At 37.1% G+C, this 72,089-nt stretch overlaps 1 protein-coding gene across 2 annotated transcripts; it reads left to right on the plus strand.

Annotated features, from left to right (window-relative positions):
• Window positions 1-12,359: 12,359 nt before the first annotated feature.
• On the plus strand, window positions 12,360-36,662 carry LOC105049873 (probable protein phosphatase 2C 11). Of its 2 annotated transcripts, XM_010929650.4 has the most exons (13): window positions 12,360-12,520; window positions 17,099-17,143; window positions 18,615-18,678; window positions 18,781-18,899; window positions 21,836-21,899; window positions 23,911-24,019; window positions 24,168-24,321; window positions 32,802-32,927; window positions 33,046-33,169; window positions 33,254-33,330; window positions 33,649-33,701; window positions 35,691-35,745; window positions 36,090-36,662. In XM_010929650.4, exons 4-13 carry the CDS (start codon window positions 18,783-18,785, stop codon window positions 36,270-36,272), a joined length of 1,062 nt encoding a protein of 353 aa, XP_010927952.1. In that variant the 5' UTR covers window positions 12,360-12,520; window positions 17,099-17,143; window positions 18,615-18,678; window positions 18,781-18,782; the 3' UTR covers window positions 36,273-36,662. The 2 variants fall into 2 exon arrangements, with proteins under 2 accessions (XP_010927952.1, XP_010927953.1); XM_010929651.4 differs by lacking the exon at window positions 17,099-17,143 and having other exon boundaries at window positions 12,364-12,520.
• Window positions 36,663-72,089: the final 35,427 nt, after the last annotated feature.

Consider the following 72,089-nt stretch of genomic DNA (forward strand, 5'->3'; position numbering starts at 1 on the left):
ATTTTTTTATGATGGTCGCCTTAGGTATTTTTTTTTTTTTGGGTATTTAATAGATGAAAACGTCATTTTCTATGACATTTTTTTTTGAGATATTTTTTTGAGATTTTTTTTATTAGGAAAAATAAAAAAACATCATTTGGAGTGGTATTTTTGGAAACGTCATTCCAAATGGCATTTTCACATGGATTTTTTTTTTGTATGCACGTGGCAAGTGACGTAGCACTCTAAAATATTATTTCAAATGATATTTTATAGATTTGTATTAGTTTGATAAATAAATTAAAAAATATATTAATTTTATAAATAATTTTTTTTAATATTATTTAGGTAATGAACTCCTCGAATGCTTTTAATCCTACACAAATAGATACGTTACGTGTGTTCAGTATGAAAATATCTTATATTATGTATGATTATAGTTGATATACAACCATTCAAAGGAAAAAAAAAAGAGTTGGGTCAAGCATATGGTTAGAATGAATGTGCTATGGTCAAAGTGTCTGGAAATTTTAGTATTTATGCTTGTTATTTTTCTATTTTTAAAATATGAAGAGTCGAGCTCTAATTTTTTCTAAATACTTTAAAAATTTGACATAATTGATCATATTTGAACTAAAAATATAATTAAGGATGGTGGTTATATTGGCAATGGGCCAACAATAATACCAATAATAGTGGCAATGGTGATGATAATTGCATTACAAAAAATTATTATTTTTAAATAATTTATTATTAAATTTTATTTAATAATTATATATTAGATGTTTGAATGTAAATTATATTTATTGAAATCTAAAATTTGTGAGTCCAATTAAATCTTATAGTGTTGGAATAGCCAGCACATTTATGCATGCGATTTTTCTCGAGTTGCCTCAGTCATACTGTACATGTGTTTCAAAATAGGCACAAAATTATCTTTCTCTTTTTTTTAATTTTTTTCTATTTGATTCAGGCACACACCTCCATATCTTTATTAAATTTTTTATAAAACTTAATTTTTTATCAATTCGAATATTTTTATAAGTCTCCTTTGACTAATGCCATAGTGGAGTAGAAAGCTAGATGGTGGAAAGATTCTTCGTCTTTTATGACATAAGTTTTGAAATACTATCTTTTTTTCTCTCCGATTCAACCATGACGCATATATAATAACTAAAGACAAACACTCTTTTCATTTTGGTTCCTTGAATGTCTCATACAAATTTTAATTAAAAAAATAGTCTTATACAAATTTTTTACTCCAAAAAAATATCTATGCATTTTCTTCCCTTCTGCATCTCAATATAAAATGGAACATCTCCAAATCCTACATAAGAGCTGGACTTTGAGGCTTTCTTGTTTAAAACTCAATCAATTCAAATACTAGGATTGAAAAAGTAACTTCAATTGGCTTCGACATTCAAATTTTACTAATATTTAACGTATGCCGAGCACATGGAAAGTTTATTTAAAAGAAATATCATTATTTTTTTTTTGAAACTCTAAAAAGTCTAGATTTCACTATTTTTAAAACTCTCCTATAGCTATAAGAGTTTGATAGCTGCTGTTGCCAAAATCTCATCGGGCTAGAACCATCAGGAGAGTGTTGTTTAACCCACAACGGTGAAATGTAATCTGTCTTGGAGTTGCAGATCTGCATACTAAAAAATGAAAAAGCTCGTCAGATTAATTCTAGCCGGATCCTTCAATGCTTAAGTTGGATTGAACTTTGAAAAAATAGAAATAATAAGATTATAATAAAGAATTATAGTATAAAATATTATCCTATTCTGATTAATCTAGTTTAGGATGGCCTTACCTCTTTTTATTTTGGTCTTCTCAACTTTTTAATGAGCTTGACCTTTTCGGATTTCTAATGAGGTCGACTTACTCGGCCTTCTAATGAGATCATACTTTCTTGACCTTCTGATGAGGTCAACTTACTCGATCTTTTGATGAGGTTAACTTATTCGATTTCTTGATGAGGTCGGACTTTCTTGACCTTCTGATGAGATCGGCTTATTCGATCTTCTGATGAAGTCAGATTTTTTTGATCTTCTGATGAAATTGACTTGATTTTCTGATGAGGTTGGTTTACTCGATCTTCTGATGAGGTCGGCTTATTCGGCATTCTGATAAGGTCGGCTTACTCGACCTTCTGATAAGATCAGACTTTTTCGACTTTCTGATGAGGTTGACTTACTTGATCTTCTGATGAAGTTAGCTTATTTGACTTTTTGATGAGCTCGAATTTTTTCGACCTTCTGATGAGATCGGACTTTCTTGACCTTCTAATGAAGTTGACTTACTTAGTCTTCTGATTAGGCTGATTTACTCGATTTTTTGATGAGACTGATTTATTCGACTTTCTGATGAGGTCGGACTTACTCGACCTTCTGATGAGGTCGGACTTACTCGACCTTCTGATCAGGTTAGCTTGCTCAGTCTTCTAGTAAGATCAATTTATTCGATCTTCTGATGAGGTCGGACTTACTCAATCTTCTGATAAATTAGATTTATTCAGTCTTCTCATCTTTCTTAACCTTGTCAGTCTTTTCAGCTTTCTCGATCTTCTCAACCTTCTCAGCTTTCTTGGCCTTCTCAGCCTTTTTAGATTTCTGATGACTGTGGACCTATACTAAGAAAAGAAAAGAATATGGTGGATGAGGGCTTATAAGTCTCTTATCATGAGAGCTTTAAATTGTAGGAGTCTTTCTCTCTCATAGTCTATCTTTTTGGGGATCTCTTATTCCTATTTATATAGGTGTGGAGCAAAGATCGATTATGGTTGGAGGTAAATATCAAAGGATGAGATATAACTCCCTCGTTAAGAGCCATCACCTTCTCTCTTTATTTAAATATAAATTTATCATAATCATCCTTCTATTTTTGAATTCTCTTAACAGTAAATATGTAACTATCCAGAATTCATAATTTTTAAAAATTGCTTGTCATATATCCATTCGTGATAGGAAGGCTGATTTATATACCATATCATATGCCCCCATTTTTGAGTCTGAGCCATTTTCTTTGGCTCAGGTGAAGAAAATAGTTAGATTGCAATTCACCTTATTCATGATTAAAAAATTGAGTGTTATCAGAAATAATTTTGATGGTGCCCGTACCTTTCATTAGATTGGTGCTTATCTAATCAAATCGAATCATCCCAAAGCCAAAACTAGAATCTTTCATTAGGTCGATGCTCAGCTAACCAAGTCGAATCATCTCGAGCCACGGCTTGCACTTATCATTATATCAATGTTCAGCCAACCAAGTCGAATCATATCGAGCTGGAGCTCATACTTATCGTTAGGTTGATGTTCAGCCAATCAAGTCGAATCATTTTGAGCCAAAGCTCATATTTGTTATTAGATCGGTGTTCAGTAGATCAAGTCAAATCATGTTGAGCCAGAGCTCATACTTGTCATTAGATCGGTGTTCAGTTGACTAAGATAAATTATTTCGAATCAGATCTCGTACTTATCGTTAGGTCGGTTCTCGTCCGATCAAGTAGAATCATCTCGAGCCGAAGCTCGTACTTGTCGTTAGGTTGGTGTTTAGCCAACTAAGTCGAATCATTTTGAGTTGGAGCTAGTTGATTATCCATGCAGTCAGGATTTGGAGATCCCAACTAAATTCGAGGTGATCTCAATTGATCTTCCTTAGTTGCTTGGATGGATCTAGGTCCTTAGTTAATTTTTCGCTCTCCTTGCTTTCGATGTTCGGCTCATTGGATCTTCACCTCAATTCATTTCTAATATGAGGGACAATTTGTAGAGATTTTTCTCGATTGAATGAGGTCGGTGTCAATTAGATTATTTCGAGTTTGTAGTAGCTCGATGTGGTCTGGGATAGATCTTTTGTTGCTTCACATTGAATGTCGTTTCCGTAATAGGAAGGTACAAAGAAAGTAAAATGGAGGACTGAAGAGTCAGCCCCTACGTAGCATGCCAATCTGTTACTGTCAAAATCCGACCAGGCTAGAACCATCAAGAGGATATTGTTTGAACCACGATGGTGAAATAGAATCTATCTTGGAGTCACGTATTTGTACATCAAAAAATGAAAAAATTCGCTAGAGTGGCTCCAGCTGGATCCTTCGATGCTTAAGTCAGATTTAACTTTGGAAGAACGAAAATAATGAGATTATAATAAAAAATTATAATATAAAATGTTATCCTATTCTAGTTGGCCTAATTTGGGATGGTCTTATCTCTTTTCGTTTTGACCTTCTCGACCTTTTGATGAGCTTGATCTTTTTGGATTTTTGATGAGGTCAACTTACTTTGCTTTTTGATGAGATCAAATTTTTTTAGCCTTCTGATGAGGTCAACTTACTTGACCTTCTAATGAGGTCAACTTATTCAACTTTTCGATGAGGCTGACTTATTCAACCTTTCGATGAGGTTGACTTATTTAATCTTCCGATGAGGTCGACTTATTCGGCCTTCCAATGAGATCGAATATTTTTGGCCTTCTGATGAGGTTGACTTATTTAATCTTTTGATGAGATCGACTTACTCAGCTTTCTGATGAGATTGACTTATTGGACTTTATGATGAGATCAATTTACTCGATTTTTTGACGAGGTTGAACTTTCTCGATCTTCTGATGAGATCGACTTATTTGATCTTCTGATGAGGTTGGCTTATTCGATCTTCGGATGAGATCGGTTTATTCGATTTTTTGATAAGATCGAGTTACTCGATTTTCTGATAAGGTCGACTTATTCAACCTTCTGATGACATCAGATTTCTAATGAGGTTAACTTACTCAAAAATTTTTCGATCTTCTAATGAGGTTAACTTACCAACCTTCTGACGAGGTTGACTTACTTGGCTTATTCGACCTTCTGATGAGATCGGACTCATTCGATCTTCTGATGAGGTCGGACTTATTCGATCTTCTAATGAGATCGGATTTTTTCGATCTTTTGATGAGGTCGGCTTATTGATCTTTTGACGAGATCGATTTACTTGTCCTTTTGATGAGGTTGGACTTATTCAACCTTTTGATGAATTAGACTTGTTCAACCTTCTCATTTTTCTCGATCATGTTAGCCTTCTTGATCTGGTCAACCTTCTCAGCTTCTTCAGTCTTCTCAGCCTTCTCAACTTTTCGACTTTCTCAGCCTTCTAAGATTTTCGATAACCTACGGACCTATACTAAGAAAAGAAAAGAATATGATGGATGAAGGCTTATGAGCCTCTTATCATGAGAGTTTTGAGTTATGAAAGTCTTTCCTTTTTAGAGTCTATCTTTTTTGGGGTCCCTTGACTCTGTTTATATAGATGTGAAGCAAGGACTGGTTATGGTTGGAAGTAAAAATCAAGGGATAAGATATAACTCTCTCATTATGAACCATCACCTTTTCTCTTTATTTAGATATAAATCTGTCATAATCATCCTTTTATTTTTTGATTCTCTTAATAGTAAATATGTAACTGCCCAAAATTTAAATCTTTATAAAATTACTTGCCACATGTTCATCCATGATAGAGAGGTTAATTTATATGCCATATCATTGTCTTTATCTTTAAACTCATCCAGCTCAATCTTTATCTCTTCCCTCAATCCTTATCCTTTCTTGCATGCGATCATACAAGACCATTGAACAAACAGATGATCAAAAATTCCCCTTAAATTTACTAGAAGATTATAAGGAAATGCATTTCTTTTTTGTTTTTTCTTAACCTCTTTTGCTTAAGAAGTCCCACTCTATCAGTGGAGTTACATCACAAACGTCCAATAAAATGAGCATAATTGTTCTATAACAGTACAAAACCATATGTATAAAGATTCATATGCATCACATGTATAAAACTCTAGTCTAAAAATAATTGATGAAGGAAAAGGATGAGATGACATATGTATACCTTGGGTGGGTCCATGGCATCTACATGATGAAACATTTTGATTTGATATGTTTTTCTTTGTTATGTTGGCTGGGCATTGACAATTTCGTACTATCTTCACTTTAACAGTTGGCGGCAAGGTTTTGGCTCTTTCTTTTGGTAGAGAATCTCTAGCATGGGAATGCATTATTGTGGATTATTTATAACTCACATAAATTAGGCTATGAAGCTCCTTTTTGTACCTTGCCATGACTTGGTCCAACAAACAACCGGATTTAAGAATAATAACAATCAAAGAGATCAAAAACCTAATCAATTTTGGCTCATTGGCACTTTATGTGTCAACCACTTGTCACATTTTAATTAATCATATAATCTCTTAGGGAGAATTGAGATTGAAATTTGGTGGTTATATTTATCCATTATGGATTTGGAAAATGTGCAATTAATTATTGTGGGTAGAAGTAAGTGCAAGATCTAAATTTTAAATTACATAACAATAAATTACAAATTTATTTCTCAACATAACTTAGTTTGTCTTTTTTTGAAAAATTAATATGAGTATTGGTTGCTTAATTAAAACTAAAGATATTCTAAGTAGACTTGGGTATCGGACCGTGTCTAGCCCGGTTTAGCCTAAATCCATCGGGCCAAATATTGTAGCGGACCGTGCCTGGCCCAGCCCAGTCTAGGCCCATCGGGCCAAGTATTATAGCAGACCGTGCCAGGCAAGCCCATCTAGTAAATGGCCCGTACCGACACTGCACGAAAGGCCTAAACCCTCCGCTCGACAGGGCTTTAGGCCCGAGGACTAATGGGCCGTGCCAGGCACAGCCCGTTGGCTTATCCGGTCCGATCTCTTTTTTTTTTCAGCCCAAACGGGTTGTGCCTGGCACGATCCGTAATGGCCCCAAATGGGTCATGCCTGACATGGTTCGTAACAGATTCAAACGGACCAGACACGATCCGTAACGGTTAATTTAAGAATTTTTTTTTAATTTTTAAGGGATCTTAACAGTTTTTTTTTATCATTTTGACCCCTCCAACAACTAAAAAATGGTTAGATTGAGGGATATTTTGAAAAAATGAAAGTTTTGGGACTTCTATAAATAGGATCCTCCTCTTTCATTCTCACCATACCAATTCATTAAACCAATTCTCTCCCTCTCTAATCTCTCTATTTCTATTTATTTTCTCTTTTAGCAATTTTTCTCTCTTCTATTCAATATTTAGCAAATAGCAATTATAGTTTAGCAATTCAAGAGTTATATAAGAAAAGGAAGCATCCTCCTTTTGGAGGTCGGAATTCAAGAGGCAGCTCTTCGATTACTCTGCTTTATACTCTTCAAGTCTACTTCGATCTACCTCTTTGACTCTACAAATCTGGCTCTCCGACTATCTGACTCTCTAGCGGCTCGACCCTCCTCTTTTGGCTCTCCAACTCTCTGCTCTACTTCTTCTTCCTCTTTGGTTCTACACAATTTTCTTTTGCTGGTGATGGGTTATTTTTAATTTTTTTTTTATATTTACTCAGTTTAGATGGCAACTTATGATGATGAGAGTATTGTCGTCGTGCATATCGGCATTTCTCCTATTACTGAGGGAGAAAAAATTCTTCCTACTCTTTCTGAAGTTTCTTTTGTTAAAGCTGGATCCTCTTCTCATAAGAGGACTAGTGCTGTATAAAATAATTTTGATAGAGTTTTAGTTCATGGAGTCTATAAGATAAAATATAAAAAATATCCAAATTATATAGTTGTGCCAGTACTGAATGAACTGATCATTTGAAGAGACATCAAGAGTCTTATAGGATAAGTGATTCTAGTCTTCAAATCACCCTTAATACACAAAGGGGTTTCCTTGTAGGAATTTTTGCTTATAATCATGAAAATTAAAGAAAAGTACTTGTAAAATAGATAGTTAGGGATGAATTATCTTTTAGCTTATATAATTTTTTTAATTTTGAAGAATATGTTCAATTAGTCTTACAATCTGCTTATAAAAGAATCAGTAGACGTATATTTAGAAGAGTAGATATGATCAATTATTTAGTAATGAGGGATAATTTGATTGAAACTCTTTCCATCTTAAATGTAAAAATATCATTAACTTCTGGTATATGGATTGCATCTGTAGGTAGTATGCCTTTTATTTCTATTATTGCTCATTATATAGATAATGATTGACAATTAAATAAGCATATTCTTACTTTTCATTCTTTTGATTATCTCAATTCCAACCAATAAATTTTTAATGCTATTTATCAAACTACAGCTACATATGGTATTAGTAACAAAATTATATCTGTTATATTTGATAATACATCTAACAATAATGTAGCTGTCCAATTATTGAAAGATTCTTTTTATCCCATTCTTAATGAAAAATTATTTCATATGAGATATACATGTCATATTTTAAATCTTTCTATTTAAGCTAAAATGGGTATGGTTTAAGATATAATTATAAAAATTAAGAATACAATATCTTTTATTTATGCTTCAAGAGCACGATTACAAGAATTTAAATAATTATATCTAGTCCATGGTAAACGTTTCAAAAAATTTAAACTTGATATAGTTATCCGTTGAAATTCTACATATACAATGATTCATTATGCATATTCATACAAAAATTTGTTAAATATACATATAAATGATCGTGGATTAGGCTTTATTTTGACTAAAAATGATTGAAAAAAAGAAAAAAAATTTAGAATATTTTTTAGTCAGCTTTTATAATACTAAAAATACTCTTTTTGGTATTTATTTTTCAATCTCTTGTGCATTTTTACGACAAGTATATATAATTTATAATCAATTTGCATAATATAGATATGATAATATTTTAATATTTATTATTTATAAAATAAAAAATAAATAGAATCAGTATTGGGATATGGTATGCCCCATGTATAACTTAGCTGCTATATTTGATCTATGGATCAAATTAAATGACGTACATATTTTACTCGATGAAATTGGTAAATATATGAATCATGATTTTGAAGTATCTAAAGCTGAGGTAACTCAGTTACTTTATGATATTTTTATATTATATGATGAAAAGATTCATAGATCTAGACAGTCCACATCATCTTTACAATCTACTTCTGATACCTCTCGTTTATCATCTATTTTCTCATTTCTTACACATAGGGGATATTCACATGCATCTTCTTTATCTTTAAGCAACGAATTAAAATTTTATTTACGAAATAAAATTTCTTCTACATTAAATGAAAATTAAATAGAAAATCTTGATGTATTGGCCTGGTGGAAGAGTATGAAAAATCAATACCCTATTATGTTTCCCCATTATGTTTGTAATTGAAGGTGATATTTTAGCTATGCCAATATCTACAGTAGTATCAAAATTAGCTTTTAGTGTAGATCGGTGCATTCTGGATGAAAAGAGGAGTAGGATGACGGATGAGATATTTAAGATACTGCTCTGCTTTAAAGATTGGCTGGATGCGGAGATGAGATTTAAGGATAAAGGAGGACATGATATTGGATCTGATGATGAGGACGATATAAACACAACAGATAATTAGTAAGATTTATTTTTAATTCTTAATTTTTTAAAATTATATATTTTTACTTTTTATTTGTTGAGATGAGTCACCTCTATTTTTTCTCTATTCTTCATTGTATTCTGAAGATCAGGCCTAGCCCCCCTTCCTCTTTTGTATAATTTTAATTTATATTTGTTGGGGTAAATCAATCGACCCCCGACTCAGTTCAACCGACTACCGACTCTGACTCAACAACACCGACCGACCGGACATACAACTCCGACTCTACATCGACTGAATATGCAGTTTCGATTCTTCATCGACCAATTGAGCGAACCACACCAACCTATTGCCGGCTGACCGACTAATGATTCGATTTTTATCGATCGACAGCAGATGACTTAGACCATCAGCATAACAGAACTACTAGCTGATGGTCCCTCATAGATTCTACCGACATATGATCGATTCTACCGATATATGGTTGGCCAATCTACTTAGTATACCATAACTGTCATGAACGGTTACCAGCCGCATATCACGGCGTGATCAATGAGAATTAACAATCCACTACGTGATTATGGCTCAATGAATTAGTGCCATAAAACACGGGACTATGTCCGACGGTTACGAAAATCTCATCTATAAAAAGGAGATAAGAAAAATAGGGCTGGTAAGCTTACGCTGGGCCAAACCTCTGCTACTGTTTATATTCAATTTCTGTTCACCAACTTCTCTCTCTGACTTAGACATCGGAGGATCCCGTCGGACACAAATCTGGTCTGTGTGGATGCTGTTTTGCAGGTGTTCATTTCTGACGACAGGCGATGGAGAGTTGGCCTCAATAATATTAATAAAATGGTAGGGGCCATGCCAAACCCTCCATCATTACAAGATGATTTTTACTTTTACAAAAAAAAATTTGATATCTCATATCTTTTTTTATTTATCCCCTAACATGTTTTATTTTATAAAAATTATTTTTTAAAATAAAAATTTTAAAAATGTAATATGCCAAATGAGCCGTGCTGGACCTGGGCACGTGCCGTAGTGCCACCTAGGCCCTGAAGGGCCATGCAGGGCCTGGACCGTGGGCCACCAAACCCCAGTCCAACCCGACCCCTGACATGGCACGGCCCGCTATAATGCTTGGTGGGCCATGCTAGGCACAGCCTAATTCATGCCGGACTGGGCCAGTCTGGCTTGGTGCCCAACTCTGATCCTAAACCTAAACGAGAAAGAATGAAAGGCTTTAACAACAGTTTATTTTTGCTCATATATAGCTATATATAAGGCATAGTATATCAATCACCGCATGGGATGTTTAGCAAAGATTCTTTATCTATATGGTAGATTTTGACCAACAGAAAAATTAATTGTGTACCTATTTACAGCCAGCTTGAGATGTTTAGTTGTCTGCATTTCTAGATACCTAAATTTCTGAATGTAGGTGCAACTACAAATGTTGTATTTGTATTTATAAGTATTGTTAGGTTGCTTCTATTTGAAATTGCAACTATAGTTCATGTATTTGATTGTCAAATATGAAAAGGGTATGATTAATCTGTAATTAACATGGTTAGATTAGTTCCAATAATATTATTATAGTATATTATTATTTATATATTTATAATATTTTTATAATATAATTATACTGTTAATATATTATATTGATTTAATATAATATAAAATAATAAATCATAACATAAAATAATTACACAATGCGATATCATATAATAAATATATTATAATACAATACACAACATAACAAAGATGATACGACGTAAGAAATAATCTAATATATAATAATATAATATATTATACAGTATAATTGAGTTTATAATATAACATTAATTCATATAGTTATAACACTGTTTTTTGATATTAAATTAATAACAATTGTATTGCAATTATTATTATCATACTGATACAATAGTAACCGTTATATTTGTATAACTTCTTATTTAGGTTATATTATTATATCGCATTATACTTATATATAATATTATTATATTACTATATGATATTGTGATGATTATTATTTTACTATACAAAAACTATCATGCTAAAAATTATGATATTTTTTTATTATTATAATTATAATAATATTATTATTATCATGTAATTATCGGAGAGAAAAGAAGGCTATGGTAGCCCTTTATCTGGAGCCTGTATTAGAGCTATTTTTTACTGCAGTTCCAAATGTAGAAAAATATCTTCTGGTACAACTCAATAAAATGCATTTGCTCTAGTTTAGTTCCAGACAAATAAATATCCACGTGGCTGCATAGCTCTACTTCTATTATGACCGAAATTTCAAATATAGACAACCAAACTGTCTTTTAAAATGCAGATTAGGATTACACAATCGGTAATCAATAAAAATTTTTACATATTTTAATCTATAATTTGTGCTTAGGTTGTTACTAAAAATTTAAATCTGACTGAACAATTCAATTAATAGGAGCAAGAATCTTCCACCATACTCGCCTACATAATATAATACTATTCTATCAGAGTGACATACTGGCATCTAAGGGTCAATGACCCGGATCATGCTAGCTGAGGAAGAACAATGTAGATATCTTCTTCTTCATGTCGCTTTCAATCAACAAATGGTTCTTGTCGTATCCATGGCAAGATATTAGAAGATGGCCATTTTTTTTACTGTACAGCTGCCATAATAAGAGAGTATATCATAAACTTCCTTAAATCATTGTAGTTGGTGAGCTACGAAATAATTTTTATCACATCATATGCCATGATATCATTAAAAGAAAGAATATCGTTAAAATGAAACGTTGGCATTACGCCAATTTTTTAACATTCGGAGCTCAACATCTGACCCGCAGCAGATCTGGCCCGGCCAAAAGCGGACAATACGATAGACTTCCACGCCAAAGGAGAAGCCAGCCGTGGAGAAAAGGAGTGAAGATAAAGGAAATAAAAAGTAAATTATTAATCAATAAAATAAGAAAAATAAATACGTATAATAATCGAGCCTGAAGTAAACTAAAAAATAGAGATTAAATCTTGCGGGATCGCAGAGGCCGCCGGGCCGGCTCCCTCTCTCTTTTCCCCTCTCTCTCTCTCTCTCTCTCGAATCCGCTTCACACATCTCGATCGGGAGAAGAACCCGCGTCGTCTCGTGTCCAAACGGCCCTCTCGCGTGAGTTCATCCGAATCCCTTGGTTTTCCTCTATATTTTTGATGTTTGTTTTGCTTTGATCCGTGATGTCTTTGTTGGAATTTGTACATTTTGGCATGGTTTCTTTATTTTGAGCAGATTGATGGTTTGGATCTGTTATTACTTGTTTTCTTGATACTTGCTTTCCCCTTTTCCTTTTGTTTTCTTGATCTCGTAGTGGTGGATGTTTGTTTCGCGATTTGAAGAGAGATAGACAGACTGGTCTTCCTGAAAGGGTTTTTTTTTCTCGGATGAAACTTGATCCCGCTCCTCTGGTTTCTGTCTGGGGAAAAAGATTTGAGTAGGTATCGGCTGCAAGTGCTCTCCCGAGTTGCAAATTTATCCAGATTTTGGTTGTTGGAATGGTGGGTTTAAGTGGTCAATAATTAGTAGGTTTCAGCTCTTCAAGTATGAAGGTGCAATAGAATTGAAATGCACAGTTTTTATTTGAGAGAAAGAAGAAACTTTTAGCGACCCAGTTGGATATAATGTTAGGTATAGTGCCTTAGATATCGCTCCGTTGTCGGTGTGGCAAGTACCCACAGATTGACCACCTTTAACGGCCCCTGGATACATGTTTTTATTTTTAACATGGTTGCTAACTTGAGATGCCTCCTGTCTGATGGTTAGTGTGGGAATCATTGGAGATGCTCTAATACTGATATCCAGTTAGTATTTGTCGGTGGTGGCATTTATTATGGACAAGGCAGTGATCAACTCCAACTAGCAGTTCATCTGTGGCTTAGATTGATAGCTTCTGGATCAAGGACTAAACCTGTGCCACACCAAGTGGGGATAGCATCTCTTCCTCTATGGGGTTTTGAGAAATCCATAGACAAGATATGCCCTATTTGCGAGATGGGACATCTGTTGGTATAGTTCAATCCATTAGGAGTTCCCTCATGAACGAACAATTATCAATTACTAAGATTTTGTTTTGATATAAAGGATCCAAGCTTGTTCATTTTCTGTTTCAATTTCCACCATTTCTTCTCCCTCTGCATTAAGAAAGACTCAATACGGTATCTATGTAGCAATTTCTGTTATGGGGTTTCATATAGACATATATGTTGTTTATAATTAAAATTGAGAAGGATTGATTTCCTTTTTAGATCTTCCTCAATGCCCCAACTATTCATGATCAAATCTTTGATGTTTTTACCATACATGATTGTGTTGCAAAAACATCCGGATAGGTATCCTACATCTTTTCCGGTTTTTGGTTCTGTATGAGAGAAAGAAATAAAATGACTACAATTTTGGATATCTATCTTTGTGTAATTATTTACCCATGATTTGCCTTTTCTTGCATTCTTGTAATTAATATACAGTAACATGTTATTATTACCGCAGATATTTTTTTTGGTTTGGTGTAAGAGGGCTTTGATGATACATGGTCTTTAATCTTGTGAAGATCTTCCTAAATAATCTGATATGAAAAATGATGGCGATGTAGTACTCTTAGCCTGACAGCTTACAAGTGCTGCCTTCAGGGCTGGGGCCACTAAACTTGGCAGCCACTGCATCAACATCAAGACATCATCCATAAATTCAATTTGGTAGTTGCATGCTAAACAACTGCATAACTGAAATAGTTCTCTTGTATGATTCTGATTGGATAGTTCATTTCTCACATTGTCGTATTAGATGTCACTTTTGTTTTTTTAAAACATGCTTTTGCCATATTGCACGGTTACTTGGATCTGCAGCTATGGACAGATTCATGCTGATGACATATGTTAGTCCAGCTTTTGTGTCTCATGATGACAGCTTATAGAAGTCTGGTGAACAATCAGGCATAAATATTGTGAAATAATTTTTCATATGAACATGTTCATACCTAGGGACTGTTGAGAAAATGCAATATTTTTATGGCATCTGATAGGTGTGTAGAACGGCATGCTACAAAGAATAAATCGATCGTGCCAACCCAAGATCCAAAACAAATACCAAAAAAAGAATAGGAAAGAAATGTTGGAAAGAAAAATAAATTTAGGAGAGAGAAAAATCTTTATTAAAAAAAATCGAGCTACACAAGGAAGCTCTCTGATGCCTCACCAAAGAAGACATCTCTAACTCTTCCTCTTCCAACACTTCTTATACAGTCTTCCGCATACACTTTTTCCACCATCTTTCATATACAAAGGAGACACCAAAGGTCCCTTTAAATAGAGTATTATGTGGGTGGGAGTTTGACTCCTATTTGAACTCAAAGACCGAAAATCCACTAGAACACAAACTCAACTAACCTTTGCAAGAAAATAATTAAATATAGCACTAGCAATAGAATCCTAAAATTATTAATGACCAACTAAAAATAGAATCCTGATTTGATTAGGACTTGGCAATGAATCTGAAACTCTCCTTCATTGCAAAGTCCTGCAGACAATTTTGAAGTTATTGATGTCATGAAGCACCGTTGTAGCCATTGTCATCATTGCCGTAGTAACAACATGTAATAATTTATCAAACCAATAATTGAACAATGGAACTCCTTTATCGACCAATAATCTCTTCACTGGCTTGTCTTCTTCGATGCATATATCGAAGATGATGATATCCTGTAGTACTTTTTCTTAGCATAGACTCCACGGTCACGATGTTGAAATTTCTTCGAGCATCCAATTTATGCCAATGAATATTAAGTTGTTGGTTGCAATAACTATGAGCATCGGCCATTACTTGTATACAAGTAAAATCAATAACAAGAATTTGGTTATATCCATATACCTCAGGATGAGTAGCTTTAGTTATCTGCATACTGTTGGCTTCTGTGTACGGAATTAAATTTTTATGCATAGAGTCTTCTAACCACTTGAACTTTGGAGTAGCATCAGAATTAATTGATGTATCAAGAGCCTTGTTGACCGTCAAAGTACAACAAGAATCATCTCCATCAAGCATATCTTCATGTTACTTGATCTCTAAAACTACTTCAAAATTAGTGAGCTATTCATCCTCATGGCTGACAAATCTTCACATGAAATATCTATATCTTGGATAGGTTCAATATAACACTCTTCTGTATAATTTGATTCCTCAATAGGAATCTCCATAACCAGATCAACATAATATCATCTGACTCTTTCTGAGCAATTTCAGAATCGATGGATTCTTCAATCATGATCTTTTTGGAACTTGATATTGGTAGCTATCTGATCAAAGCTTCTCTTGCTCCAAATTTTTTTTTAGACTTGATTGATCCTCAAGCAGATCAACCTTGCCATGCTCGAGTCTTCAAAAATTGATCTAACCTTTAATTGATCAAGATCCCCCTGTTTCCAATCTTTATCTTTAAACCAATTTTATTCATCTTTGAGATTTTTGGGGAAGTTTGGAACCAAAATCTACTCTTCAGATAATTTTCATTTAGGATGCATCATCTTGCTAGAACTTGAGTAGACAATTGTAAGAATATTCCATGCTTTTTTTGGCTTCGTTACATCCTAAAAAATAGAGATAATTTTTTTTTATCAACTGAAATTTGAAAATTACATATTATCTTTCTGGATTTCATATTTTACTTTGTTCTCACAATCTCTTCTGTTGGCATCTTCTCTAACTCATCTAAAATATCCCATAAATCTTGGCCTTCGAAATAAGACTTGACAAAAGCCTTCCAATGTGGATAACATATATTATTCAACTTATGAAGAGAAGTGGTAGCAATAAAGGCAGCTATATTGATATTGGTGAGGTCAGGCATCGTATACATGAACTCATTGATAGAGAAGGTACTAGCATCGGCCATGATGATTCATCTCTTGAATCACCAAACAAGAGTTCACACATTTGTTCCACCGCAAAATGAATTACTGAAAGCACTTCAACTATGTCGAGCCACGGGCACATGAATCATTAATATTCAAATCTATGGCTTTGATGCCATGTAGAGCCATAAACATACGGGCCACCAATCTCAAAATCTTTGCTCCGAGACTATGTAGAACAGCACGCTATTTTGAGTAGATCCAAGATTCAAAACAAACACAAAAAAAATAACAGGAAAGAAACGTTAGAAGTAAAATAAATTTAGGATAGAAAAATCTTTATTAAAAAAATTGAGCCACACAAGAAAGTTCTCTCACATCTCACCAAAGAGGATATCTTTAACTCTCTCTCTTCCTGGACCTATTATACACTCTTCTACACATACTTTTTCCACCATCTTTTACATACAAAGGAGACACCAAAGGTTTCTTTAAATAGAGCACTATGTGGGTGGGAGTTTGACTTGTACCTGAACTCAAAAACTGAAAATCTATTAAAACACAAACTCAACTCACCTCTAGAAGGAAATAATTAAATAGAGTAAATTAGGAATAGAATCCTAAAGTTATTAAAACTAATGATCAACTAAAACAGAATCCTAATTTGATTGGGACTTGGCAATGAATCTCAATGAGGTGTTGATTGTGCAAGGCCAAAGTTCGTTAAAATAATGATGTGTATATTTCTTGTATGCTGTTCAATTTTTGATTTGTACATAAATGAAATTTTACTCAATGATGGCTTATTCATTGTCAAATATCTATTGATGATTGTATTTATGTGGTGTAGGCTGAATATATGTGGTTTATGCATCTGAAGAAATTGAAGATAATGGTATGCACTTGCTTAAATTTCTGGTAGTTGCTTTTCTGATCTAAGTCCCAGGTGTGCAAGTTCTTTGTGTTAAACGTCGTTTCACTCCTCCTGCTTAATTGTTGTTACTGTCAGAAAGAAAGAAATGCAAATCAAGGTTCAAAACCTTAAGATAATTTTATGAAGATAATTAGATCCATTCGTGCACTTTATTTAACTTTTGTTGTTGTTGATAGCTGTGTTGTCATTTCTGCATCAGGATTTGGTTGTGACATGAAGCATATATTGTGTAGTTGTTTTACATGGTATCTATGGCAAGACAAATCTACCGTCATTACACAGAGTCAATGAAAATTTTTTATTTCTGGAAGTTATAAGTGTTGGACATGGAAGAACATTATCTAAGATGATCAATTATCATAAAAATCTGGTATTATCATATAGATATTTTGTTTATTGGATAAAGAATATATGTGGAGTATTATTGCTGGCCATCTTCTCATTATGTTAATGTGTAATCATGAAGTCAACACAAGGCACATTGGTCAAGTTTTGAAAGAATATAAGCGAAGTGTTATTGCTTGCCATCTTGTTATTGTGTTAATGTGTAATCATGAAGTCAACACAAAGCATATTGGTCAAATCTTGATATATACATTGTATAATATGATGTTGAAGGCTATAAATACGCCTTTTCTTCTTTGTCCTAGTTTCAGATCTCTTTCTTTGGTCCTGTTCGCTTTCCTTTTTGCATTCGTAAAAATTGGTGACTTGCGTACTGATGTTGGTTTTCTCCAAAAATTGAAATGAATGAATCCTCTTTCTTTCCTTCTTTGCTTATATGCTACTTACATACTGGATATGCTTATCCTTTTATATGCTTAACTCAAATAAGGCCTTATTTTTCCCATTCTGTATAATTTATGCTGTTGTTGCATTTCTTAAAAGGCTGTAGGTTAAAATGAATTGCCTCAAGCAGTTTAAGTGATTGTCTTAAAGTTTTCAAGTGCTGTTTGTGAAATGGGGACTGTAGCCTTTGACTGTAAGGTTGGCCCAATACATGATTAATTTTCTGGTCCCATATTATTTTTGTTTCATGATGCTTTCTTATCCCTTCTAGCCTTTGATATGTTTTCACAGGAGAAACATCTCCTTTATGCTAGTAAAAAAAGGCACCATTTTGTTGTTGATGGAGGATGTTGCACCTTTCTGTGATAGTACCAAATTGCATATATTCCAAATAGCACAGTTTTATGGTGGGCTCTGCCATCACTTTTCTAAAAATTGAAGAAGGGTAATTATCTCTCATAGTCATGCTAACATGAAGGATGAAGAGCAAGATTTGATATGAAAAGTCCTAAAACTTTTTCATTGACCTCTATATTGCCACCAACCTTTTGTTGATTTCCTATACTTCTCATAGTTCACATTGATATTTTTTAGTGATTGTGATGTTAATTGCCTCATTAACTTAAGCCTGTCTCTGTAACAGCATTTGCTGACTTAAGAAAATAGAGTTGAGAGAGGCTGTATTGGCTGTTGAGCAAAATTACAAGGTGTGTTGCCTTCATGCTGTATTTTTTCCCCTCTAATTTTTCTTATCATTTTTTTTATTTGTTGTATTTTTTGTCAAACATCTTCACTTGAGCCTATCTCAGATATGGGAATATATCTTAGCACTCCAAAAACTGAGAAGTTTTCTGAAGATGGTGAGAATGACAGGCTAAGATTTGGTCTTTCATCCATGCAAGGATGGCGTGCAACTATGGAGGATGCAGTGAGTTTTTGTCTTTGAACCTCTTCTGCTCATATTATTGTTTATTGATTCTGGCACTTGATCACACGTCACCGAAACTCAGTGATATTGATGAACTTTGTAGCAATGACTGACATTGCATACCAGAAACAAATTTCTGTTTTTCTTGGGTATGGGTTGCAAAGTTCACAAGTCTCAATAACATTGAAGAGAAACCAATGGCTTAGAGGATGGAGGCTTAGTAGTTGGAAGAAATTAAAATTCTTTTCATAATTCTTGGCCTGAAATGCGGAGAATCAAATCCAGTTCAGAATATTAGATAGCTATTCTTTCCTTGGTACATTTAAACGGAGGGGATGAGCGATAAAGTGCTTGGCAAGGTCATGTAACTTAAGATGTGATATTTATGGAAATGATCTCATTATCATGGGGAGCTTCATGTATGTTTGGTAAGACTAATGAGTAGAGTTGATTGCAAATAAGGATCTTGAATTTGATGTCATCATAGCCCCTTGCATTTATTTATTATAATGAGCTGGAAGAGGAAGGATATTTTTTGGGTAACAAAGTAGTTGATAATGTTATACTGATGACACATACCTCCATGTCCTTCATGTGAAATTATTAAAAAAACTCTCATGGTTACAAGTATCAAATACCATGCAAATGCTGGTTGGTATTGAACTTTGTTATATTGTGGCAGGCAACAACTTTCTTTGACACAGAACTCTATATGGAGCCTAGTTTGAGCGTTTACAAATATAAGGAGAATGGGTTACTAACTTTCTGTTTTAAATGACCATGATTACATTAATATTTTGGACATATAAAGCAGGTACAATATGCATTAAAAAAATTTCAACAATGTTCAAAAATTTGGAACACTCACAAGCATGTTTGTGCTGTCGAATACATCTCAAGCGTACATGATAAACTATTTAAAAAAATCCATGTAACACGTGTAGTGGCAAAGCTTATAATGGAAACCATGGTTGAAGCAAGTTGAAAGCTAGTAATTATTGGACTCAGGAATATGTCTGAATCCTCACAGAAAATATTAAACATTTCTTTCACAAGAGCATGTTTACCATGATGTTTTAAGGGAATTAAACTAATGCACATTGAGGGAAACACCAATAGATATCAAACATAAATGACAATGTAAATTATAGGGAAATAAACAAGAAAACTTTGCATAGAAGAAACTCAACAGGAATGAATCAGGAATACAAGATGATAGGAGTGCAAGACATGACATTCTAAATAAAACATAGATGAATTCATCAATGTTTATTAAATTTATTCTGGACAGTTTCTTGGCTACCATATATACATTCTTTTGTTGGGACCAAAAGATGTCCAATAGGAGTTTCTAGTGAATCTTAACAGTCTCAGTTTTCAATTTTCCAAATACTCATCTCATTTTTTTTTATTTAATATCGGGTATGCCGGTAAATTGTGTAATTGTGCAAGCCAAAAAGTAATTATAGATCTTAACCTTTACACGTGTATCATCCAATTATGGCATCATCTGACTTACCAAACAAGGTTTGAGAAACTTTTTTTGTTTAGTTTCAAGATGATCCACATTCTTTTTTTCCCCCTTTTCTATGTTCTCTTTCTATTACTGTCATTATTGGTTGTTGGTAGTCCTTGCTCTCTTGAAAATTCAACTATACAACATTTCCATCTTGGCACCACATATTACAATTTGAAGGATTATATGGTAAGATAAAATAAAAATTTGAATTTGAAAAGAAATAATTATAAAACAATGAGATGAGACTCCTCTGTGTCCCTCTATTTGCACTACAGATGCTAGACGGTCAGTCCTTGACAAATTTGAAAAATGTCAGATTACAAAATACATTATTATGGTGGGCCACAATCTTCTTCATTCGCAATAGCAGCTTACATATTCTTGAACTCAATCTGGATAGTTGAGCTACATGCCCATCTGCGGGTGTTAAGATACCTGATAATTCATAGCTCTATTGGTAGCATCCAACAGAATTTTATGTAAATTTGTGAAGGCAATTTGAATTTGTAATACATAGTTTGTTTATTATTCTCGCGAACAAATGCCTTCTGCTTCTTTGCAGGATCTTATTGTATCCCCCTAATTCTCATTATACTCATTGTTTATGTTTTTGTGTAAACATTGGGATTCTTTCTTGGGTCCTCATTGTTTTTTTCAAATTTTTATTTTAGCAACTAGAGTATGTGGTGCTCTATCTTCCATATGCATGAAAGTGTTGCTGCACCCAAGATAGTCAAAATCAGTAATATAAGGGAAAAAACCTCATACAGGTTATGTAATCACCGCAAGAGAAGCAAATCAAGTGTCAAAGAGATCAGATTGCATGAGAGAATAAATGATCACCGAACACAGAAAGAATGTTAGAACTTGGAAGATCACCTGGCTTTAAATGAATGTGAAAGGCATTAAATATATTGGAAGGATGGAATGTGAGGCCATTGGTGTCATATATGTGTAGGAATAATAGGAATTTCAAATAGGCGAACTTCTAAAATTACAATAGGTGATAAATGGCCATAATTTCATGCAGACGATTAAATGTATTAAATATCATACTCATCGTCATTGATGTACTGGATGTTGAGCTTCTCTCTTGTTTATGCAGTAACTACTAATCAAACCCCGTAGCACATGTATGTTTAGATGCTTCATGATCAAGGTCCCGTATTAATGAAATAGAATATGCATGTTTGGTAATCAGTTTCACATTTTACACCAGTAAATTTGATGACATAAGCTCTATTGCCTTGCCCGGCACCATGCTTGCAATTAATTGCATACTCATATCTATGCGCCACCATCTAAATATGACTTCTGATAAGATTGTACTACAAGCTGTCTGCATTCCATACGCCCTATTTGTTTTTGCAATTTCATCTTTCTCAAATCATATATCCTAATGCATGGTATTCTTTAGCATGCTGCATTACCAGATCTTGACGATTGCACATCATTTTTTGGGGTTTACGATGGCCATGGTGGTAAGTTGAGCTTCAGTTTCATTTCTTGTATTTATAGACATCACACATGGTACCTAAAATATTTGTTTGAGTGCGTCATTTTTTCCTACTTTGAAATTGATTCCCTTTGGCAATCATCATGAAATTGTTGCTTCATTATGCGAATTATGCACTTCACTGGATTCAGTGTTAACATTATTTTAATTCTCTCTTTATTGTTTTTCTTTTGGTGCTTAGTACATTGTTTTATATGTCAAACCTAATTCTATCTCTAGACAAATGTCTGCTAATTATCTATGTGATGTGAAACTAGTCGTATTTTTATTGATTAGGTACTTGGTCTTTGAATTCTGGTCGTGTCTCACATGATTGGAGTGCTGATTGAAAATAATAATGGTTAAAATAGCTAATTTCCATAAATTTATTGGCAGGAGAAATGGTCTGTTGCACAGAATTATGCTTATATTACGAATCAGGAAATGTGCACATGCATAAACACAATTGTACTTGGTGTCCCCTTTTTGATGGTTTGGGCTGTATATTCTCAGCTCGTCTGAGTAACACTGTCTCAATGTGGATCAGAAGTGCGGAACAATAAACTACAAGAGAGTGGAACCCTGAATTGATTTGTTCGTGATTTTTTTGCAAACTTATAATATAAGAGTGGGAACTAGCCTGGATGTCATTATCTGGAGCTGGTCAGTTGGTATGATTTATAATGAAGCACCACATTTACATGAGAGGTTGATTTAATTGCCAAGTGATGCATTGCATGCGTCAGGAGTTTCCATGCTACGCTAAGCAGATGATGTACATCTTTGTAAATTGTCAGTGACTTTTTCCCTGTTACAATTCCACCACAAGATTCAGATTCTCAGATGCAAAAAGTGAAATTCAATAGGAGTCATGGGTTATAATTGAAGGACTTAGTTGATGACATAAAATTATTAAACAACTAAATAAAGTTAAATTTCAATGGATAAGTGGATTAAATAATTTTCTTTGCCATTTTCTATGCTCGTATATATATCATTATATATTCTGCTTAGTATCTTTAGCTAATAGCCTAATACATCACCTCAACTATTTATATTGCCACAACTTAATTATATGATAATTAGTTAAAATATCCATTTCCAATGGTTTGATAAGCTGGCAATAGATATTTTAGTGATGCTTTTCATATGAAACTTAATAGCTCGATATATTTAAACTTTATTTTGAAAAGAATTCCTGAGCAGAGATGAAAATTACTTAATATCCAAGGAATGAAGTCATGTACTTTGGACTACTTATGCTAGACTTGTTTGAAAGGCAATGTACCCTTTTAGAATGAGCACTTAGTTGTGGCTTGTGTAATCATCTCTATAGGAAATATTTCAAGGGTAAAAAAGTTAGCTGTCTATATATTTTTTCCTGATACTTATTACTTTGCATGCTGTGGGCTGCTAAGAGTATGAAGCTCTGTAACCACAACCATGAAGACTTGTCCCAATTATCGGGGGTCAGATAATCAGCTTTATGAATTCATTCCACCAACCATAACCATCAAAAGTATGAATCTGTAAAATAATGAAAATTTCTTTAGTCAACATGCCACATGTTTGAAATGAAATGGGCAAAATGGTATAGATATATCACAGGCTATATCAGATCCCTCAATATCTCAAAATGTTATTATAAATACAGTAGATCTTCCAATTTGTGACTCTGTATGAAAGCATACTTCTCTATCTCATCCAAGTACCTGGAATTGCATTTTCGAACTCACATGAGATAATGTGATCCTATCTTTTGCCCAAAACTTTGAGATTTCTAAACAAGAGTGTCTCATTATAATCTTGATCGAGTGTATTTGAATCAGGAAAAGTTAATATTTGCTTTAGAGTGTTCTCATCATACTCTGTGGCATAAATAAAGTTATGAAATGTCAGCAATATGCTTCTTTAGAACCTATCTTACAACTTTCTTTTGATTAAATCACAGTATGAAATTGTAGCATCAGATTTGGAGCGATACTTTGTTGTTTCAGGAAAAGTTGTCGCTAAGTTCTGTGCAAAATTCCTTCACACTCAAGTTCTTAAGAATGAAGCCTATGCAGCAGGGGATATAGGTACTTCTGCTCAGAAAGCTTTCTTAAGGTATTTTATTTCTTTATCCTTTCAAATTTAGATTTTTTCTTCTTATGCCTGATATAAATGGTCTCTCCCTTTTTACATTTGCATGCAGTGCTTGGTCATTAGTTTGAAACTAAATACACATCAAATATCATAAGTTTTCTTGTTTCAGAATGGATGAAATGATGAGAGGGCAGAGAGGGTGGAGAGAACTTGCTGTACTGGGAGACAAAATAAACAAGCTCACTGGAATGATAGAAGGCTTCATTTGGTCTTCAAAGGGTGGTGATTTAAATGATCAACAAGATGACTGGGCTTTTGAGGAGGTAATATCTCCTGTATGGACTTTAGCAGTTCATGGATCTTTAAGCATATTCCAAAAGTTTTTTTTAAAGAAATTTTGATATATATTAAATGAAATAAGTATTGTGAATATAATCCATACAAACTTGCATGCTCAGAAGAATGAATGGATAGACTGATTTACTCATTGAGGATCTAGGCAGGTTGGATGAAGTAAGGATGCACCTTTGAAGGTTCTGCAATCACTGAACACTGTGTGGTGGAAAGGGAAGGTTCACAGTTATCATTTTTGTCCCAAAAGGAAATGTATTATGTTCAACTTAGTTCTATACAATGCTAGGTGGGCACAATGAATATGGTGATTTTTAATGTGGTGCAGGGTAAATCTTTGAGGAGGCTGGGGGCACAGTAGTAGGATTAATGGAGGATAGTGAGTCGAAGTTGTTTGAAATAGGTGGAAGATATATAGCTGAGCCCACAGCCTGCCAAATTAAGAGGGGCCTCCTATTGAAAGCAGAAAGGTCAGATAGAAGAATAAGAGCTGCGGGAACTCAGAGGGAAGTATCAATTATGGATCTGCTGCTTCCTTGCTTTGAGGACTTTGCCTTTGGCAGGGAAAATTAATATAACAGGATTACAAATGCAGCCTCAGATTTATAGGTCAAGGCTTGGAACACATGTTCATGTCCTGTGACACCAAGTCCTCTCTTTACCATGCGGTAGCTTGCCAATTTATGTAGTTTCTTTTGCAGTTTTTCTCATCGGTTTCATGTGCTTGTGGCAAAAATTGCTGAATAATGAATATCAAGTTTGGCCAGGTCTCTATTCTCAATTAAAATATTTGTGGTGGATTAATTTTTTGAGGATGCTTAATGCTTCCTTTTTGAATTTTGAGCTTGTGATTACTGTTTTTGCCATAAACGAGAGAAAATTACAATTTTTGAGAAAAAATTCAAGCAATAGATTAAACCAGGTTACATCTTATTTGTCCTACTTAGTTTCACTAACAATTGCATATATTTGCACAAGATATATCAATGAAAGCTTTTTTCATCTTCAAGAGACTGCTAGCATGGTATATCAAGAAGTGGCATCCATGGGTCACACTCATGTATATGCAAGTTATTGGTTTGGTCATTTGCACAAAAAAATGCAGTTAATGAATGCAGATGAGATATGTAACCTGCTTATGTAGTTTCCTCTCCTTGGTAGCTTGTCTAATGTCTATTAAAGTGGTGAAAAATGAACTTGCTAGAAGTGCCTCTAGGGTGCAGTTAAAAAAACATTATAGAAGCTTGTTGTGTATGTACTCATAAATAATATCATATTCATTGCTGGTGGTAGGATTTCGGTTCCTATTTTTACATTGCTGACATGAGCAGGAATCCTTGAACATAGTAGGATGGTAAATAGTGACCGTTGCATTTGCTTGTTGGTGCTTTGAGATTCGTGTACGGAGCCTGTTGTGTGATCGCTGGTGATCGACTGGGTTGCAGCGGTCGATGGCATCGGAGGGGACGACGAGCGGGCCCAGGCAATGCTCGGGAGCCTTGTTTGGGGGGGGGATCGGCCGGCTTCGAGGTGGAAATGGGTGGTGCAAGGGCGCATTATTTGGGTCTCGTTGAAACTGACACCGAAGGAGGTGGAGCTCGTTTGGTGGTTTTTGGAGGTGGAGCTCCCAAAGGAGGAGGTTAGGGTGGAAATGGAAGGATGGGTAGCCATGGCAGTAGTGGCAAGAAGTCTCGAGCGGAGAGTGGCGGTGGAGGTGGTGGTCCGAGAATTCTGGTTGCATGCAGGCCTCAAGGGGGAGGTGACGGGCTACTTTCTGGAGCAGGGGTACGTGATGTTCCGGTTCACAGAGGTCGGGGAGAGGGATGCGGTGCTTGGTTGGCCTTGGGTGGTCGTCGGCCTGGCGCTGGCGGTGGAGCCATGGCAGCCGCGGTTCTACTCAGCGGAGGGAGCAATTTGCTCCGTCCTGGTTTGGGTCCGACTACCGCGACTCTTAGTGGAGCTTTGGGGGGAGGCGACGATTTGAAGCATTCTAAGCTTGGACGACGAGCTGACAGTTTTGGACAAATGCATGGTAGAGCGGAGATGGTGGGGTTTGCTCGGGCTTGTGTCCGGCTTGATCTCTCCTGGCTGTTGAGGTCGGGGGTGCTGATCAATGGACCAGAGGGCTCTCGATGGTAGAAGTTCATCTACGAAAACCTTGGCGACGTCTGCCTACGGTGTGAGCGGTTCCATTCCACGGTGGAGCGCCCGATGGGTGGAGAGGAGAGGAGCTCGATAGCCAGACTTCGCTCGGAGAACGTGGTCGGAGAGGAGGTTGGAGCGGACGGAGGGCCGCGCATGGGACCTTGGCTTCTCGCCATCTGGCACTGGTTGCCTAAGCCGGAGACAACGAGAGGTGCGAGGAAGATTGGGGCCGTGCCAACTTGGGTCTATGGACTCGAAAAGGAATCGACTCAGAGGGTTTCAGACTAAGTTGACCCATTGGTCGGATCCGACGGGTGGATCAAACTAGCCAAGATCCTCTGACGGTGATCTCCCCTCGGATCAACGACCAGATCAGAGGTAGGGGATGTGCGGAGATCCGTATGGAGGATGGCACGACTTCTAGCATGGGCTCGAGCCTGGGCGTGGCCCGACCTGTCAATAGGTTTGGCCTGCTGGTGTTAGGCCTTGATGCGGGCGGTTGGCTTGCTGGCCTATGGGCCGGTGGGGCAGATGCGAGGGGTGCAGGCTCAAGCCAGCCCAAGTGCCCCCAGGCCAGCAACTTTGATGCAGGTTGGGTGCCTGTGAAGCCTAACGAGTGAGAGAACGGGCTGAGTGGATCCAAAAAGGGTACTAAGTTGAATAGGGCCAAGGGAAAGTGCTCAACCTGTCCGGAGGCCCAAATTGATTTGTCTGCTATCTCTGGTGGCCCGGCGGTCTTTTGTCTCTATCGAGGCCCCAAAAGAGGGAGAAACAGTCATAATTTAGGCAGATGCTGTGGTGGTTGACCCTGAGGGCCCAGCGGCGGCAGATCATGGGGAGCATGTGCTAGCACCCATGGTGGAGGGCAGCGTGGTGCATCTGGAGCCTATGTCGGAAGGCCTAGTCATGGATCATGGAGAGGTAGTGATCCGACTGAGGTAGGCCATCTAGGGGGAGGGGAGTCCATCCATGGACTCTATGGCAGTTGGGGCGGAGGTTGATAGCTAGATGGAGGGGGGCACCTGTGCGGATCTCCTCTCCCACTAGATGTCCTAATGAGGTTGCTGATTTGAAATGTCAGGGGGGCGGGGAAGCCCTTATTCCGAACGACGTGCGGAAGACTTATCCAGCAGCACTATCCGGATATCTGTCCTGCTTGAGACCCACCTATCAAGGATGATCCTTGTTCGGACCAGGAGACGGATCCCATTGGTGTGGAGCACCTACGTCGTGGAGTCTAGGGTCTGTTCGGAGGGATTATGGTTCTGTGGCATCGTCATTTGATCAGGGTGGATGCCTTTTATGGATGCGAGCAGCAGCTGGCACTTGTCATTTCGCAGCAGATCGATGGCCCTTGGTTATTGTCGGGAGTGTACGCGAGCATTGAGTACAGAGAGCAGAGGGTTTTCTGGTCTGAGGTGTTCAGGTTGGTGTCGTAGGGCCTACCATCTCTTATCGTCGGGGACTTCAACTGTATTGTGGGGTCCCACGAGAAGATGGATAGGAGGTAGTTTGTGGATAGCATCGACTCCAGAGAGTTCAGGAATTTCATCGATGACTTGGGCCTCATTGACCTTGGTTATACCAAACCTAGGTTCACTTGGTGCAACAACTGTCTTGGGGCGGTCAGGGTTTGGGAGAGGATTGATCAAGCGCTTGCTACTGTCGATTGGTTTTATTAGTTCCTTGGGCATCAGGTGTAGCATCTCCCGAAGATCGTTTCAGATCACTGCTCGCTTCTCATCACCATCGATGGCCCACACTTGTCTAAGGCTTCATTTGGATTTGAGAAGTTCTGAACTTTCTATTCGAGATCGTGGGACCTAATTAGGGAGGTTTGAAGGATGTCGATTCGTGGCGACGCGAGGCATCAGATGATCCGAAGGCTTGAGTTGGCTAGGTGCGGGTCATTCGGTGGAACCGATTTGAGATTGGCGATATCTTTAGATGGATCGAGAGGATGGAGGTGGATATTGCGGAGCTCCAAAGGAGAGAGGATCGGGAGGGGGCCTCCAGGAGCCTGACCTTAGAGAGCTTCATCATAAGCTCTCCGAGCACTACTCTTTATCGAGATAGTAGGAGATGTTATGGAGGCAGAAGTCTAGGGTGCAGTGGATCAGGGAGAGCGATTGAAACATCAAATTCTTCCATCAGTCGACGATGATACGGAGGTCTACTAATCGCATAAGGCAGCTTAGGGAGAGCGATGGTAGCATGGTGGAGGATAGGGATGAGATTAGAGATAAGATTTTTCAGTTCTTCAAATCGTATTGGACCTCTCTCTTGGGTGAGGATGCCCACCTCTAGGGGTCCTAGTCTGTGTGCAGTATTTTCGATATGGAGAATGTGGCCTTGACTTGTTCTGTCTGTGGAGGTACGGGGGGCCCTCTGCTCTCTTGGGAAGGATAAAGCCTTGGGGTTAGATGGTTTTCCTCTCTTTTTCCGTCGATACTGGACTATTGTTGGTGGAGAGGTGGTGCTGTTGGTTTTTGAGTCTAGAGGATTCTTAAGTGGAAGAAGGCGTTGATCATCCTCATCCTGAGGAGATCTGATGCGTCGGCTTCGGAGCATTTCAGACCAATTAGCCTTTGCACCATTTTCTATAAAGTGTGTGAGGATCCTGGTTGGCCGATTGTTTTTTGCCTGATTAGTCCGAAGTAGGATGCTTTTGTCAGTGGTCGCTGCCTTGTTGATAATGTTCTGCTCACACAGGAGTTTGTGTATGATCTTTAGTGTGCTCCCATATGTCGGTGCCTGATGGCGATCAAGCTGGACATGGAGCGGGTCTACGATCAAATGAGTTGGCGGTTTCTACGTTAGATGCTCCATGAGTTCGGCTTCTAGGACAGATGGGTGGACTGGATTATGGATTGTGTGGAGGCTTCAAGCTTTGCCATCTTAATCAATGACGTCCCGACGGACTTCTTTCATTCGACGGGCGGTATTTGCCAAGAGTGCTGTCTCCCCCTATCTGTTTATTTTATGCATTGATTCAGTCTCGTGCTTTTCGGATGGTGGTGTAGAGGGCAGAGCTGGAATCTTATTGGCCTGCCCCTAGGATTCAGTCGGTCTCGCACATTCTCTTCACAAATGATTGTTTGCTCATTGATCAGATCTCGGCTCGGAATGCGAGGTGCTTCATGATTATTCTTGAGACCTACTGTCAGATGTTTGGTCAGCTAGTGAATTTGCAGAAGTCTACTGTTACCTTTAACCCCAAGACGAAAGTCTAGGTGAAGGCGATTAGGGACAGGCTAGGGATTCCTGAGTAGATTGGGATCCTGATCTATCTGGGGGTTCCCATCACGCGATGGAGATTTTGAAGGGCTGACTGTAGGTCTATGGAGCAGCGGGTCCGTGATCGCTTCGAGGGCTGGCAAGCCAACGTCCTCTCCATGATGGGGAAAACTATCCTCGTGAGATCAATCCTGAGCTCCATTCTGATTTACCTTCTGGCGAACACTATTATGCCATGTGCTTGTCTCAAAGGTTTGGAGCAGCAGTTTTGAAATTTTTTATGGGGTTCGAGGCAGGACGGTCAGAGGCTTCATTTGCTCTCTTAGGAGGTGGTCTGTCAGCCTGTGCGTGACGGGAGGCTAAGGATCCAGTCTCTGTTGGTTAGGAGGGAGACTATGATTGTCAGACATACTGCGAGATTTTTTGTCTAGCTTGCTTGTTTGTGGAACAGGATGATGAGAGCTCGGAATGGGGTTTGGAGCCAGGGGTCTGAGATTCGGAGTGGTCGTGGCTGCTTCATTTGGAGGGAGAGCGCTTCTGAGGCGATGGCTCAGGTTAGATGACGGATTGGTTACGGAATTTTGGTTGATGTGAGTCGGGATGTATGGCTTTCCAGTCTGTCCCTATCACGATGGCCGACCTATGTTAGCACGGAGGTGGATGACCACATACGGATCTGTGACTTGATTACGGCTGATGACAGGGGTTGGAGGACTTATGATGTCATCCATCTTTTTGGAGGCTTGCTTGCGGATAGAATTCTTGTCATTCTGCTTCTTGTCTATCGGAGCTATGACTTGAGGGTGTGGAGCCAGTCTTGCTGCGCTAAGGTTCCTTCTAGGGACCTCGCTACGATGAGCAGGCCAGTATCGGAGAAGAGGATCGAGGCTGCTTGGATTTGGCATGTGGCTGTCCACCCCAAGATCAGATTTTTTTTAAGAAGGTTGCCTGGGATTGACCACCTACTCGGACACTTCTCTGAGACAGAGGCATGGAGCTTTTTGCCATCTGTTCGATTTGCGGACTAGAGGATGAATCGACGGAGCATGTCTTGCTCCATTGCCCGAGGGCATGTCTGATTTGGGAGATGGTGGGGGGCCAGACCTGGGGGGGCTGAAAGTGGCTTATGGCTTTTGTCCTTTCTAGGTGTGGTACATCAGAGTATGATCGAGGGGTCGCCCTAGGGTACTAGGATGGTTTACACTGCCTATCAGATATGGCTGTCTAGGAACAGCTTGATTTTTGAAGTTGAGGTTGTGTCTGTGCAGCGGGTGGTGAAAAGAGCTCGTTGCTTAGCTGCGGAGTACTGCCACTTTGATACTGCTGTCACGTCCTTTGATGCCACGAGTTCTTGGGACTCCCTTACTGTGCCTGCAGTGGCTCGGCGGATTTTTTATTTTTTGGGAATCCTCACCCTCGGGGTTTGTCAAGGTCAATTTTGACGGCAGTATCAGGGATGGCAGGGGTGGTGTGGGCTATGTTATTCGGGGCCCGGATGTTAGGCTTTTGGCTGCTGGGAGTTTTCATATCTTCGATCCTTCTGTTTCTGGGGTGGAGCTTCACGCTGCTTGGGCGGACATCATTTGCGCGAGACATGAGTTGTGAGCTGAGAGGATCTTTATCTAGGGTGATTTGGCCATCGGCTGGATTCGGGATGAGGCGAAGCACCTGAAAACCCATCCACTGCTCTACAATATCTGGAGGTTCCTTCGTCATGCCACCACGTTGTCTGTCCGGTATGTATTCTGGGAGGCGAACATCACTGCAGATTGGGTTTCCTCTTTTGTTGTCGAGCACACTGGAGACTGGACTTGGCATGAAGGCGATGACTGTCCTCGGGCCTTACGAGACATTTTGTACTTTGATTCTCTGGGTTGCATTCATATTAGAATGGTGTGATAGCTTGCTTGTACCAAAAAAAATAGAGTAGGATGGGGGCATTGGGTCATTATAATGAGTCTATCATGCGGCAAATATTGCTGATAGGTATTTTTAGTTATGGAAACTTTTTTATGTCAATATTTTTACTATGTCAATCAGTATGAAGTCATCTGTGACTACGTTTATCTTTTTTTGATGAAATCTGACAATATATAATGATTGACCTCTAAATATTGCTAAATGGATCATGATGGCACGACCTCAACATAAAAGTTAACATGCATAGATAGGGGTGACAATTTATAACTGGACCTATAAATGACCTGCTTTAAGCAAGTTAGGTTTGACATAAATGGGTTTGGGTCATAAACGGATCCACCACTTTGGATCTATTTATTAAAAATGTCGGGTTCAATTTTAGATTTTTGACCTATTTAACCCCTTTTAACTTATTTAATAATTCGGTTGGGTCATGACTTGATCTATTTAACCTATTTAAGACTTGTCTAACCTAGTTAAAACTCAGTTAACCCATTTCTATCCTGTTTAGTCTAACCCGCTTCACCTGTTTGAGTTTGTTTAATCCAAAAAAATCCAGTTAACTTGTTTAACCTATTTAACCTGACTCGACTTGTTTATAAACAAGTTATGTAGGTCGGGTTGTGTTACTTGTTTAATAAACAATTCGGGTTTAGATCTGAATTTTTGACATATTTAATAAACTGTTTGGGTTTTGGTTGACAAATTTTTGATCTGACCTGTTTCCAACCTGACCCATATCCAACCCGACTCGACTCAATTGCCACCCCTAGCCATAGAATGAACAGATAGGAGTTTCAAGTTCTTTTCTTTCTTTCATAATCTCAAATCTGATCGTCCCACCAAGCACTCAAATATAAATATTAACCAGACTTCCTATAGATTTAGGTATTCTGTTTAAAAGAGAACAAAAGTATTGTCAACAATTCATATATGGAGAATTTTAGATAGTCACAAGGTATCCCGTATCCTATAATCATACTGTACGAAAACCGGCCTCCAACATTTGCTGTTGCCATCTTTAAGTCTTGAGAATTAATAATTTTTATATAACTGCACTTTTTTTCTGTTACATTTTGTTTGCATTTTAACTGTTAGAATCATTCCTGATACTTCTGTGAGATGCGATGGCATGAAATCCTGTAAGCAGGGACCCCACTCTGATTTCTCTGGACCAACATCTGGAAGCACAGCTTGCGTGGCAATCATAAGAGATAACCAACTTGTTGTAGCAAATGCTGGTGATTCACGTTGTGTTATCTCTAGGAAGGGTCAGGTATGTAGTGAGGTTAATATTCCTGAAGATGTTTCAAGCTCATTGTGCTTAAAGCTCTACTAGCCACCCAACCTAGATGTGAATTAGGGTGTACTTTCTTTTGTTTTTCTTGTTGCAGGCTTACAATTTGTCAAGGGATCATAAGCCAGAACTTGAGGCTGAGAGAGAAAGGATACTAAAAGCAGGGGGATTTATCCATGCAGGACGAGTCAATGGAAGTTTGAACCTCGCAAGAGCAATTGGTACTTTATAATGTTGCGCAAAGAATATGTAAGGATCTTTTTGTTTCAATTATTTGCATGTCTTTTAAGCTGCTTTGCTTGCAGGAGATATGGAATTTAAGCAGAACAAGTATTTGCCTGCTGAAAGGCAAATTGTGACTGCCCACCCTGACATAAACATTGTAAGTGATAATTGGATGCTTTATCATCATTTATGATTGCAAATAGTTAGAGGGCAGGCCTTGGTGCAGCGGTGAGGTTGCTCCATCGAGACCTGGGTGTCGTGGGTTTAAAATATAAAAACAGCCTCTATGCATGCAAGCATAAGGCTGTGTACATCTGAGCCTTCCAATATTCTGCAATAGCGGAAGCTTTATGCATTGGGATGCCCCTTCTTTTTGTGATCCTCAATAATTATGTTAATTTAAGACCTATTTCTTCTGTCATGCCATTTTCTGTTTGTTTATTCTTGAACTCATATGATTTTGGCTGTGCAATAGGTGGAGCTTTGTGATGATGACGACTTTATTGTTCTGGCATGCGATGGCATTTGGTATGTCTGTGGTTTCTATTTCATTCCTCCTTTAAGTGTGACTGTACTGTTGATATTTGCAATGTTTTATAGTGAATGTTCAAGACATTTAACTCGCCTACAAATACCGTACTGCCTCTTTGTTGAGAAAAGCCTAAAAGATTAACAAAACTGTAGAAATCATCCCACGCAATTCTCTTTTCTGGACTTGATAATGCAGTCACTTTTTTCTAACCACTTACCTATAAACTGGAGTTAAGAGGGGCACACGTTTCCACAACCATCTCAAAGATTCATCCTATGACATGATTGTGTTTGAAAAAAATTTTATTTCCCAACACTCTGAACTATGTAGCTAATCTTCTTTTTCTTGATGAATTTTTCTCAAGTTGTCAAGGCATGCATCAATCAAGTGAGACCTTGTAATCATATGTTCATTTCATCCACCAAGTTCTGATTTGATTAAACATGCCTTGTATCTTTCCATTGTTACATGTAACAGATACAAGTTAACAATAATGTTAGCATTATGAAATGTCTCAAAGCCATCAGTTGTGATGTGAGCCTCAATAATGTTAGCATTATGAAATGTCCCAGATAAATGTGGCTTCCCTACAGGGCATAATCCACCATGCAATTTCTGCAGCACTGTATGCAGAACGGCATATGTTATGACATAGCTAATAACTTGGAAACCACCGATATGTGGCCAAGAATGTACATGCATGTCGATGCAATAATTCAACCAGAATAAAGAGAGGAGATTGTTTATATTGAAATCAAAATCACCTGATACAGTTGTAACATCTTTGCAATATGTACTAAATATTTGTTAAACTATTTCCTACTATAGAAGGATGATAATGAATAACATGAAAACTAAATAATTATAAACCCAAAAATCTTTGAACTACGATGTATTTCACACTCATGATGAAATGAGATGGCTAAAATATCAACCAATCAATGACTGTAACCATTGACTTCTTGTTTTGGTCTTCCAGAAAGCATCCTTAACTGTTTCATTGGTTGATAGATTTGGAAATTGCAGAATATTTAGAGGATTGGGAGCAGATAATTTTATGTTGGATGGCAAAAGCAGCTGCAGCGACTGTGTCATTATTTGGTGTCCAAGAAGATTCTTGATTAAAGACATGCTGAGATGCATAAATAAAAAGTTGAGATTAGCATGAAGTGTATGCTAAAATATTAAATAAACTAGAGGAAGGTTCTCTACTGTAACCTAGGTGTCATGTGTTCGAAACATGAAAATAACCTCTCCATATATAGAAGTAATGTTACATACACGGACTCTTCTTAGATCCTGTGGTGGCAGGAGCCTTGTGCACTAGGATGAGCTTTCTAGGAAGGCGTATCATGTGGCAACCAAGGAAATCTTTTCACTACCTAAACATCTTAAAGTACAGTTATGGCCCCTTTTTCAAGTATGGTTGATTGATTTTTACAGATAATAAATAATAATTCTTATTTGCTATTTTTTCTTCTTCAAAGAGAAGATGACCTTGTTGATATTGGTTGGCTTGTGGCAAGCTGAAACACAGGAATCCTGCATCTTCCACAGTTCAGAGTTTTGTAGGCCCCTTGTTTGAAGTACATGATTCATTTTAAAGTAGCACATTCTGAATTGGACAAAGAACTCTTATATTTGTTTTAATCATCTCTAGCCTTCAAGCCTTGATAATGGAAGTTGGAGATATAAACTATAATATAAATAATTCTATGTGCTCTGTGTTGATTCTGATCTTTTCACATTGAAAATTGTAGTATATAATGCAAATTGTGAAATCACTTTTATTTTTTAAAAATATAATATTCAATGCCCTTTCCATTGATGTAAAACCATTTGCAGTGGACTTTAACATTTGAGGAAAAAAAATTGACAATGGACTACTAAGATTTTGCTCAATATTTCCCCCCTTTTCGAATTTGTAGTCCATTTTCTGTTTAAATTTGTTTTGGTGACATAGTCCTTGTTGTTATTGTTACTAGGGATTGCATGTCAAGCCAGCAACTTGTGGATTTCATCCATGAACACATTAACACGGTAAGTAGAAAATTTTATTTCTGAAACTGAGGCTACAGATTTAGGAGGCAGGAAATGACGATATTTCTGCTACCATGAATCTATGATCTCTATGCACCACCACATAAGCCATGAGATTTAAGCCTTGCAGCATGTTTACTGATTTTCCTTGATAGCAGTCGTATCTGTTTGGTCTGAGGTCTTTGTTGCAATTCTTGCACTAATTTTTGGCAGTTGATTCATCATAGAGGATGCCAGCCAAATATGCTCCATATTCTTGGTTCAGCTTTTGCAGTAACATGCACCAAGAACATATGTTGTGTCTTACAATCAGATCTTTTCACTTACGAGAAATTTAACTGCAGGAGAGCCATCTCTCTGCGGTGTGTGAGAAGGTACTTGACAGGTGCTTGGCGCCATCAACGGCTGGTGGAGAGGGATGCGATAATATGACCATGATTTTGGTGCAGTTTAAAAAGCCAATCAACTCCAATGGTGCCAGCTCCGAGCAATCAACACAGACCGAGCCAGAGACTGAGGTCAACTAAATCATCTGCCGGTCCAAATTGAAAATTTCTTGCAGTGCTGAATTTATCAGTCACAGAATCAGCTTCTAGTTTCATATCAAGAGGACTTTGTATGTGATTGGGCCTCAGTAGAAATAGAATGCCAGTCATGATATAGTAAAATGGTTTAGAAGGGGCGCTCCTCGTGCCGAATAGAAGTGCTTGAGCAAGGGGTGATTCTAATAAAAATGTACATATATCTAATCATTGACTTGCATCTTGGATGCCGTGTGTAAGGATTGTTTTTGTTGTCTTTCAGAAGAGATTGGCCGAAACCGTCATCCAATCCAGGATTACTGAAATTTATTACGGTATGAATTTAAATGCACTGTCACTCAGCATGTGTCCTATGCTGCTGATAGCTTATACTAATTATATTTGACTTGGCTGGAATGTGGGAGTCTTTGAGGTAAGTTGGCAGTCGGAGAGATTGGTCTTTGAGAGAGCCATGGCTCAAGCCGTGGAGATTATAGAGGGTTTGCCATTTGATCTGACCTTCAGGATTCGGAACATTTGGAATTTCCTTCTTCTTTATAAAGCATGAAGGTCAGGTTTTTGTTTTGGGAGCCCTCACCTTTGATCTTTTTGAAGGTCAATGTTGATGATGGCGTTGTGGATGGGAGAGGAGAAATAGGTTTTTGATCCTGGGCTCCGGCTCTTAGTTTATTACAGTTGGAGGTGTCCATTTAGTGGAGATTGTTGTGCCTGCTGTCGAGCTAAGGGCAGTCTGGGAAGATATTGTTTATGCGAGGATGATGTTGGAGGCTGATTGGATGGTGGAAGAGAGGGATTCGTTGATGGTGGTGACTTGGTTTTAGGAGATTAGGGATCGTGCTGTTGCTTCTCATCTTTAGGTGTGCGATATTCATTGTTTGCTTTGAAGGTGCCTCGCTCACGAGATTTGGCACACCTACTGCAACTGCAAGGTAAATAGTATGTAAATAGTATGGCAGATTGGATGGTTTCTTTTTTGCTCACCACTCTTGTGGAGTTTGGACAAGAGTTTGGATTGATGCTTTTTTTTTTTTTTGCCTTTGTTGTTTTGGAATGTTTGCTTCTGATTTTTTGGATTGTATTCGCATTAGGATTGTTTAAAACAATCATCTTAGAGAAGAAGAAGAACAAGGAAGAATGCATTCTTGGAGGGAAAAAAAAAAAAGGTCTGTTCCATGGAAGATCCGTCAAATAACCAAAACCCGGGCCTTGGACAGACCTAAGGCACCTAAGTCCTGGCCCATAGCCACATCTCCAGGAATGGTAAAGAAGTTGTGTAATCTTGAATAATTGGGAGAAAAGTAGTTCTCATCCGCTTTGATAAGATTGTTAGAAAAGTAGGATAGCTCTAGGATCTTTCAAAACTATATATATGTATAAAGAAACAAGCAGCACTAGGTTAGACGGTGATTTATGTTGTTAACTATGTTGGATCTACTTTATAGGATTTTGTTAGATATTGCTGCTGATTTTTTAATATTTTATTTTCTGATTTCTGTGGTTATATTTATTCTCAATGAGTTTCACAATTTTGATTTATTAAAAAAATAATTGGGAGAAAAGGCCACGACTGCGCTGCATCCCATCTTCACCATCCATCGCTCCCTTTCTGTTATCATATAATATTACATTACAATAATAAAATATTATCATATAATATAATATCATATTATAATAGTATACCGCCATTATCTTGTAACCGAGGATGAAAAATTTTATACTTAGACAATGAACTATTTTAATTGGTGATTGGTATGGTACACAACATCTTCAGATCCTCAGGGTTTGTTTTGATGCTGCATTCTTTGGTCAAATTTTATTTTGACAACATGATAGTATTTGGATAGAAGCAAATAGGTACAGGGAGGCTGTCAATATATGTTGGATGACAATGTATCAGGTGTAAATGTTGATTTTGTTATAGGTTTGCCTTAACGAGCAAAAACACCTGGAGAGCAGCCGGCAAATGTTTGAATTTCTCACATACTTGTTTACAATTTCCAAATGGTTACTCTGCAAGTTTGGTTTACAAACTTCTCCCTAGACGATCTTTCTTTACACAAAATGGACGCCGATCTCTCAATGATTTTTTGATGCCACTGTTGCTATTGAAATCGATTGGGGTCGGATGATGGATACTTGATCCTCGTATAAGAACGTTGGTACTAGAATAATCTGCAAAACAAGTTCCAAATCAGAGGATGTGGCTCCGACAAAGATCCTCCGACGCTCAAGTTAGAAAAACAGAGAACAATAGAGCAGCAACGGATTATCTGAGAAGGGTTTGATCGGACTTACCTGAGTCCTTGGGGCTCTGATTATTTATATAGAAGGATATCGGACAGCTGGATTGTTAGTTGTGAGATTGTACGATCTCGAGATTGTCGGACCATTGGACATGTCAAACTGAACGAGATAATTCAGCCCTTAATCTCTCCCACGAGATTAGAAGAGATGGTTCCATCAAATCTTATCTATTCAAAATAGACAGTTGTTGCGTACGTTGAAGAGATAAGTCGGCTGAGCAACTCATACACAAGTCAGACACCGGGGATGCCTCAGCTCAGCATGGAGATGAACTTTTCAGCTCATACGGCGGTCAGCAATCGTATTGATAATCCAAGAACTTGACATGTGTTGTGATATAGCACTGATCTGAGGCACTCGCGATAACCACCATAACACTACCCTCCTACTCCTGAGTTTGAGGATCAGACGAAAGGAGTACTCTAAAAGTGCCTCGGATTCAATGCCATGCACTTTTTTCTTCACGCCTGCCTTCTGCATTTAAAGCGGATGATGTTAGTCTAATGCGACTGACTCGAACGGGCGTAACTGATGGGACCACTCAGACGATGGTCTCTTCGATGTTTTAATTATTTTACGATGGCTTTTCATTTTCTTCCTCCTTTAAATTTGTGCTTTGAAGGCACAGGTAGCCACAGATCTGCAGAGGTAGCCATAGATTTTTTTGTGCTGATTATTCATCACGATTCTCTGAGGTAAGATGGATTTACAGTGCGTGAAGAGACTCGAGCAAATTCTAGCTCGTAGGAGGTAGATTGTGGTTTCGGTTGTTGAAACGAGACCAACGGTTGGGGAAGAAAAATATGCCGCTCCTACCATTAAACCTACGGCCCTACCATTGGAAGCCATGATGCAGAATTCTCTAGAAAAAATTTCGATTGACGGAGCACCGATGGAGACGGTGCCAGAAATGAGTGTCGAGGGATGCTCTGAAAAAGATACGTTGAGGTAGCGTGGATGGAAGATGTGGTCGACAATCTAGAGAAAGATCTGATGACAATGATGGAGACTGGGGGATCTCTGAAAATAGCGATTCTTGTTGGGCACTTTCTTACATCCACTGCTCATGCAGGACCTCAGATCTGACGCCTCGTGCTCCATCCACAGGAGAGATCATCTAATCCACGGTGGAATACTTGAGGAACCTCCTACCACCAGTCGAGAGGTTGTTCTTCAATGAACAAAGGAGAGAGAAGCGATTTGCCGATGCTTTAAGACGCCTTGCATATGTGGGCCAATGTCTGACGAGCCTCATTAGTTCCAACCTTGATATTCCGACGATGGAGAAGAAGAAGATTGACTTGCTGAAGTACTGATTAAAACATCTGGAGAGGGATAATATTGAGCTGGCCAAGGAGCTCAGCTTATAGAGGAGGCTCTTCGGGAGGTCCAAGAGTCGATTTTTCATTGGGACAAAAAACTACGGTAGGACGAAAGATAGATCGAGGTCCTCGAATAATAGAAATCTAGGACCGACAGGAAGATTGAAGACCTCGAAGGGAGGATTAAAACCCTTGAGAGGCAGAGATTTGAGGCTGAGAGAGACTGTCATCGAATCTGTGATGACCTAGAGCATTTGAGGAGGACACTTGAAGCGAGAAGAGATTCTCCTTGTCTTGAAACTCACTCTTGAAGGAGCCCTAGTGGTGGTCTGTTCAAGAGGATCAGAATCTCCGAAGGGATGAGCTGAGGAGAGAGAGCTCTTCGAGGAGATGGACGCTCTGCTTTTAGAAGAGTTCAGGCCTCTCCAGAGCTACTCTCGAGAGTTTGGGAGTCCAGATCGGAGGTGGAGATCCTGAAGAAGAGGTTGAAAGAGAGAAAGATAAATCATAAGCTTTTCTGGGATAAATTTATAGATCAGGAGTTTTTACTTAAACATGTTGAAAGCAGAAGAAAGCAACTGGAGAAGGAAGGGGTTAAGATCATAGTCCAAGCTTGCAAGACGGCATTCTTCACATGCTTCAAAAAGTATAAGTCCATTACCCAGGTGCACCTTTCTCCTGACCTCATCAAGCATCTTCAAGTTGATTGTCTGGATGAAGATTTACAGACGGTGTCGTCGGATAACTGATCAAGGTTTATAATGACATCTCACTTTTCGGATGGGGTGGACAAGATCGACGCAGCCATCCAGATTGAAAGTATCGTCAGCGTCGAGAAATACCATTCCGTAGACAACCGCCCCGGCAATCCCCCTGAGGAGTGATTTATGCTCTCTTCTTCTTTTATTCTCTGTGATCCGAGGCCCTTAATTTTGTAATAGAATCTCCTCAGGAATAGATGTATTTCTCTTTTTTTGATAAATAAGAATCATACTTTTAAATCTTTAACATATGCTCGATCTCTGGCTATAACTATAAAACTTGATTAGAAAAATAGCCCAGGTGAATACCTAGCCTATATCGTGCTTTAAACAAGGCATGAGCCGAGCTGAAGTTAGGACAAAAATCTGAGCTGGCTCTAGCGGTAGTTAGAATTGCAAACATAGTAGAGATTATAATTCTCATTCTGATCTGAGGCGAAAATTTCATACCTATCGTACAGATTTCGAAAAGACTGAAATTCGAATTGTATCTGCATGGGAGGAATTGGCACACATCTGCTTACATTCCTTTGAAAGTGGCGTAAAGTATGATTTATCTGCCATCGGCATTAACTATCATATCGGTGGCAGCAATCACGTCCATTCGCAATTTTCATGTGTCGCAAATATGCTAGTCTTCTGTCGATGCATGTCTCTTGCAATTAATGGATCGATGGGAGGCATTTTCTGGAGGTCTCGTTGAGGTCTGAGGTTATTTAAAATCTCCAGACAGAATGAGATGCAGACCTCGCAAAGTTCTGATTTTCTTCTTTCACTACGAGTTCTTCTCTTCTTCATCCTTTCGCGGCTTTTTTGTACGAAAGAGAGAGAGATGGCCACCATGAAATTTGACTTTGCACCGCTGGGCTTCAGATCGGAGTTGACAGAGCGGGACATAATCGTACTGCATGAGCAATATCAAATACCTCCCACATTCTAACTTGAAGTTCCAGGATCGGATGATCGAGTCTGCCGTCCACCTTTAGGACGTATGGGCTTCTACGAGGAGTGCTTCCGAGTTAGATTGAGGCTTCTTCTCCATCCTTTTTTTGTGGTGCTCCTTCAATATTTTGAAATATCGCCATGTATGGTGGTGTCGAATGCATGACGGCATATCTGCAGCTTCATCGCATTATGCATGCTGACTGGGATTGTGCCAAATATCATATTCTTTCATTTTCTCTTCAGCCTCAAGTGGCACCCAAACTCGTGTGGGTGGTAGTACGCGACTCCATGGAAGAAGAAGGATGTCTTTCGCCTGATGTTTTCGAGTATGCCTTCCATCGTGCATGGTTGGAAGCCAAGATTTTTCTTCATCTTATAGACGTCAGGCGAAGACTGGAGTTTTACCACCTGGGACGAACCCCGAGAGGCTACACTAAAGGAACCTTCAACGGATAAGAGCCTGGAGCAGGAGATGGCAGCTCTGTGGAGTTTCAAAGTTTCAGAGTTGAAAGAGCTGCTGTCGGCTCAGGCGCTATTTAATATCGGTATCAGCCAAGTCGCTCCTCAAGATATGTGAGTCAGCTGTTTTAGCCTTAAATCTTCTGACTCTGTTCATCTTATAATTTGATTACTATGATCGCAGAGCTGGATGTTGGGAAGAGCTTGAGCCCACTAAAGGAGAAGAGAAAAATCTTACAGAAAAGAGGTGCCAAGCCCGCCACCGGACGGAGCCTCTGGGCCAGAGTCGAAGATCTCGCACAACCGACTTTGGAGGTCAGAGAATCTGAACCTTCTCATCCAGAAGGCCATGAGATTATACGGGTGAGAAATGGCTCGCCGACCACCTCAGCTATTACAGGCGATTAGGTGGGCCGTGCAGACTAAGATTTGAAGGAGGTGATTCTGAGCCTACCTACTTCTCCCAGCTCACTGACCTGACCAGCTTCACCTGTTGTTGGATCCTCCTTGGATGAGGCACCAGTCGAGGTTGTCGGTGCATCTGAAATTGCACCAGCTGGACTGAAGCTTGAGGCCTTGACACTGAGAGATCCCATGCAAGCGAGCGAGCTACTCTTCGAACTACTCCTCCCTATCAATGCGAATGAGCTGCTGAATGTTCCTCAGAGAGAGATGAGGAGAGGAGCCGTGGATTGCTTCATTCGGATATATTAGAGTTTTCTCATTTAGCACTTACTGTATACTCATTTATTACTTATAAATTTTTTTTTCCTTATCAGCTCAACCATTACTTGAATGAGTACATTGAAAGCTCGCATGAGCTGGCCAAAGAGGCAAAGAAGTCTGAGCTCGAAGCTGAGATGCTCAAAAGAGCAAAAGAGAGGGTCGAGAAGGAAGTTGGAGAAGTCTCCATGAAAGTTGATGCCGTCGAGAGGAGAGCCGAAGATGCTGACGCGACATTGAGGAAGGCTGTTGAAGAGAATTTTTGACTGCTGGGCAAGGCAGCAGAGTTCGAAGCTCAGGCGAAGAGGAATGCGGTCACTTGTGAGGAGAACTCTCACCTGCAAAAGAAAATAAAAGAGCTGAAGGCCCGACTGGAGGCAGAGGAGAAATGAACAGTCGAGGTCACTTCTAGGGCTTGTGGAGGATTTTCGGATCTCTGAGGAATATGAGAAAGAAAGAGCTGAGTATTCCGCTAACGCTTATGACGTCGGAAGGTAGTCTATCTGAGTTCGAGTTACTGCCAAATATCTGGATCTAGACTTGAATTTTTTAGATAAAATTTGAGATCCTACCATGGCAGATGTCTCATCGACCGGCACCTTAGCTCCAGGCGCCATCCTGTAATTTCTATATTTCTCTTTTTCATGTTTTAGGATCATTGTAAGAAAATTTTGAAAGGAATAAAATAACTAGAATTCTTTATCATACTTCTGTTACGTGAACTTACTCATACCGATCTGAGGCAATTTAAGTGAATGATAACCTCATTCTGCTCCCTTAAATACGGATGATTATGAGGAATAGCGATTGATGACTCACCCAATAAGGCCATGCCTAGGAGACAGCATGGGATCTATGAAGATGCATCACGTGGGCATATTTTATTTTGTGAAGCGTCATAAGAATTTATTCCCCCTCCGGAGAAGGCGCATCATTAACTATTTAGCCATTAACTCCTGGGAAGCACCGATTGGTGATTGATGTGGCTGTTAGTGCTTACAAATAGAGAGCCAGGGAGTAAAGGGATCTCCACTCCTCCTATGGCAAGAAGTCCCTTTCTCCGCCTATTGCCATTTCGTTGCCTTCAGATCTGTCACCCTTAGAATTAATTAAGAATTAGATGAGAGAGTGGAATGCCATTGCAAGGGATGCCTGTTGGAGGTACTTAGCCCGTGAAAGGGAGAGAGCTAGGTGGGCCGATGCATCCACTTCTCATAGGGCTCTCCCTCCTTTGCCTCCTATGACCAGACTCCCCCTTCAGCTTGAGCACATCCTGCTTGCAATTCAGGAGTGCTGCATTGTAGAGTTTCGAGATTCTACGGCTGATGTGTCTTAAATTTACCACAAGCACACGGTGTGCAATGTAATACGTCCGATGAGTATGGATCGATCCCATGAGGAATTAAATTTTAAAATATGTTCAAATACTTGCTCAGACGAACTTTAAAGAAAAAAGAGGAGAGATTATTTGTTGGATTACTAACTATCAAACAGTAAATTAATTAATTATAAATATAAATAATCTAAAAGATCTAGGGCTTTTGAATCCACTAGACCAATAAATTAGAGAGCCTTTCTATGGTTTTTCTTATAATATCTCTTGATTAAGGTGTAAAACATGAACAAACATGGATCATGAAGAGATTTAACTCAATTATGATCCATCAAGTATTTCATTTTCACCCTAATTAAAAGACTTTTTTTTTTCTCTTTTTTCTTTTATGTTACCCAAGTATGGGCTATGAAGGAGCTCAAACCCAACTATAACCCATCAAAATTTTCACAAGAAAAGAGAAGAAAGGGTTTAGAGATTTGTGAGCTTTCTACCAAATATCCCCTCATGCATCGAATCAAGTATAGACTATAAAGGGATTCTGACCCAACGATAGTCCATCAAGTTTCTTGGTAAGAGAGATGAAGGAAGGACTCCAAAAATTTAAAACTCGAAAAGAAAAATTCAAAAGAGAATGCTTCTATTCATGGTCTAGTTTTATCGCAAATCTTAAAGGGATTGCTTAGCCAAACATAGTTGATTTGAAGTCCGAAAAAAAATAAAATAAAATCTAATTTTACTTGTTGAAATTTAACTTACAAAAATTAAAAATTATAGAATTAAAATGTACAAAAAATTAAACTACTCTATTACAGAAATTAAAATTATAAAAATTAAATAGAATAAGAAAAAAAATTAATTTATTGCTGAATAAAAATTTTGATACAAAAATTTTTAACTCCTCCTAAGTCATTAACAAGGCTTGGAGTTGGAATAGAAAATAAATTCTCTTATAGAACCTGTGAATTGATACTGTGGATTTTCAGCTTTGATTGTAATTTCATTTTGACTCCATTTTTTATCCCGTTTGTTCCTTTTAAACCTGCGGATTGGGCTCTTCATGTTGGTGCACCTCTTTTCTGTGAAATATATAAAGAAGCATCAATTTTAAAATAATAAAAATAATTTGATCCATAAATTAATACTTTTATAAGCAAATTTATGTACTTATCACACCCTCCAACTTATTTATTGCTAGTCCTTTAGCAATATAATATAATTTTTTTTGATAATATTTTATTAAGATTATCTTTTACAAAAATAGACCTAGGATCGAAGAGTTTAGCAAGTATCATTAATTAAATATTAAATTTTAGAAGTAAATTTCATAGTTAGTACAATCAGAAACTTCTTTAGAATACATCAAAGATTTATAGCACTTGTGTTTGTGATGACCAACTTAGCATTTGAGTGCTGGCTTGTAAAAGACAAATGTATCTTCTTTTATCATCTTACTTCGGTTAATTTTCTATACACCCCCAAATAAAATTCATGAACTAAGGTAGCTTTCACACTGCCTTCTTTCTCTCTCTCTTTTATTTTTTTTTTTTGGTGCTGAGCATCCTGATCTCTCCTTCACTATTTGACGCGAACCTCCACACTTGACTTAGGTGCAGAAATCCTGTTACTAAGCTTACGACAATCCATATATACTCTGTATTTTATATTTTATTTTAGACAGGTAGCTCTTTCCTTAAATTTAAATTTTTGGTTGGAGTGTATATCAATCATCAATTTTAAGTAATAATTGAATCCTTAGTTGCCCTTACAATCAGTACCTATTTTGTCTTGTCTGTGTGCATGTGCAGTTAGAAGTGCTAATAGCCTTTAGATGATCTAAGTAAGCTACTAAAAATCTGTCCAACTAATCTACTCCTTAACTCACTACAAGCATTAGCAAATACTCTGTAACTCTTATTATTCTTTTTCTAGTCTATTTTACTTAAGATTTTCTTCCTTGAAACATATTTTATTCAAATTTTTTTATTTTTTTTAATTTCAAATATTTTTAAGAGATATATTTTTCAAAATTTTTTAAAAATATTTGTAGAGGATTTTTTCTACCCCCGACTTAAATATCATTATTTTTAATGAAAGAGAAAAAAAATATAATACAATAAAGAAAAAGAAAAATGTCACTTGATGAAGATGTGTTCTTATTTTGAAGGTGATTTGGTGTGATGTTGGATTGAAAGTTCGAAGCCCAAAGATTGGTATATTTATTTATTCAATAGAAAAGGCATTAGTTTAAAGAAGTTGGGTTGCCTCTCAGAAATGCTAAGTTTAATATCTTCAGCCAGACAAAATATTGCAAGCAAATTAATCGAGATAAATTGGTTCATAGAGAACTATGGCTTCATTAAAAGATTCTTTGGGCAGTTCAAAGAATGGTTTTAATCTTTGATCATTAACTTTAGACACAGCACCATTGTTTGGATTTATAATTTTTACAGCTCCATGTGGAAAGACTTCTTTAACTAAGAATGGTCCTGTCCATCTAGATCTAAGCTTTTCAGAAAATAGGTGTAATCTAAAATTGTACAAGAGAATTTTTTATCTAGGAGTAAAAGATTTTTTCATAATTGTTTGATCATGAAATACTTTAGTTCGTTCCTTATACACCCTAGTATTCTCATAAGCTTCATTTATAAGTTCATTTAATTCATTAATTTGAAGCTTCTTGTGGTTTTCGGCTATATCCAAGTCCATATTTAAATTTTTAATGGCCAACATGGCTTTGTGCTCTAGCTCAACAGGCAAGTGACAAGATTTTTCAAACATAATCCTATATAAAGATATTTCTAGGTTGGTCTTGAAGGCAGTTTGGTATGCCCATAGTGCATCAACTAGTTTCAAAGACCAGTCCTTTCTATTGGTATTAACAGTTTTCTTCAGGATTTGTTTGATCTGTCTATTGGACACTTCTACTTGCCCACTAGTTTGAGGATGATAAGGTGTGGCCAACTTATGGGTGACATTATATTTTTTTATTAATGTGGCAAAGGGTTGGTTGTAAAAGTGTATCCCTCGATCACTATTGATTGCTCTAGGAGTGCCAAAATGGAAGAGAATATTTTCTTTCAAAAATTTTATAACCACTTTACTATCAGTAGATCTACAAAAAATAGCTTCTATCCACTTTGAAACATAGTCGATAGCTACTAAAATATATTCATTTTCAAATGAGTTTGGAAATGGACCTACAAAATCGATTCCCCACACATCAAAAATTTCAACCATCAAGATTGGGTTGAGAGGCATCATGATCCTCTCGGTGATTCGCCCAATTTGTTGACATCCAGCATAACTTCTATAGTACATTTATGCATCTTTAAATAAATTGGGCCAATAAAATCTACATTGGAGGACTTTGACGGCTGTTTTCTTAGACGCAAAGTGACCAGCATATGCTTGATCATGACAGAAAGATAAAATGCTTATAACCTCATTTTTTGAGATACACCTTCTAATGATTTGGTCAGGACACTGCTTAAAGAGGTATGGATCATCCCAAATAAAATGCTTTACTTGGACAAAAAATTTGTGTCTGTCCTGAGTGGTCCAATGAGAAGAAACTTTATCAATGGCTAAATAATTGACAATATCGGCATACCATGGTTCAATGGACACGGACATGAGCTGTTCATCAGAAAAAAATTCATTGATGGGTGGTTCATTAGATAGTGCGACTATAATTTGAAACAAGTGATCAGCTACTATATTCTCTGTTTCTTTTTTGCCCTTGATTTTTAAGTCAAATTATTGAAGGAGCAAGATCCATCGTATCAAGCACACCTTGACGTCTTTCTTTGCTAGGAGATGTCTAATGGCTGAGTGCTCAGTATAGATAATTGTGTGTGACCCAACCAAATATGACCTAAATTTTTCTAGGACAAAGACAATGACTAGAAACTTCTTTTCAGTGGTAGTATAATTAAGCTGTGCATCATTTAAAGTTTTGCTTGCATAGTAAATAACTCCAGGTAGCTTATTAATTCTTTGACCTAAAACTGCATCCACAGTATGATCGAATGCATCACACATCAGTTCAAAAGGTTCAGACCAGATAGGAGGATGAATGATGGAAGTTAAAATGAGTGTCTTTTTAAAAAATTCAAAAGACTCTAGGCACCCAGGAGTGAACTCAAATTTGATTTCTTTTGCTAACAGATTTGTTAATGGGCGAGCCACTTTGCTGAAATTGACAATAAATTTTTTATAGAATCTAGCATGTCCTAAAAATGAATGAATTTTTTTGACAGGCTTGGGTGGTGAAAGACTTGCAATCAGGTCTACTTTGGCTTTGTCCACTTCAATTTTTTTTTTCGAAACTACATGGCCCAGAACTATCCCTTCTCTAACCATGAATTGGCATTTTTTTTCAGTTGAGAACTAAGTGCTTCTCTTTACATCTTTTTAGAACTAATTTCAGATGATCTAAGTATTCAGAAAAGGTAAGGTCAAAGACAGAAAAGCCATCTATAAAAATTTTTAAAAATTATTCCACCATATGAAAAAAATACTGATCATACATCTCTGGAAGGTTGCCGATGCATTACATAATTCAAAGGGCATATGCCTATAAGTGAAGGTTTCAAATGGACAAGTGAATATAGTCTTTTCCTGATCCTCGGAGACTATAGGGATTTGATTATAGTCGGAGTATCCATCGAGAAAATAGTAGAACTCTTGTCCAGCTAATTTTTCTAACATTTGATCAATAAACGATAATAGAAAGTGATCTTTTCTTATCGCAGTATTCAGTTTTCTATAGTCTATACAGACCCTCCACCCCATTTGGATCCTAGTTGGAATAAGTTCGTTCACTTCATTCTGGACTACTGTTACCTCAGATTTTTTGGATACCACTTGTATAGGGCTTACTCACGAGCTATCAGAGATGTGGTAGATAATTCCATTATCAAGTAATTTTAAATTTTTTTTTTCACTACATCCTTCATGGTTGGGTTAAGTCTTCTCTGAGCATCTTTAGTTGGTTTGATCTCTTCCTCTAGGTGTATCTTGTGTTGAACTATGGAAGGACTTATTCCCTTAATATCAGCTATGATCCAGCCTATAGCTTCACGATTCTCTCTCAAGATTGCTAACAACTCTTCTTCTTGTTTAAGATTTAGGTCAGATGCGATAATTACAGGTAAGATTTTCGCTGGACCTAAATATGCATACTTAAGGTGCTCGAAGAGAGATTTCAATTCTAATTTGGGTGCCTTATTTATTGATGGATTAGGTGATGGTTTAACCATTTCCATGATTGGTTCAGTAGGAGGCTCTTGTCTCTGGCTAGTCCTATTGTCTGTAGGAATTTTATTGATATCCTCAGGTTCATTAATTGGTCAAAAACTAGACTTGAGGTCGACTTCCTCATCGCTAATATCAATGGGTTCATAAATTTTCTCTTGAATTACATTTACATCAGCATTCTGGGTGGATTCCTATTCTAGATTAAATATATTCAGTTCAATGGTCATGTTCCCAAAAAGATACCTTCATAAGTCCATTCCGACAGTTAATTTCAGCATTCGCAGTAGCTAAAAATGATCTTCCTAAAATAATAGGGATATGACCGTTGAGATTCGCAACTGGTTTGGTTTCTAAGATGATGAAATCAATAAAAAAGATAAAATTACCAATCTTGACTAAAACATCCTCTATCATTCCTTTAAGGATCCTAAGAGATCTATCTGTTAATTGTAACGTAATCTTTGTTGGTAGAAGTTCTTCCAATCCTAGTTGCTTATAAACTGAAAATGAAAGAATATTTACACTAGCTCCTAAATCTAGTAAGACCTTCTCAATGTGGGTTTCTCTAATATCATATGAAATTATCGAAGATCTTGGATCTTTATATTTTATTGACACATGACTAGACAAGTATGAGCTCACACTTGCTGCTAAAAATGCTCTCTTGGGTATATTGGTGGTCTTTTTCTTGGTACAAAGATCTTTTAAAAATTTAGCATAGGTCGGAACTTGTTTAATCATGTCTAGAAGAGGGATATTCATCTGGACTTACTTAAACACCTCTAAAATTTTATCCAAATATTTTGAATTTTTATTGGATCTTAATCAATTTGGAAAAGGAGCTCTAAAAATTATGGGTTCTGGGCTTGGTGTACCATTAATTTCAGGAGCTTGAGTTTGTAAGGTGGGTTGTTCATAAGATAACTCAGCAAATGAGTTCTCTCTATTATCAGATATACCTATCTTATTGTCCAATTATTTTTCAGATCTTAAGGTGTGAAAAGCATTCACATGGTTAACTTGATTTTTTGTTGGGATCGTGGACAATTTTGGTTTCTTGGGTTTGGTTTAGGTTGGCTAGGTAGCTTACCTCATTCTCGCTCACTCATGGCAGAGACTAGCTGACCCACTTGCATTTTCAAATGGACAATGGTTTGGATGTTAGTATTTATGAGTTGGCCTGTGGTTTGCATGAAATTGCTGGGTGTTTATTGGTATCAGCATTGGATTTGGTCAGAACTTTTAGACTTTTCTCTAGAGAACTATGTTTCTTCTCATTATTATTGAAGCCTGGTGGGTTATTTATCATAGGGTTAGACCTTGAATTTTATTGGTTGAAGCTAGGACCGCCTACATTCGGATTCTGTGACCATGAGAAGTTTGGATGATTCCTCCATCCTGAGTTATATGTGGGTGTATAGGGGTTGTTCACTGATCTCTGATATGTGGTATTTATCTGTGCACATCCATTCTCTATTGGATTCATCAGGAAGGGGCATTCCTCAAGGATATGGTCTGGTGAACTATATGCATTGCACTTAGGTGCAGAAACTTGGTTCACATTGGCTGGTCTCTATAGCTCTAAGGCCTCTAATCTACATGCTAAAGTTGCAATTTTGGCCTCTACAACTAGGAAAGTCTGAATTTGGTGCATTCCTCCTCTTGAAGGTGTTGGTCTCTCAGGTTCTCTAGTTATTTTTCATTATAAATTCTTCTCAGCTAGGTCTTCTAGAAATTATCAGGCTTCAGCAGGTTCTTTATACATGAATTGACCCTGGCACATGGACTCTAGCATGGTTCTAAAATTTGAATCTAGCCCTTCATAAATTATCTGACATAGCTTTCAGATCTCTATTCCATGGTGTGGGCATTGGGTCAAGAGGTTCTTAAAGCGGTCGAAGTATTTCCAGAATGATTCACCAGCTAGTTGGTAAAATTGATTTATCTCATTCCTAATCTTAGCTGTTTTGTGATGGAGAAAGAACTTCTTTAAGAATACTCTTACAAAATCCTCCCAAGTTGTGACAGATTAGTTTGGAAGACTATAGAGCCACTTTTTAGTATTGTCCTTAAGGGCAAAATTGATCAGTCTTAGCTTAACCTTGTTCTCTGATAGTTGTTGTAGCTTGATGGTTGCATAAATCTCTTCAAACTTTCTAATGAATATGTATGCATCCTCTATTTCTATAAATTTTGGAAGCATATTGATAATTTGAGGTTTAATTTCACAGTTATTTGCAGTGGGTTGGGGTAACCTAATGCACGAAGATGGGACGAAACCGACTGGATAGCATAAATCCTTAAGGGTTTGGGGCTGATTAGGTTCTCCCATTGTACAAGTTGTTGGGTTTGAAATAGGAATTGAATCAATTTTTACTAGTCAATCCGACACTCTTCTTCATGAAGAAAGTGAAGAAATCACTGTCTTCTATTTTTTGGATTTATTATTATTATTATTAATTTTTTTAATATTATTTTCAATCAGGTTTTCAATCAAAAGAAAAGAAGAAAAAAGAAGAGGAATCCTAACTAAGGTTCTCCTAACTCTAGACAGCTTCTAACTGTCAAGGTTGCTTTCGAGCACTTCGAGTTCGAAATTGGCTAACCGAATTAGCCAGATAAGTATAAGATTGGTGGGAGGTTCTCCATGCTTTTACAATGGATTTAATTAGATAACCATCTTTCTTCAGAACATAGTTTCTGAACTACTTTTCTAGACACCGATAGGCTAACCAACTTGAACCCAGTCTAACTCTTAGATTTTCTTATCCTATTGAGCTCGAATGTCCCTAGGACTGGTGTCTAATCAATTTTATTTAAGGGTTAGGTTATATAGATGCAAGGAAGTGATTTATGGGCTAAGAAAGAATAATCAAATCTCCACTTAATTTGATTAATGAGTGATGCTCTTAAGATATATTTTGAAAATGCAATGCAAAGAAAGAAAGGTGACCAAATAAAGTGAAAGGTTTTTAAAGTTTAGGTGTTTCTTTATATTAGTTTTATCTTTTGTGATTAGTGTTTTCTTTCTTTTTATGTTAATCTAATTACAGAAACTAAAGTAAATATTAAGTTTTAAATACATCAGTGAGTTATGAAAGAAATGAAGAGATCTAACTAAAAAAAAATTAAATCAGCTAATAAGAAAAAAAAATTTATCCAATCTAAATATAATGAGAGAAATTTAATTTATATTAAAGATGGAAAATCAACTAAGCAAATAGAGCAGCAATTAAAGAAAAAAATCTAAGAATTAAAGGTAATGATTTTTTTTATGCAAATCAAAATCTATCTTAGGACAACATACAATGTAATTTTCTGTTACACCAGGCCAACTTTATATTAGGTCAGATTTTGATTTGACTAAAATAACTAATAGAGCATAGAAAAAAATTACTAAAACTAAAACTAAAAGCACGTAGAACAAGAATCCAAAATACAAGTTAAACACGCCAATTCTTTGGCAACGGCACTAAAAACTTGATATATCTTAAATTTATCGTAAGCGCACGGTGTGCAATGTAACATGTCCGATGAGTATGGATCTATCCCATGAAGAATTAGATTTTAAAATGTGTTCAAATACTTGCTCAGGCGAACTTAAAAGAAAAAAGAGGAGAGATTGTTTGTTGGATTACTAATCAAACAGTAAGTTAATTAATTATAAAAATAAATAATCTAAAAGATCTAGGACTTTTGAATTCACTAGACCAATGAATTAGAGTTTTCCTATGGTTTCTCTTATAATGTCTCTTGATTAAGATGTAAAATATGAACAAACATGGATCATGAAGAGATTTAACTCAACTATGATCCATCAAGTATTTTGCTTTCATGCTAATTAAAAGATTTTTTCTTTCTCCTTTTTCTCGTGTTACCCAAGTATGGGTTATGAAGGGGCTCAAACCCAACTATAACCCATCAAAATTTCTTCAAGGAAAGAAAAGAAAGGGTTTAGAGATTTGTGAGCTTTCTACCAAACATCCTCTCCTGCACCGAATCAAGCATGGACTATGAAGGGATTCTGACCCAACGATAGCCCATTAACTCTCTTGGTAAGAGAGATGAAGGGAGAAAGACTCCAAAAATTAAAAACTCAAACATAAAAATTTAAAGGAGAAGGCTTCTATTCATGGTCTAGCTTCATCATAAATCCCAGAGGGATTGCTTAGTCAGACATAGTTGATTTGAAGTCTGAAATAAAATAAAATAAAATAAAATTTAATTCTACTTGCTGGAATTTAACTTGCAGAAATTAAAAATTATAGAATTAAAAGGTGAAGAAATTTAAATTACTCTATTGCAGAAATTAAAATTATAAAAATTAAATAGAATAAGAAAAAAACTAATTTATTGCTGAATAAAAATTCTGATACAAAAATTTTTAACTCATAAGCCATTAACGAGAATTGGGGTTGGAATAGAAAATAAACTCTCTTACAGAACGTAGCTTCTCTCCTTCTCTTGGCTTCGAGCCAACTTCTTCCTGGTCTTCCGCTGACTCTCCTTCTCTTGTATTGAAAGGATGGAAGTAAGTGGGAATAAGATGGCTAAAAAATTTAAAAGGTGGGTATGCCTGTCTATCACATGGGTCTCTTATAAGAATTATGGTATGGAAAGAGATGTCTTCAAGATAGATGTATTGGACTTTATTTTTATGTGTGAGAGATAAGAGAATTTTATATATTTTAGATGTGGAATTAATGATAGAGTGTTTTTCTATCCTTCGCGCTTTCAGGTAGCCGCGTGTCTGCATCCGCTCCGCGTTGCTGAATTTTTTTCATCGCATGCGTAGCTTTTCTTTCCTCTTCCGCGTGGGCGGCTTGCTGTTTTTGCTCTGCATTCACGTTCGTGCCCTGCTGCATTTGCTCCAACGCCATCCCCTTTTAACGCTGTGTCCCATGCCTCACGTGAAGACTGTCCATTGAAGGCCCAGCCGCGTTCCTTGTTTTGAATCAAAAAAAAAAAAATTTGGGTCCCTCACCAGCCAAACCTCTCACATAGAAGCCGCATGGACTCCCATAATCCAACGTCCAGCCATCTTTTCTTTTTCACGTGGCCCATCAAATTTCCAAGCTTCTCATGGACCAAGTGGTCCATGGTGGACCACCAGTTTATGAATTGATACGATGGATTTTTGATTTCGATTTTAATTTCATTTTTTTATACCGTTCGATCTTTTTAAACTTGCAGATTAGGCTCTTCATGTTGATGCACCTTTTTTCTGTAAATATACGAAGAAGCATCAATTTTTAAAAGAATAAAGATAATTTGATCTTCTATAGGCAAATTTATGTACTTATCAGTGGCATTTTGGAGAGAGGTGCTCGACGTTGTCGCCACTGCCTTCATCCAAAGCTTCGATGATTATAAGACCCGTTTGCTGAGGATAATGTCGTATCTAAAACTTCACGACATACAGGTTGGTGGTACCAATGAGGTGGTAGAGACCTCGACGGATGAAGATTGAATCAGCTCATCTGGACGGTGAGGAGGTGAAGTTCTCGATGGACGAAGATCGAACCAGCTCATCTGACCGATCCGATGCTCCATCAATTGCAGCGGGATGTCCCTTCTCAACTCCTGTTATTTTCCTCTCCATTTTCTACTATCCTCCTCTTCTTCTTCTGCTATTCTCCTCTTCTTCCTCATTCCTTGTTTTCTTCTCTTGTTCGTAAGATGGTGCCAGGAGCAACCGTCCTCTAAAGTGTTTGAAACACCAATTTTTTCTTTGTAAGGTGCTTGGAGCATCGGCTTTTTCTTTGTAAAATGCTTTAATAAATAATAAGGAATGCTTTGTTTTGAAAGTCGTTGCTTCATTTTCAACTTTAAATTTGCATCTGTGGACTTTGAATTTTACTCGGCTCATAAAGAATAGCACAAATAGGTGCTCAGATCAGCGTAAAAAAATACTCAGTACTCAGCTCAGCATGAGTAAGATTCTAGGTTGCTCAGCTTTAGCATAGATATACTTAGGATAACTTCGATGGAAGTGAATATCTTCAGAGCAGTTTAGAATAACTTGAATGTAATTCGACCGTTCATGAATCTGAGGCATCATAATAATTATCTCAACACCACCCTCTTACTTTTGAGTCTGAGAGAATACCTCAGACGGAAGGAGTACTTGTTGAGATAATACCTCTGGCTGTATATTGTTTGTCTTTTTATTCTTCTTTTGAAGAGCCTGTGTGTACCGACGATGAGCTTGTGCCTATGGCAGCTAGGGCTCTTCAGTGGTATTCTGAGGGTTTGATTAGTTGTCCCTCCAGAGATTTCTTAAGGGTTGCCCTTCGCTTTTTGTGCGATTCGAGCTCTGCAGGGGTCTGGTAAGTTAGCCCCACCTTGGAGTCACCGAGGTCTTTGCGAGGGTCTGGTAAGTTAGCCCTCACAAGTGGTGTTATGTGCTTGCGGTGATTTTGTACCTACGACATCTAGTACTTCTCGTCTTCGTGTGAGAGGCTGTGTGTGCTAGAGGTGAGCTTAGGCCTATGGCATCTTGCACTCTCGACGGTATTCTGAGGGTCTGATTAGTTATCTCTCTGGAGGTTTCCTAAGGATCTCCCTTCGCTTCTCGTGCGACCCGGACTCTGCAGGGGTCTGATAAGTTAGCCCCACCTCAGAGTCACTGAGGTCTTCTCGAGGGTCTGGTAAGTTAGCCCTCATGAGTATCGTTGTGTGTCTGCGGCGATCTTGTGCCTATGGCATCTAGATTTTCGTGCAAGAGGCAGTATGTGCCAGCGGCAAGCTTGTGCCTACAGCATCTTGCACTCTCGATGACATTCTGAGGGTCTGATTAGTTATCCCTCCGGAGGTTCCCTAAGGGTCTCTCTTCACTTCTCGTGCGACTCGGACTCTGTAGGGGTCTGGTAAGTTAGTCCTACCTCGAAGTCATAGAGATCTTTTCGAGGGTCTAGTAAATTAGCCCTTATGTTAGTTGACCGTAGTTATAGTTCAGGATCTTAAGTAGGAGGAGGAGGTAACTCTTAGAGAACTTGGGTGCCAATCATAAATTGACGGCCTTGTAAATTTTATTTTTATAAAAAGTAGTTACATCATTGGTAATATATACTGAGGTTCATTGAGTTTTATGGTCTGAAAATTGAAGTCCTGTCGAGCTGTTTTAGCTCATAAGTTCTTGGGCGTGCCACTTCATCCACTCGGTAAGGACCTTCAGCTAGGTGATAGCTTTCTTTCTAGCATCTGCTCAGTAGGCTATGAGACTTTGGCTTGCCGCAGCATCAGATCATCAGATCAAAGTTGATCGTCAAGCAAAAAGATTCATATTCTTTTGTAAAAGATTAATTAGTCGGTATTTGGTTACCTTATCTAGATGTGAGTCAATTTTTACCATCTGACTCAGATTCTCTTTCCTCAGCGGGACATCTAAAATGTCCTCGATTGGTCATAAATTTTATCATCAGATAGTAGCTTGAGATGTCAGCTTTCAAAGTTCTCAGGCTGGGACGATCGAGGATGGCATTGCAAGTCTAGAGACTTTTCTGACCTAGACGATCCCCCAGTAATCATGTGAATTTCTCCTCGGATGGATCGCTTTTCTTCTGCCATTTGTCCTCCGACCTGCTGCTGTTCCTACCGTGCTAGTGTTTGTTATGGCTAAGGCTGAGGGAGAGGCAGAGGGGGCTGCTGCTGAGCTCTCCGAGCTCGATATTGAGGGGCCACTCTTTAAATAAAATGATTCAGCCACTCCTGTCTGACAAGCCTCTCGATCTCATTGCGAAGTTGGTGGCAGTCTTTAGTATCGTAACTACGGTTATGATGGTAAAAGCAGTATTTATTTAGGTCTTGACAGTGTTTCGAGCTTGTTCTCATCAGCTGAGGCTCAGATAACTCATGCCCCACTTGTAACAATATCTCTCTTCGAGGAAGATTCAGGAGTGTGTAGTTATTGTACTGCCCAGGAGGTGACAGTTGCCGAACCCTTCTCAGAGGATCGCAGGATTGACGATTTCGACCTCCATTATTCCACCTTGGGGGCAGAGACCGAGAGCACTGACGTCTTTTCTCCTCTTACCTCAGATGGTGCTCCTTACTGGGTCCCACCGTGGCTGAACTGACAGGAGTCTTATCGGTGAAGGTCTCTTCTATACGGGCATACTTCTCCACATAAGCAAGCATATCCAGAAGATCCCGAGGATAAGTCTTAACTAACAATTTTTTTCAAGTCATTTTTTTAGCAGACAGCTCATTATTGCGGCCATCGCGATCGACTCATCTAGATTTTGGACCTCCAGGGTCATCACGTTGAATCTGTTCATAAAAGAATGGTTTGACTCACCCTCTTTTTGCTTGATGGTATAGAGCTAGTCGGATCGCTTTTGCTGTCACCGACTGCTGATGAAATGATCGATAAAAGATCGACACAAATCTTCAAAAGAATGGATAGATGCTAGCTTCAAACTCGAGTACCACTGTCGAGCGGCCTCCTTAAGGGTTGGAGGGAATGCTTGGCAGAGGATTGCATCCGATGCTCCTTGAAGAAGCATGGCTGCCTTGAAGGTCTCCACATGATCGATGGGGTTGGTGGTCCCATCGTTGACCTTCAGCTGAGGTAGTTTGAAGTGTAGGGGGAGTAGTTTCTGCACAATCCTCACTCTTCATAGGACAGCGTCAAGGAGCTATTATTGTTGAGGGCTTTTTCTATTTTCTGGCCCAACTGTTGGCCAAGCTTCTGAAACCATCTTTCAAAATTAACTTCACGGATAGTACCAGCCTCAGAGTGCAGAGAAGATCGACATCCGAGGGTTGAGTCATAGCCTGACTGTGGGCTTGGGGATCATCGCCTAGTCGGCTACTGGGCCCTAAGGTGACTTTGATGAGTCAACCTCCTCTTCGAACTTCAAAGAGATGCCTGCGGCTTTAGTTGAGGTGGTGGCTGTGGAGCCACAGTCAAAACAAGATTCTACAAGGAAGCCATTGTGGAAGGCACAGGCGGCACCACCGAAGGAACTGTATGACGTACCACTGTAGGGAGTGCAGGAATAGTCTGGGGAGGCTGTGGCACTGCCTGAAAGGGCACAAGAAAGGTCTGGACTGCTTAGACTACAGTCGTCAGATGTTGAACTTGCTGGAAGAGCTGATCGAATTGATCGACCGTGACTGACACTGGCAGGATTGGTTGAACCGATAGAGGGATGACTGATTGAACCGATGGAGGGATTTTTGACGCTAGCAGTTGAATTTGATTGTCAGCCTAGCTGGCCGTATATCGAAAAGTGATGGTATTGAAAAGTTGGAAAGATGTCCTTCTTGAAGCTATGAATGCGAATGTAGATTCTTTCTTTATCTGTTGCTGCTGAAATCAGTCAAGGTCGGATGACGGATATCTGGTTCTTATGCAAGGATGCTGGTGCTGGAATGATCTGCAAAATAAGTTTCAAACCGAAGATTGTGGCTCCGATGAGGACCCTCCGATGCTCAAGTTAGAAAAACAGAGGACAAGAGAGCAGCAATAGGTTATTTGGGAGGGGTTTGATTGGACTTATTTGGGTCCTCGGGGCTCTGATTGTTTATATAAAAAGATGTCAGACAGTTGGATTGTTAGCTATGAGATTGCCCAATCCAAAAATTGCCGAGCCATTAGACATGCCAAACTGGATGAGATAATTTAGTCCTTAATCTCTCCAGTGAGATCAGGAGAGATGGTTACACCAAATCTTATCTACTCGAAATAGACAGCTGTCGCACATGTTGAAGAGATAAGTCAACTGAGCAACTTATACATAGATTAGATATCGGAGACGTCTCAGCTCAACATAGAGATGGGCTCCTCGGCTCAAATGATGGTCAGTGATCATATTGATAATCCGAGAATTTGATATATGTTGTGATATAGTGCTGATCCGAGATGCTCATATAATCACCGTAATATCATTGCAAATAATCTCTGGAGAAAAATAGCCTAACCCTGGCCACAAATGGGCTTCGATGATGAGGCAACTTCAAACTTACAGTCGTCCTCTCCATAGGGTCAAATAATATATCATATGCCATGTTGGAGCTCTGGAAAGTTGGGATTTCAAATTGATACAAAATTACCGTATCTTCATTATGGTACTTATCGATAAAGGGGTAAGTGGTAGTACATCTGTTGTCTGTCTCAGTGTTCAGTGTTGTATGGGGTTTGAGTTTCTTGGGTGTATGCCTTGTGAAGCAAATAGTTTTCTTTTTGGATATGTTATTGGATAGAGTCAATTGTTTTGGGCACATGCACCTATTGTATTAGTTGATATTTTAGTTGGGTGGGGGGTTGCAGCATGGTCTGACTCGACATATTGTACCATACTTAGGTTTTATATAAATATAGAAAGGAGAAGTATCGTACTCCCTCCGATTTCTCGAAAAAAAAAAAAATCTCCCTAAGGTTTTTTTTATTCACAAAATTTTGAACAAGAAGCGATGTATAGTATAAATATATTTTTGATCAAAATAATCACCAAAGATAATATTTAGCATATTTCAATAAATAATATATTAATTCTAAATTAGTGAACAATGATTTATTAGGAAACATCATCACACGGCGATTCGGTATGCATGAAGAGATTTTAAAATTTTTGAAACATAGCGAAAGAAAATTTTCAAAAATCTTTTAACATCATTCTAGAACAACCATACAACATAACGTATCAATGTTATGCAAGAAAAACCTTATGTTAGAATGATGTTAAAACAAATCTTTAATTAAATCTAATCTAATCAAGCATGCATAGAGATCATATCTCCACATAAAGTCAGACATCATCATATGTACAAGATTAAGATTTATACAGAAATAAAAATTAGATTTTTATTTTTGTACGGATAGATCTTCACCATGATCCGATGATCCATAGATATCTTTATGATCCGTTGAAGCCGCAATGCGATGATCTGTGGATATCTTCAATATCTTTTTGAAGTCGCTTAAGTGTTCGACCTCTACAAGTATCCACATTAGGCTGATCTGATCAGAAGATCTCGATCTCATCGGGGTGCTAGCTCCCTTGCAGAGATCGCTCTTTGGATTATCGAATCTTGTATCTCTTTTGATTTTCTTCTCAAGAGAATCAAAGAGATCTATAGAAGGATCAAGAAATCAAATCAGATCTAATTTCTTTTCTCTTTCTCTTCTCAAGAGAAAGAAGATCTAAAGAAAAAGAATAAGATATCAAATCTATTTTCTTTTCTTTTCTGTGCAAGTTTTGAACTGAATATAGAAGAGAAGGAGAGATTACTGTGGCCATCTCTTAGACCAAAAGATAGAGAGGAAGCCATCCATCTTATGGACGTAAGAAGGGAGGAAAGAGAAGAGTCACATCCATGTCATGGATGTAGGAAGAGGAAAAGGATAAGGCATCCATCTCATGGAGTGCCTCCCTTTTTTTTTCTTTTTGTGCGCCTAACAACCATCACGCATGCCCCTCCTTTTGATTTCTTTCTCATGCCAACATCATTCTCAAGATCACTGTGAGAGCTCATAAGGAGGCGCTCTTTTTATCCCTAATTTCTAGGGTTTGTTAGGGTTGTTAATAGTCCTTCAAGAGAAGGACTCCCGGTGCCGCCTCATCCCTTTCTCTTTTGCGCCCCACATATTCCATGCATAATAAATCATGCCAAAACCATTTTCACCATGAAAACTTGGGTATGTTCTCCTTTGGGGCATAGATAAGGGATGAGAGTTTCAGTCTAATGGGACTCTAGAATTCAATCTTAATTTCAATCTGATTCAAATCTAATTCGAATCTAAATTGAGTCAAATCCAATTAGAAATTAAGTCCAAATCCTATTTGGACTAGAAAATCAAATTAAACTAAATCCAATCAGATTATATCTAATTTAATTCAATCCATTTTTGATCAAATCAAATAATTAGCAATAATTATAATTAAGTCCTCCTATAACTCACTAACTCTTAGCAAGTCCTTCATGTAACTTTTACTTATTAGTCCAATCATCAATCATATTGATAATTGGATTTTTTTGTAATTCAAAATCATAATTCAACATCCTGATCAGTTTGGATCTCTTTTGTGTGCGTCTCCGTAGGTTCTATTCTGTTTGATAGTGAGATATATTTTGATCTTTATCAAAATATCATTAAAATTTTTTTCAATAGATTAGAATAATTCTAACTCACCAACTGAAAATTATTTATCATCAAAATAATTTTTATTGATCCGACAATCCATCAGTGATGTATAGCAGTATGTAGTGGCAATGTAGCATAATGGAAGTAATGAACCTCTAGGTATAGTTACCATATGATTCAATCCTTCTATCGTAAGTCCCGACTAGATGGAGATTATGAAAAACTTATCAAATCTATTATCTGTCATATGTAAGATTGGCTCAACTTGAGTTTATTTATAAATTTTTATGAAAACTCTTTTTAGTATTTATACTTGCTTCAATCAAAAATTTTCTAAACTCAGTCTCATGAATCACATAGGACTTCTCCTTTTCTACTAAGATTAATAGATCCCATCTAGGTGCACACTCTATTTTTACAATGAGTCTACTGCAACCAACATATACCTCAAGATTTCATATAGCTAGGAGATCGAGTTATGGTGTAGTCAAACTACAGCAACCTCATTGTGAACAGCTGAGGCAGCATAGTTCAAAGAATCATTTACACTACTACAGTATTAAAAAAGTTACTAATTTATGAGTAGACATTCCAGTGACTTCTCATGTTGGTCACACTCGATACATTTATTCTCTAACAAATACGTACATTGTCGCTCCAGTGTTCCTATACTATAGACTCGAGACTCATCTATCCTAAGAAAATGATCCGTGCATCAATCTAATCGGATCAATCACTATCTTCGTGATGATCCATCGATCGGAAGTAATTTAAAAATTAATTATCAATGATACATGCTTCAAATTTTCAACTCTTAAAAATATGTATCATCATCTTATTAACTCCCTGAATGATTTATGGACACATACACTGCATGAATGGTAACTAATTGCCTTATATAATTAGATCAAGTATGAAGTTATATTCTAGAAAGAATTAATATGTTAGTCCGATTGGCCTCTAGAGCATACATCTAACAATCTTTCACTTGGCCTCTAGAGCATACATCTAACAATCTTTCACTTGTACTGAAGCCAATCTACCATAGACTTAAGCCCCATCTTCTCAAGAAGTGTTTTGGTCCTTCACTGGTAGGATGGTTTAGTCTGTGGGTCCACCATGCTTTCGTGGGGTCTACTCTGATTCTCAAAGTTTTACTTCTAAAAATAGTCATGAATAATCGCTCTTATGTGTTAGGAATTTTGGTGAGATTTAGGCTCCTTAGCTAAAGTAATGGCACCTACATTGTTGCAGTACAATATTATGCCATCTAATGATATTACACCAGTTCTACAATAATTTTTTTTTAATCAGAAGGCTTTCCTAGTCTCCTCATAAGCAACGACATACGCGACTTCTATAAATTTGCAATGATCGATTGTTTGAAACTCTTTCTATTTATCAAATCTATATTGCATAAGGAAACACCTTTCGTAAAGTAGACACTCTACCATCAATATCAGACAAAGTCTGATTCATTGTATTCTTTTATCCTCAATTTTGATTCTCCTCAAAGATCATGAACTTATCCTAAGTGCTTCTTAAGTACTTAAAATTATTTTCACAGCTATCTAGTACTCTCAGTTTGGATTTAACCAATATTTGCTCGTGACACTCACAGCAAAGATATATCAGGTCATGAACATAGTATATATGAGGCTCCCACTAGCTGAAGCATAAGGGATTTAGTTCATGTACTCTATCTCTATAGATGTGCCCCACACATATTCTCATGGAGATTAATCCCATGCCCAAGGGGTGGAAATCCTTTTAAGATTTTTCATGCTGAACCTTTTTAGCACCTCTTCTATGTATATCTTCTATAAAACTAGCTTCTTAATAGATCTATCTCATAAACTTATATCTATCTCATAGACTTATATAGGATATTTTCCAAAAGTCCTTTATGGAAAATTTTTTTAGACAATCATATTCTAACCAAAGTCAATATGGAAACAATATTCCCAATCAGGAGGAAGAAATCCTTGTACAATATGAGGAATATATCAATACTCTCATTGACCTTCTTTTTATAAACACATGTTTTCTCCTGTTCTTGGTGGGATCAAATCATTTGATCGCATCGAGTATTCTTATTTCGAGATGCTTGCTTTAAAGGTCTCTATCGTTACAGCTCTTTCTTTTATAGATTGATTTGAATCCAATAGGTACTATACCTACTGGTGGATCTATTAAGGATCAGACTTGGTTAGAATGCATCAAGTCAATTTTTGACTTCATTACATTCAACTACTTTTTGAAATTGATATCTAATATCGACTCGTACTAATTTTGGGATCATCTTCATATTTTTTATCTCTCATGAGGAATATTTTCTCTACATCCTCTATTAGAATATCTAAGTATCTTTCAGTAGGATGAGAGATTTTACTTGACCTATGAGGTGGAGGAGGTAATGCATGTACTGGCTCAATTATGAATATATTCTATAGGTTCTATGACTCTTTGCTCTTCAGAGACTTTCTCTTTGAGCTTAATTTTTCTCTCATTATCTCCATCTTGGATAAGCTGTTTCTCCAAGAACATAGCATGTTAGATCACAATCATATTGTGATCATTTGAAAAGTAAAAGTAGTATGTCTAAACTCTTTAGGATACCTTAGAAATGAGCTCTTATAGATCTAACATCTAACTTATCCACCTGTTGTTGCTTAACATGGGCCCGACATTCTCATCATGCCACATCTCTATTAGAAAATGTGTCTTAAAACCAATCGTATAAAGATTGAGTTTCTTTTGTATATAAATTATTGATTGATAAATAAAAGTTATTTAGGCATTATTTATCATTAAGTTGCATATTCCTTATAGAACTCTTGTGTTACGATGAAGTCTTTAGAACTATGTTAGTAATCGATAAAGGAGAATTTATCATATAGTTTTTAAATATGTTTGCGATCAAATAATACGTCATTACAGAATGATGATGTTTATCGAGTGAAGATCATTGTGTGCCATATGGGTTGGTTGTCCTCTTAATCAAGAAGTGTGGTGACACTAGTATAGCTTACAGATGAGATGTAGGTGTACATCGTCACTTAAAAAGTGACTCACATGCTGAACGTTCTACGGTTAGGAGCTGCTCGCGAAGTGTATGGACGTAAGTGTCTCTCAAATTTGAGATCACCATAGTCACTTGCAAGCAACTCACTATGCTTTGGTGCCGAACTATCTGGATTTCTAATGTAGCGATGGAAGGCTACTGGATACAGTCAAGTATTTGCAAAATCTGTGTGTGGATTACGATGAGATTGATCCATCTGAATTATAGGAGCTGATGTATCACTGTATTTTAATTGAATAAAATTTTGATCAGGATAATCCATTTGATAGATTTGAAAGATTAAAATATAATGTGAATGAAACGCTGAGGGTTGATAGTTAATCCTAGATCATCCTAGAGCATTCAGTGTCAAAGGGAAGAATTATGCGATAACCATATGCATAGGTTCTAAAATATTTTTTTATAATTATTTGACCTATCTGGACGTTGAAAACCATTGCTAGATGGTATCTTCGATTAGTGCAGGAAACGATTCTTGTGCTACCAGCTTAGTATTCGAACCTATGGAGTCACGCACAAAAGTTAGATGACATAGAAAAGTATTGGCCTATGTTTATATGTCTAATTTGGAAGTACTTGATTTGATTACACATATAGACTAATTTGATTGAGAATTAAGTTATGGGTCAAATAAAATTCAAGAGTTGACTATGTCTAGCTAGCACTACACATGAAGTTCATGTTCAATCCTGGAGATGAATAGTTTTTGATTTATGATCCAAGAAGCCTATAAGAGATTGAATTTAAGTACTAATTAATTTTAAATTAGATATGATTTAATTGGACTTAATTGGGTTCAAAATTTCAAGTTAGATTTGATCCTAAATTTTAAAATCATTTTGGATTGATAATCTTTCAAAATTATTTCGAATCAGCTTCGAATTGGATTTGAATTGATCCACTTTTGGATGAGATCCTTAGAGTCTATTTTTGCTGAGACTCTCTCACCTCCATGATCGATCAGCACTTGATATGGTGCTGGTTGTGGGCCATCCCATATGGATGTGGGTGTAGGTGCATGTAGGTGCCAAGTTAGGCGCCAATTCTTTCTCGTGTAGGAGTCCTTCTTTGATAAGTTATGGATTGATTCAAATCTTATTTGAATTAAGAGTTCTAATCTTATAGGTCATAGAGAATTATCTAAAGATAAGGAAGGTCTCTACCTATGGATGCATAGCAATCAGACTGTGAGAAAGAGAGAGAGAGAGGCATGAGGCATAGTGGACATCCCTACCTTTGGTGTGTCCCCTCTCTTGCCATCCCCTCTCTCTTGGGTATCCTTCTTGCTGGTGTAAGGCATTACACTAGTAGCTCTCTCTCCTCTCTTAGAGGTCTTACAAAGGTGCTTCAATTTGAAGCTTCATCCTGCTTTCCTACGGAGCTTGGTGTGCGCGCGAAGTAGAGGGCCTGCAGATCCAGACCTATACGAAGGTTTGAATTCAAATTTTGAAAATTTGATCTCTATTCTACTGTAATTCAGATAAAAATTTGATTTTTATTTAGTTTAATATATAGAAAATTTATAGATATAACCTTGATTATCTACTAGAAACAGACTTTCTTTTCCTACAATTGGCATTAGAGCCAGGCTTTGATACATGAATGCATAACTAATTTTTCTGGATTATCTACATATTGTATGTAATTAAAATTTTATGTTAGATATTAAATTTAATTTAGATCTATTTAAATAAAATTTATGATCTGATTTTGATTAGATTATATGAACTTAATCAATAGTTGGTTAAGGTTTGTTATAAGTTTGTTATAACAGAATTTTATTGTTACTGAATTTTATTAGAATAATAATCTGATTTAAAATTTATTTTAAATTAATTTTAATGAAATTTTAATGTTGTTATTTTGGTTATGAAGTTAGATTTATTTCAGATCTGAATTGAATCTATTTTGAGAGATTTTTAGATCTGATTTTTAACAAAATTTTACACTATATCAAAACAGATTTAACGAGAAAATTAGTCCTTATGTGTTCATGTTTGCATCTAATTAATTTTCTATATGATATCAGATCTGAAATTGATGCTTTATAATTAGTATAAGATATATTTCAGATCTGATATGATGTATATGATGCATTAAATTTAATTAAATTAGATGAAGAATATGATTGATAAGATCAAAGACATGTTTATGATATAAGTTGTTTTGTCAAAATTATATATTGATGTAATTGTATATGAAATTAGATTTCAGATCTTAGTAGCCTAATACTCGGATTGATGAGATCATCAGACCGTCCAGTCATAAGAGATCGAAGGGATTAATCTCTTTCTTGCCCATTCGACGGGTTCTCTTGTGATGTGTAGGAGTGTCATTGTGATCCAATTTCATGAAGAAGAAAAGTGAACAGATTTTTATAAATTATTTTGATTATAAATATATTTAGATTCAATCCAAAGTGATTTATGATTCATTACAATAAGATAATTCAGATATAAAATTATTTCAGAATCTGAAAAGCCTGTTACATTAGATGTAATAGGTATTGATCTAAAAGTTGTTATGATATATGTGATGTATGTATAAAATTTAGATCATATCTATGCATATTTAATTATTAAATATATTATAAAAATTTATTTTTATGACTTGAAATATATGGTATGCTTCATCTAAAATCCTGATAGAATAGTTCTACAAATTAAAATATACGTTTCATACACTTAATTTTGTATTAAGTTTAAACAATCTAGATTTGAGAATTGAAGATTATTAAGACACCACATAAATTGATGGACTATGGATTAGTATGAATCAGATCCTTCTAATGGGTTAGACCTAGGGTTAAAAATAAATATGGATCAAGTAAAAAAATTGATTAAATCTAATCAAAAGTTGAATTAGATTAGATTAGAATTTCTTTAGATCAATCTCAATAGTTGAAGTTCGATCAAGTTTATATTTTTGATCTTAATAAATGGACCATGATCATGGCTCCATGGTTGAGTCTGAATCTTCTAGTGGATCAAATCAAAACTAATTAACCAGTTGGTGTCTAAGGTAAGTCTGGCAGATTCGATCAAATGGTTATTAATTGGGAGCTACTCACCTAGATGGTGTCTACGGTGAGTTAATGGCATATCCCTCCTACTGATCTCAGTTACATGGCCAACTTGATAGATTATATTTTGATTAGGTCACTAGTCGATTTGAGCTGATCCATAACATCAAGGTTAATCAGTATGACTGATTTAGGTATCTTTAGGCCAGCTTGCCTTTAATCTTCTACATAACTTGGTGAAGTCAGTGGAAAGATTTATGATTTGTCGGTCAACTTCTTCTCTTATTTTCAAGTCAATAAAATCAAATTTTTTAAATTATTAGGTTCATAAAATGATACAGTTATGAAGATAACTTGTTCATAGCATCCTATTAAGGTGTGTGATAATGAGTCCAATATTTCAAATAGATATTGGAGGCATCACACGTCTGGTGTCTATTATATATTAGAATTATCATCCATCATATGACCATCTTATTGTATCTTCAGATCAAAGCTCTGATTAGCCGAGCCACACTCGGGCTTGAACATCTATTTATTGGATGCTCTTGGTGTTGTCATGTTGTGGTTGGACCTAATCAAGATTTTCAGTGGAGGCACCACACGTCTGTTGAAGGGATGTCTAGGGCAAAATCTAATTGTTAGAATTTATTTGGAGAAATAATTGATTATGAACCTACTCATGGATGCACTAGAGTTGGTCGAGCCACACTCAAACCCGAATACAATCTGTGTGGATTTTAGTATCTGTTAAAAAATTAATGTAATTCCTCAAGTTAGAGGTAGAGGCTATCAATTCATATAAAATAGTGGAAGAATTTTTAGACTAAAATCTATATCTTTGGGATTAAAAGTAATCATATATTAATAGACTTTTATTTTTTCTTTCAGCTATGGCCAATACACTATCCCTCCGTTCGTGGTTGGACAGTGACAAGCTTATCGGACCCAACTTCGATAACTGGTATCGAAAGTTGAAGATCGTCTTAAAGCACGAAAAGATTCTATACATCCTTATAGATGAGGCACCTAAAGAATCTGCTGCCAACACTCCTCATGCTGCCAGAGACACTTAAGTGAAGTATCTCAATGACCGCACGACTGTGCGTTGTGTAATGAGGGCAGCCATGAACAACAAACTTAGCTATAAGTTTGAAGATGCAAAGCCAGAGGGGACCATTCAAATGTTGAATGAGTCCTTCAGCACCCCTGAGGATGCAGAGAGATACAAAACCTCCTGCACAGTATTCAATATCCATATATGAGAGGAAGCTTTATTCATTAATCATGTACTGTACATGATTGAGTAGATTGAACGTCTGAGCAAACTTGACTTTTTATTGCATAAACAATTAGACAAGGATGTAATCCTCAACTCGCTACCAAAATCCTATCATCCTTTCTCAGTCATTACAGAATGACGAAGCCTGTAGTGAACTATCATAGTTTGTTAAGGTTATTGTAGACTTTTAAGAAGGACCACCAGCTCCAGAAGATGCCAGTGCATATTGTGGAAGGTTCATCTGCAGGTCATCGATCTTCTAGGAGAGAAAAGAAGAAAAAGGTACAGAAAACTCATGTCGTCGATCTTAAACTGAGTAAAACATCGAAAGTCGATAAGAGCCAGGCGGAATGCTTTTTTTGTAAGAAGCTGGATCATTAAAAAAAGAATTATCCTATTTACATAGCCACCCTTGACTCAAATAGACTTAAAAACAAGAGAAAAAAGTAAACAGTTACTTCATAAGGTACTTATATGATAACTCTTTGTAATTTCTTTGTTTGTGATATTGCTACCTAGGTATGAGATACCGAAAGTCTGATCAATATATGCAATTCGTTGTAGGAACTGTAGGTAAGTAGAAAGTTTCGAGAGGACGAGCGATTCTTGAACATTGAAGATGGAAGCCTTGTTCCAGTTCTGACGTTAAGAACTTTATTGCTTGTCTTTGAGTCCAGTAGTATCATGTTAGACGATTGTCATTATTATCCTTTCTTTTTGATGAATGTCATCTCTGTAGGCTTTTTGACCAAACTTGATGTTAAGTTTATAATAAAGGATGATTTTTGTAATATCATTATAAATAATACTGCAATTATGCGAGGACAATTAAGACATGACATATACATAATATCATGATCTATTAGTATAATGTACACATCCAATAAATATCCTAAAATAGATAATATTAGTGAATTTCACCTTTGGCATTGTAGGCTTAGTCATGTGAACAAGAATAGGATTGATCGGTTATCAAAGAGCGTGTCCTTGAAATAGATGATTGTGAATCATTACCAACCTGTAAATCTTGTCTACTTGCTAAGATGACTAAATCACCTTTTAAGTGAAAAGATAAAAAAGCCAACGATGTCCTAGGTCTAATAAATATTGATGTATGTGAATCTATGAACATAAATACCAGCAGAGGATACTACTACTTTATTATGTTTACAGACGACCTATCGAGGTATGAGTATATCTATCTTATGAAGCATAAATCAGAATTATTTGAAATGTTCAAATGATTCTGTAGTGAAGTAAAGAAACAGACTAGGAAGAGTATTAAGACTCTTCTGTCAGATCGAGGAGGTGAATACCTCACCAGTGACTTCTTGATATATCTAAAAGAGAATAAAATTCTCTTACGATAGATCCCTCCTGGAACACCATAATATAAAGGGATGTCAGAAAGGAGAAATCGAACCTCATTAGACATGATCCGATCCATGATGAATTTTGCGAGTCTGTCAATCTTCTTTTGGAAGTATGCTCTAGAAACTGTCTGCTATATTCTGAATAAGATATCGAGTAAGTCTGTCGATAAAACTCTATATGAGATATCGATTAGGCATAAGTCGGTGCTCTCACACCTTAGGGTCTGGGGTGTCCAGCTTATGTCAATTATTTAAAGACAGATAAGCTTGGACCTAGATCTGATAAATATTTATTCATAGGATACCCAAAGAAAACTAAAGGATACTACTTCTACCTCGCTAAAGATCAAAAGGTATTTGTCAGCAATAAGACAGTCTTTTTAGAAAAGAAGTTCTTTAGAGAAGGAGCTCATGTCTGTAAAATTGAACTTGATGAAGTTCAAGAGATAGAAGGACTGATACACATAGAATTGAATTTGATTGGAGAATCAAATTCGAAGCCAGTAGAGGCACCATTGAGGAGATCTGATAGAGTACCACATCAGTTAGATAGATACTACAGTTTCTTGATTTAGGACAGTCACTTATATGGAAGCCATGCAAAGGTTCGACTCTCAGAAATAGCTAGAAATCATAAAATCTGAGATGGAGTCCATAGAGATCAATGGTGTATGGACACTAGTTGATCCATCCGAAGGTATAAAACCTATAGGGTGTAAGTGGATTTTCAAAATTAAAAGAGAAACAGATGGAAAGGTAGAGACCTATAAAGTCCGTCTAGTTGACAAGGGTTACCTCAGTATTATGGTATTGACTATGATGAGACGTTCTCTCCTGTGGCAATACTCAAGTCCATCCGAATTATGCTTGTTATGACTGCATACTTAGATTATGAAATCTGACAAATGGATGTCAAAATTGCTTTCCTTAATGGGGAGCTGGAAGAAGTGATGTATATGATATAGTCTAAAAGATTTACATCCACAGACAAGTCTAAGGTGTGCAAGCTGAATAGGTCCATTTATGGACTTAAGCAGGCATCTAGGAGTTAGAACATGCATTTTAATAAGGTGATCGAAATATATAGCTTTAATTAGGAATAGAGAAGAGCCTTGCATCTATAAATGGGCTACCGATTCTGTAGTCATCTTCCTTATATTGTACGTAGATAATATACTGTTAATAGAAAATGATATCTCAGCTTTGTAGAGAGTGAAGCTGTGGTTATCATCATAGTTCTTCATGAAAGATTTGAAAGATGCATCCTCCATCCTAAGGATGAAGATCTATTGGGATAGATCTAGAAAGTTGCTTGGACTGTCCCAATCCACGTACATTGATACCATATTGAAATGGTTTAACATGAAAAATTTTAAGAAAGACTATCTTCTGATAGATCATGGAATTACTCTCTCTAAGAAGGATTGTCCGACAATCCCTCAGGAGAGAGAGCGTATGAGTAGAATACTATATACTTCGGTAGTGTATGAGGTCGGATGTGGCCTATTCACTAGAGGTAGTGAGTAGGTACCAGTCTGATCTGAATGAAAATTATTGAAAGGTTATGAAGACAATCCTTAAGTATTTGAGAAATACTAAAGATCAATGGCTTATCTATGGAGACACTAATCTAAAACTTATGAGATACATTGATATCAGTTTTTAGTTAGATAGTGATGATAGCAGAAGCGTATCGAGCTACGTATTTACCTTGAATGGAAGAGCTTTTTACTGGAAGAGTTTCAAGCAACATACTGTGGCTAATTCTATATAAGAAGTGGAATACATTGCTGCATCCGATGCTGCAAAGAAGGTGGTGTGGTTAAAAAAATTTATCATC

This window comes from Elaeis guineensis, chromosome 8 (assembly GCF_000442705.2).
Source record: "Elaeis guineensis isolate ETL-2024a chromosome 8, EG11, whole genome shotgun sequence".
Taxonomy (NCBI): Eukaryota; Viridiplantae; Streptophyta; class Magnoliopsida; order Arecales; family Arecaceae; genus Elaeis; species Elaeis guineensis.

What these genes read in the sequence shown, in the direction of transcription:
- LOC105049873 (XM_010929650.4), top strand. Translation starts at nt 18,783, where the DNA reads ATGGGAATATATCTTAGCACTCCAAAAACTGAGAAGTTTTCTGAAGAT. An exon ending in GTGCAACTATGGAGGATGCA is followed by an intron (nt 18,900 to 21,835) that starts GTGAGTTTTTGT and finishes GGTATTCTTTAG; the next exon opens with CATGCTGCATTACCAGATCT. An exon ending in ATGACTGGGCTTTTGAGGAG is followed by an intron (nt 24,322 to 32,801) that starts GTAATATCTCCT and finishes TCCTGTAAGCAG; the next exon opens with GGACCCCACTCTGATTTCTC.